Source organism: Mesoplodon densirostris, chromosome 12 (genome assembly GCF_025265405.1).
Source record: "Mesoplodon densirostris isolate mMesDen1 chromosome 12, mMesDen1 primary haplotype, whole genome shotgun sequence".
Classification (NCBI taxonomy): Eukaryota; Metazoa; Chordata; class Mammalia; order Artiodactyla; family Ziphiidae; genus Mesoplodon; species Mesoplodon densirostris.
Genome location: NC_082672.1, coordinates 468,995 through 539,234, shown reverse-complemented (window position 1 = coordinate 539,234; position 70,240 = coordinate 468,995). Strand labels below are relative to the sequence as shown.

General features: G+C 49.4%; 2 pseudogenes; both read left to right on the top strand.

Annotated features, from left to right (window-relative positions):
- Positions 1 to 30,903: 30,903 nt before the first annotated feature.
- On the top strand, positions 30,904 to 36,553 carry LOC132500407 (phosphoethanolamine/phosphocholine phosphatase-like; annotated as a pseudogene).
- Positions 36,554 to 52,466: 15,913 nt separating this feature from the next.
- Positions 52,467 to 59,136, top strand: LOC132499997 (probable ATP-dependent RNA helicase DDX28; annotated as a pseudogene).
- The last annotated feature ends 11,104 nt before the right edge of the window (positions 59,137 to 70,240 follow it).

The window sequence follows — 70,240 nt, the reverse complement described above, 5'->3', positions numbered from 1 at the left end:
TTGTTTCTGTACTGTCTCTTCTCAGCTGTCACGTTTCCCCCCAAATCTCATAGTGAGTTGCCAAATTTGAAGTGCATCAACCAGTTTTCTGCATCTGGAACCAGTCAAGCAGTGGCTGTAGTTTGAATAAGTTATGTGTGCATGTAAAATATATACATATATACATATATTCAAGTATGTGCATGACATGTATATCTTCATACTTTTTGATAAAATGTATTCATCTGTTAATTTTTAATTATATTTGATATAAATCAAGGGTTTGTTGCAAAACTTTATATTTAAGAACAGTGTTTAAAAGAACAAAAACAAAAAGAGAAGTGCCAACCATGCAACACAACTGGGACTTGCTTTAAAAAAAAAATTCTGTGATTTGACTAGTTTGCTGCCTGAGTAATATTTATCAGCCAAACTTTGGATTCTGCTATTGTTTCTACAATGACATTTTGTATGAAGCAAAGTCCTTGGATTAAAATAAAACTTAGCAAAAAATCAAAAACAAAACCCCACCATGCTGCTGGGTGATATATGCAAGGGGTGCGGAGCCAGGCGGATGAGCCATCTCCGTGGGTACGGGGCTCGGGGGTGGAGTGCACAGGGCTCAGAAGAAGGTGAGAACCTCTTCAACTTGCTCTGGGCCTGATAGGATGCAAGGGTGGATTACGCCCAGCTTCACGGTGAGGATCAGGGTAGGCTTGTGGCTGGAGGAGCCAGGATAAGGACTCACGGGGGATGTGGTTGTGTTTTAGGGTTAGGAATACAGTTTGGGAGTTGAGCAGGCTTTGGCTGAGGTTTGGGGTGGCTGTGTTGGGTGGGTTAGTGGTTAGAGGTTAGAGTTAGGTTTGGGGTTGAGGTTGGGGTGTAAGTTAGAGTTGGGGTTAGGAATTAGAGGTTAGGGTTAGGTTACAGGCAAAGGGTTTGTCTATATAACCACTAACAGTGTAGGGTTATGTGGGTATAAGAATTAAGGTTTTGTTCAGTCTACTGTACATTAGAGCTCATTTAGAAAAGGCATAATTGAACAGGCTTAGGTTTCAGACAAAAATGAAAATTGTGGTTCTGATTACACTGGGAAAAGGGATTGGAGTAGGGTTCCAGTTTTTCGTCTGTTCTGATCTGGGCCTATATTTGGATTAGGGTTAATGGTGGTGTAGGATCATGGTCAGGCTCAGAGGTTAGGGTCAGGGAGCAGAGTAAGGTTCAGAGTTTGAGGGTCAGGAGTGAGGATGGAAATTCAGGCTCAGCGCTCAGGGTTAGAATGTAGGGTCAGGGTCAGGGTCAGGGTTAGAGGCTCAGGGACAGAATTAGAGGCTACATTAAGAGGATGAGGGGCTTCCCTGGTGGCGCAGTGGATAGGACTCTGTGCTTCCAGTGCAGGGGGCCTGGGTCCGACCCCTGGTCAGGGCCCTGGATCCCACGTTCATGCCTCAACTAAGAGTTCGCATGCCACAACTAGGGAGCCCGCATGCCACAACTAAGGAGTTGGCAAGCTGCAACTAAGGAGCCCACGAGCCACGACTTAGGAGCCCTGGAGCCACAACTTAGGAGCCTGCCTGCTGCAACGAAGACCAGGTGCAACCAAATAATAATAAAAAAAAAAAGAGGATGAGGTTTTGAGGGATAAGAGTTAAAGGATGCAGGCTGGAGGGTCAGGGTTAGAGGGTCAGGTTAGATGGTCTGAGTCAGGGTCAGGGTAAGGGTTAGGAGTTTACAAGTCAAGGTCGAGTATCTAGGGGCTAGGGGTTAGGAGCATTAGGGTTTAGGATTCGAGATTAGGAGGTTAGGGTTAGGGAGTGAACAGTAGAGGTTTGGGCGTTAGGGTTAGTGGGTTAGTGTTAAGCACAACTGGCCCACGGCCCCCCTAACCCCACACCTCTGAGTCCTGTAGGGTGGACAGGACTTGCCCGGGGTCACTCACGAGTGTGGGGTTCACCTGGGCCGCTAGTTATCTACCCCCGTCCTGGAACCTGAGAGCAGAAGAACGAAACGTCTGCTCTGGTCACTGACTGTTTCAAATCCACCTCAACCTCAGTCAACGGCTGTTAGGGCCTCAGAAGCCCACAGGGTTCCCTCCTACCATCTGAACTGGAAAGAGTAGTGCTGGCCCCACTTGGCCTGGGCAGCCCGGGTCCAGCACAGGCCTGACTGAGCTCACTCCATGGTCATGCCATGAATTTATACAGAACTTGGTGCAGCGACCTACCAGCCCCCAGGTGCTGCCTCCTGTGGGCTGCTGGGGCCCTCCTGGGACTGCAGGCATCCTTTGTCCCATCTGAGTGGGCATCAATAGACATCAAGTCTCAGGACGGCCCTTGACCTCTGACCATCCAGGCAGTCATCTGTGGTCCTCCAGCTCAGGCTACTCTGGTCCCTGTCAAACCCCTGTGGCCAATTACTGAGCTGACCTTGCTGCTGGGAAATTGAACAGCTACCTGGGCAGCACAGACAGCCCTTTGGGATGGTTCAGTTACTAACATCCATGTGGTTGACAAAAGGGCCTCGCCGTCACAGGCCCATAGCCTGCCAAGCGAGGCAATAACCGTCTAAACATTTGAGTGTGTCCCTGACACAACAACCATACAGCAGATCATGGCCTTGGAATCCTTTGGGCTTCCAGCTGTAACAAATTTTTGATATATATATATTTTTGAGTCTTAAGTAATTAATTTATGAAATTCTTTTCTTAAAAGACTTGATATTAAAGAAAAAACATGGGTTAAACATATCTGGGGGAAATTGATATCTTTGCACAAATCCTATTTGTTGTTCTACACCTGTGTTATTATTCCTTGGGGTTCATATAGTTTATCTTTTTTTATATATCTTTATTGGAGTCCAATTGCTTTACAATGGTGTGTTAGTTTCTGCTTTATAACAAAGTGAATCAGTTATACATATACATATGTCCCCATATCTCTTCCCTCTTGCGTCTCCCTCCCTCCCACCCTCCCTATCCCACCCCTCTAGGTGGTCACAAAGCACCAAGCTGATCTCCCTGTGCTACGTGGCTGCTTCCCACTAGCTAGTTATTTTACGTTTGGTAGTGTATATATGTCCAAGCCACTCTCTCACTTTGTCACAGCTTACGCTTCCCCCTCCCCATATCCTCAAGTCCATTCTCTAGTAGGTCTGTGTCTTTATTCCTGTCTTAACCCTAGGTTCTTCATGACATTTTTTTTCTTAAATTCCATATATATGTGTCAGCATACGGTATTTGTCTTTCTCTTTCGGACTTACTTCACTCTGTATGACAGACTCTAGCTCCATCCACCTCCTTACAAATAGCTCAATTTCGTTTCTTTTTGTGGCTGAGTAATATTCCACTGTATACATGTGCCACGTCTTCTTTATCCATTCATCCGATGATGGACACTTAGGTTGTTTCCATCTCCGGGCTATTGTAAATAGAGCTGCAGTGAACATTTTGGTACATGACTCTTTTTGAATTATGGTTTTCTCAGGGTATATGCCCAGTAGTTGGATTGCTGGGTCATATGGTAGTTCTATTTGTAGTTTTTTAAGGAACCTCCATACTGTTCGCCATAGTGGCTGTGCCAGTTCACATTCCCACCAGCAGTGCAAGAGTGTTCCCTTTTCTCCACATCCTCTGCAGCATTTGCTGTTTCTAGATTTTTTGATGATGACCATTCTGACTGGTGTGAGGTGATATCTCACTGTAGTTTAGATTTGCATTTCTCTAATCATTAATGATGTTGAGCATTGTTTCATGTGTTTGTTGGCAATCTGTATATCTTCTTGGGAGAAATGTCTATTTAGGTCTTCTGCCCATTTTTGGATTGGGTTGTTGGTTTTTTTGTTATTGAGCTGCATGAGCTGCTTGTAAATTTTGGAGATTAATCCTTTGTCAGTTGCTTCATTTGCAAATATTTTCTCCCATTCTGAGGGTTGTCTTTTCATCTTGTTTATGGTTTCCTTTGCTGTGCGTGCAAAAGCTTTGAAGTTTCATTAGGTCCCATTTGTTTGTTTTTGTTTCTATTTCCATTTCTCTAGGCTGTGGGTCAGAAAGGATCTTGATGTGATTTATGTCATAGCGTGGTCTGCCTATGTTTTTCCCCTAAGAGTTTGATAGTTTCTGGCCTTACATTTAGGTCTTTAGTCCATTTTGAGCTTATTTTTGTGTATGGTGTTAGGGAGTGATCTAATCTCCTACTTTTACATGTACCTGTCCAGTTTTCCCAGCACCACTTATTGAAGAGGCTGTCCTTTCTCCACTGTACATTCCTCCCACTTTATCAAAGATAAGGTGACCATATGTGCATGGGTTTGTTATTATAGGTCTTTCCCTTCTCTCGTGTTTCTTGCCTAGAGAAGATCCTTTAGCATTTGTTGTAAAGCTGGTTTCGTGGTGCTGAACTCTCTCACCTTTTGCTTCTCTGTGAAGGTTTTAATTTCTCCATCCAATCTGAATGAGATCCTTGCTGGGTAGAGTAATCTTGGTTGTAGGTTGTTCTCCTTCATCACTTTAAATATGTCCTGCCAGTCCCTTCTGGCTTGCAGAGTTTCTGCTGAAAGATCAGCTGTTAACCTTATGGGGATTCCCTTGTGTGTTATTTGTTGTTTTTCCCTTGCTGCTTTTAATATGTTTTCTTTGCATTTAATTTTTGACAGTTTGATTAATATGTGTCTTGGCATGTTTCTCCTTGGATTTATCCTGTATGGTACTCTCTGTGCTTCCTGGACTTGATTAACTATTTCCTTTCCCATATTAGGGAAGTTTTCAACTATAATCTCTTCAAATATTTTCTCAGTCCCTTTCTTTTTCACTTATTCTTCTGGAACCCCTATAATTCGAAAGTTGGTGCATTTAATGTTGTCCCAGAGGTCTATGAGACTGTCCTCAGTTCTTTTCATTCTTTTTTCTTTATTCTGCTCTGCAGTAGTTATTTCCACTATTTTATCTTTCAGGTCAATTATCCATTCTTCTGCCTCAGTTATTCTGCTATTGATCCCTTCTAGAGTATTTTTAATTGCATTAAAAATACATTAATTGCATTTATTGTGTTGTTCATCGTTGCTTGTTTCATCTTCAGTTCTTCTAGGTCCTTGTTAAATGTTTCTTGCATTTTCTCTATTCTATTTCCAAGATTTTGGATCATCTTTACTATCATTAATCTGAATTCTTTTTCAGGGAGACTGCCTATTTCCTCTTCATTTGTTAGGTCTGGTGGGTTTTCATCTTGCTCCTTCATCTGCTGTGTGTTTTTCTGTCTTCTCATTTTGCTTCTCTTACTGTGTTTGGGGGTCTCCTTTTTGCAGGCTGCAGGTTCATAGTTCCCGTCGTTTTTGGTGTCTGTCCCCAGTGGCTAAAGTTGGTTCAGTGGGTTGTGTAGGCTTCCTGGTGGAGGGTGCCTGTGTTCTGGTGGATGAGGCTGGATCATGTCTTTCGGGTGGGCAGGTCCACGTCTGGTGGTGTGTTTTGGGGTGTCTGTGGACTTATTATGATTTTAGGCAGCCTCTCTGCTAATGGGTGGGGTTGTGTTCCTGTCTTGCTAGTTGTTTGGCATAGGGAGTCCAGCACTGTAGCTTGCTGGTCATTGAGATAAGCTGGGTGTTGGTGTTGAGATGGAGATCTCTGGGAGATTTTCGCCGTTGGATATTACGTGGAGCTCGGAGGTCCCTTTTGGACCCGTGTCCTGAAGTTGGCTCTCCCACCTCAGAGGCACAGCACTGACTCCTGGCTGTAGCACCAAGAGCCTTTCATCCACACGGCTCAGAATAAAAGGGAGAAAAAGTAGAAAGAAAGAAAGAAAGAAAGAAAAGAAAGAAAGAAAGAGGATAAAAGAAAATAAAGTAAGGTCAAATAAAATAAAGTTATGAAAATAAAGAATTATTAAGAAAAAAATTTTTTAAGTAAAACAAAAACCAAAAAAAAAAAAAAAAAACCGGACGGATAGAACCCTAGGACAAATGGTGAAAGCAAAGGTATACAGACAAAATCTCACACAGAAGCATACACGTACACACTCACAAAAAGAGGAAAAGGGGAAAAAATCATAAATCTTGCTCTCAAAGTCCACCTCCTCAATTTGGGATGGTTCGTTGTCTATTCAGGTATTCCACAGATGCAGGGTACATCAAGTTGATTGCGGAGCTTTAATCCGCTGCTTCTGAGGCTGCTGGGAGAGATTCCCCTTTCTCTTCTTTGTTCGCACAGCTGCCGGGGCTCAGCTTTGGATTCGGCCCCGCCTCTGCGTGGAGGTCGCCAGAGGACGTCTGTTCTTCGCTCAGACAGGACGGGGTTAAAGGAGCCGCTGATTCGGGGCTTTTGCTCCCTCAGGCCGCGGGGGAGGGAGGGGCACGGAGGCGGGGCGAGCGTGCGTCGGCGGAGGCCGGCGTGACGTTGCGTCAGCACGAGGCGCGCCCCTGCGTTCTCCTGGGGATGTGGTCTGTGGAGCCCGGTACCGTGGCGGTGGCGGGCAGCACAGGCTCCCGGGAGGGGAGGTGTGGAGAGTGACCTGCGCTCGCACACGGGCTTCTTGGTGGCGGCAGCAGCAGCCCCAGCGTCCCACGCCCGTCTCTGGGGTCCGCGCTTTCAGCCGCGCCTCGCGCCCGTCTCTGGAGCTCCTCCTTTCAGCAGCGCTCTGAATCCCCTCTCCTCACGCACCAGGAAACAAAGAGGGAAGGAAAAGTCTCTTGCCTCTTCGGCAGCTCCAGACTTTTCCCCGGACTCCCTCCCGGCCGGCCGTGGCGCACTAACTCCCTTCAGGCTGTGTTCACGCCGCCAGCGCGCTCTGACTGAAGCCCGAGCCTCAGCTCCCAGCCCCGCCCGCCCCGGCAGGTGAGGAGAAAAGCCTCTCGGGCTGGTGAGTGGCGGTCGGCACCGGTCCTCTGTGCGGGAATCTCTCTGCTTTGCCCTCCGTACCCCTGTGGCTGCGCTCTCCTCCGCGGCTCCGAAGCTTTCCCCCTCCGCCACCCGCAGTCTCCGCCCGCGAAGGGGCTCCTAGTGTGTGGAAACCGTTTCTCCTTCACGGCTCCCTCCCACTGGTGCAGGTCCCGGCCCTATCCTTTTGTCTCTGTTTATTCTGTTTTCTTTTGCCCTACCCAGGTACGTGGGGAGTTTCTTTTCTTTCTTTCTTTCTTTTTTTTTTTTTTTTTTCCTTCGGTACACGGGCCTCTCACTGTTGTGGCCTCTCCCGTTGCGGAGCACAGGCTCCGGATGCGCAGGCTCAGCGGCCATGGCTCACGGGCCCAGCCGCTCCGCGGCATGTGGGATCTTCCCGCCCCGGGGCAGGAACCCGTGTCCCCTGCATCGGCAGGCGGAGTCTCAACCACTGCGCCACCAGGGAAGCCCCGTGGGGAGTTTCTTGCCCTTTGGGAGGTCTGAGGTCTTCGGCCAGCGTTCAGTAGGTGTTCTGTAGGGGTGGTTCCCCGTGTAGCTGTATTTCGGATGTACCTGTGGAGAGGAAGGTGATCTGCGTGTCTTACTCTTCCGCCATCTTCCCCCCTCCCAAACATTTTAATAATAGTAATTTTTCTGACGCATGAGCATGGAATATTGTTTCCTATTGTGTCTTCAGTTTATTTACCAGTGCTTTATAGTTTTCTGAGTATAGGTCTTTCGTGTCCTTGGTTAAATTTATTGCTAAATAGTTCGTTCTTTTGGATGGAATTGTAAATGGGATTGTTTTCTTAATGTTTCTTGCTGGTGGTTCATTATTAGTGTATAGAAACGAAACTGATTTGTGTATATTGAGTGCGTATTTTGCAACTTTACTGAATTTATTTTTTAACATAGTTTTTGAAGTAATGTGAAAAATTGCAATACTAAAATCTCACCGTTTCTACTGCCCCCCCCAGGTGATCCACAGGACCCACGACATGGTAGCTACTAATATACTCTTCCCACGGTGCCTCTTAATACCATGCGGCCTCCTACAAGGGAAATAGGTATCACAACTTTGGTTGAACGTGGTCTGGGTAAATCTTGGCCTCTGTAAGAAAAATTTGATGTCTGTCTTCTCTGATTTTCTGGCATGATCCTGACATGGTTGTCTAGAAAAGTAATTTACTTTCCAGTAATTTTAAATGTACAGAAAAGTTGCAATAATGGCAAAAAGTACTCACATTTGCCACTTGACACAAAATGCTCAGTGTGTTTTGCCCAAGGCACCAGCACATAACCCCTAAATGAAGAAATCCTGATGTCCACATTATAATTTAATACTCAGCCCCACCTCAACCTTCACCTACTGTCCGAACGGTATGAAAATGTCTTTTCCATCCTGATCCAGTTTTCTTTTTCTGGAACCATGACTGAATTTCTCCCTCATTTGGACAACCTTGAAGGATTTGAAGCAGACAAGATGAGTATGGGATCTAGGGGGCCTTTTCTGTATGGCTTTTTTCACTAAGAATGTTTTTAACGTTCATTTTTGTAACAAATACCAGCGCTACACTTTTTTTTTCATTGTCATTAAAAATACAAAGCACGACTTTAGCATTTAATTCACTTTATGTATACAGTTTTGTGGTATTAACTACCTTCATTTAGTTGCACAAACAAGTTAACTAACATGTGTACCTCCTGTGTGCATGGCAGATACCCAGGAAATTGAGTAACACCCTGAAACGGCCCAAGATATCACTTTAAATACCGTCTTCATCTGAAAGGGAAAAAAAGGAAGGCTATAGTTGTTTCTGTCTACATTCATTTGATTGTATATGGTTTCCAATTGATGTTGTATAACTAGCTGTGGAGAAGTCATGGGATAGGTGGCTTCACTTCAGTTTGAATTTCCAAATTTAGTGGATTCTGCAGGCTTGTTACAAGGTTTACAAACTTCATATTGGATCAGGACATCCCATGGTGTAACTGGTATTCACGGTTTGTTCAACAATTAAAGTTCTGTGTGATATGAGTTCATCCCGGAGTAATCCAGGTTAGTTTCTGTTATATATTTGTCGCAGGATGAAAGGACAAGAGAACTAAGACCTAATTTATAAAAGTGCCTTCAAACTAATTGATACTGAAGTATAGTTAACCTACAATGTTGTGTTAACTTCTGCTGCACAGCAAAGTGATTCATATATATGTACATACATATATACATATTTTTCATATTCTTTTCCATTATGGTTCATTACAGGGTATTGAATACAGTTCCCTGTGCTGTACAGGAAGACCTTATGTATCCATCCTATATATAATAATTTGCATCTACTAATACCAAACTCCCAATCCATCCCTCTCCCCTGTCTTCCCCTTGACAACCACAAGTCTGTTTTCTATATTTGTGAGTCTGTGTTTGTTCTGTAGATAGGTTCATTTGGGTCTCATTTCATAATCCACATATAAGTGATATCATATGGTATTTGTTGTTCTCTGTCTGACTTACTTCACTTTGTATGATAATCTCTAGGTCCATCCATGTAGCTGCAAATGGCATTATTTCATTCTGTTCTATGGCTGAGTAATATTCCGTTGTATATATGTACCACATCTTCTATATCCATTCATCTGCTGAGGGACATTCAGGTTGCTTCCATGTCTTGGCTATTGTGAATAGTGCTGCTGTGAATGCTGGGGTGCATGTATCTTTTTGAATTATCGTTTTGTCTGGATATGTGCCCAGGAGTGGGATTGCTGGGTCCTATGGTAATTCTAGTTTTAGTTTTTGAGGAACCTCCATACTGTTTTCCATAGTCGCTGCATCAATTTACATTCCCACCAGTACTGTAGTAGGGCTCCCTTTTCTCCACACCCCTTCCAGCATTTCTTTCTAGACATTTTAATGATGGCCATTCTGACCACTATGAGGTGATAACTCACTGTAGTTTTGATTTGCATTCTCTAATAATTAGCGATGTGGAGCATCTTTTCATGTGCCTATTGGCTATCTGTATGTCTTTGGAGAAATGTCTGTTTAGACCTTCTGCTTATTTTTTGATTTTTTTTCTTTTTTGAGCTGTATGAGCCGTTTGTATATTTTAGAATTAAGACCTTGTTGGTCGCATCATTTGCAGGTATTTTCTCCCAAACAGTTAGCACAGGTGGTGGAACAACTGGATACCCACATGCAGAAGAGTAAAGTTGGACCCTTACCTCCCCCCACCCCATATACAAAATCAACACAAAATGGACCAAAGGCCTAGGTGCAAGAGCCAAAATTGTAAAACTCGTAGAAGAAAACATGAGAGTAAATCTTCATGACCTTGGATTTGGTCATGATATCTTATATCTACCAAAAGCACAAGCAACAAAAGACAAAATAGATGAATTAGACTTCCTCAAAATGAGAAAGAGTTGTGTATAAAAGGAGCAAGGAATAAGATAATCCACCATCCAAAATGGCACAGGATGTTTGCAAACCGTGTATCTGATAAAGGACTGTATGTAGCCCACCGGCCAAGCCCCCGGTGGTCCAGTGGAGTGTCTCTGCGGCCCCTCCCGTCCTCGGTGATCAGGGAATTTCAGGCCCCACGGCACCCGAGGGGTGGTCACTGGTCATCCTCAGCACCCTCAAGGAGTGAGTGAGTGCTGGATGGTTTTGAGCCCCGATGCACTCCCATTACTGCCCTCAAAGGCTGAAGCCTTCAGCATGCCTCCAGAAGGACACAGAGTATTTGCAAGTCTTTGAGAGCCAAGAGAACAGTCTTCACTTTTCTGAAAAGGGCATCTCACTATCTCACAGCATGACTATTTTCAATCTGGCTCTCGGGGTGCCCTCCCACCTTCTTTATTTGTCTGAGAGTGGCCATGGTGGTTTGGCTGTCCCCAGTCCCCACACCAGGTGACAAGGCCAGTGGGGCCAGATCCTGGTGGTCCTTAGCTTCGTTGGAGATTAACCCAGACCCTCGGCCTGCGATTGAACGGGGATGCCCCTGCTTCTCCCCATCACCGATTCTCATCTCCTCCTCTATCTCTTTTCCTCTTGCTTTTCAGCCTCAGATTTACCTGATGGTCACCACTCACAGCTCCCGCAGAGCCCAGAGATTTCTCCTTGAAGGAAAGGTTCTGGAAAACCAGAGGGATAAATAAAGGATGCAGCTGATTCCCGCCTTGTGCTGACGCCCAAGAGGGTGAGGAGAGTGAGTGTTTTCTCATTAGAATTTTAAATCCTGCAAGTAATAGATCATTGGGGGTGGGGGGCATCCAGTGTTTTCCTGCTCATTCTCATAATGTCATTCCTGAATTTTTATGTGGTAAGTAATTTATATTATTTATCAGTAATTTGATTATTGATATAATCAAATTATTATCAAATTATCCTGAGGGGGATATCCATTTAAAAAAGTTAGAGGTAACTCCAAGGGATTTACAACAAACAAGGACACAGAACCCGTTCTCCAGACACTGGCTGAGAGATTCCTACCCTGAGCCGCAGTCCCCTGGAGGGCGGAGTGGCCATGACTCTCCTCCCACAGGTGAGCCTACACAGGCACATCCCACGTGGGACCACTGCATCGCAGAACCTTAAGAGTGGCCAATGGCAGGCAGCTGGCCAGAGATGCGGACAAGAGAGAACTGCCCAGCAGCCTGGGACAACCCCGGGGTGAGGCCTTAGGAAGGGCCAGTGTCAGAGCCTCAGAGATAACCTGAAGAGAGTTCAGGCTGTTAAGGACATCGTCAGAGATGCACTTAGGGACATCTTCAGGGCCTTAGTTGTGGACAGGATCGGGGCATTATTTAGTGACAGCTGAGACTATAAGGGACAGCATCAGGGCCTGATACTGTCCCTAACAAAGTCCCTAATACTATGCCTGACACAGGCCCTGACAGTGTATGTAACAGAAGGCCCTAACGCCAGTCCTAACCAAGGCCGTGACACTGTCCCTAAGTAGGGAGACTACTGCTAACTCAGGCCGTGACACGATACCTAACCAAGGCTCTGATGCTAGTCCTAACTAAGGCCCTGACACTGTCCTAAATTATGCCCTGACACTACACTTAACACAGACCCTAACACTGTTCTAAGAAAGACCCTGATTCCACTCCTAACTCAGGCCCTGACACTGTTGCTAACTAAGGCCCTGACACTACTCCAAGCTCAGGCCCTGACACGAAACCTAATGAAGGCTCTGATGCTAATCCTAACTAACTCTCTGACAGTAATCCTAAGTAAGGCCTTGACAGTGCTGCTAAGCAAGCCCCTGACACTGACCCTAACTAATGCCTTGACACTACTACTAACTCAGGCTGTGATACTGTCCCTAATTAAGGCCCTGACAGTGTCCCTAAGAGCCCGGCTCTCCTCCTAAGTCTGGCCCTGCCATTATACCTAATGAAGGCTCTGATGCTCGTCCTAACCAAGACCCTGACACTACTTCTAACTCAGGTCCTGACATTATACATAACGTAGGCTCTGAAGCTAACCATAACTAAGGCCCTGACAGTGTCCCTAACTAAGGGCCTGACTCTCCTCCTAACTGTGGCTCTGCCATTTTACATAAAAAAAGGCTCTGACGCTCATCCTAACAAGGTCCTCACACTAACCCTCAACAAGGCCCTGACACTATTTCTAACTCAGGCCCTGACATTATACCTAATGAAAGCTCTGATGCTAACCCTAATTAATGCCCTGAAAGTGATGCTAACTAAGGCCTTGACACTATTTCTAACTAAGGGCCTAGTGCTAGCCCCAGCACTAGCCCCAGCCCCAGCCCCAGCCCCAGCCCTAGCCCTAGCCTCAGGTCCAGCCCCAGCCCCAGCCCCAGCCCCAGCCCCAGCCCCTAACCCTGATCCTACAGAGGCCCTTATGCTCCTCCTAGGCCTTGCCCTGACCCTGTCCTTAACTAAGGCTTTGACACTACTACTAACTCAGGCCGTGATACTGTCCGTAACTAAGGCCCTGACAGTGTCCCTAACTAAGGGTCTGACACTTCTCCTAACTCTGGCCCTGCCATTATACATAAAAAAGGCTCTGTCGCTCGTCCTAATCGAGGGCCTGGCACTGTCCCTCACTAAGGCCCTGACACGACTCCTAACTCAGGGCCACATTATACCTAACGAAGGCTCTGATGCTAACCCTAACTATGGCCCTGACAGTGACCCTAACTAAGGCCTTGACACTATTCCTAACTAAGGGCCTAGCCCTAGCCCTAGCCCTAGCCCCAGCCCCAGCCCCAGCCCAAGACACAGGCCCAGCCCTAGCCCTAGCCCCAGCCCCAGCCCCAGTCCTAGCCCCAGCCCCAGGCCCAACCCCAGCCCCTGATGCAGATCCTACAGAGGCCCTTATGCTCCTCATAGGCTTGGCCCTGACACTGTCCTTATCTCAGGCCTTGTCACTACTACTAACTCAGGTCCTGTCATTATACCTAACGAAAGCTTTGATGCTGAACCTAACTAAGGCCCTGAGAGTGACACTAACCAAGGCCTTGACGCTACTCCTAACTCAGGCTGTAATATTGTCCCTAAGGCCCTGACAGTGTCCCTAACTAAGGGCCTGACTCTCCTCCTAACTCTGTCTCTGCCATTTTACATAAAAGGCTCTGACGCTCCTCATAAGAAGGCCCTCACACTGTCCATCACTAAGGCCCTGACACTACTTCTAACTCAGGCCCTGACATTATACCTAACGAAGGCTGTGATGCTAACCCTAATTAAGGCCCGGACACACCCACTAAGGCCTTGACACTATTCCTAAGGGCCTAGTCCTAGTGCTAGTCCTAGCCCTAGCCCTGGCCCCAGCCCCAGCCCCAGCCCCAGCCCCAGGCCCACCCCTAGCCGCAGCCGCAGCCCCAGTCCCAGCCCCAGCTCCAGCACTAGCCCCTGATGCTGATCCTACAGAGGCTCTTATGCTCCTCATAGGCCTTGCCCTGACAGTGTCTTTAACTAAGGCCTTGACACTACTACTAACTCAGGCCGTGATACTGTCCCTAACTAAGGCCCTGAGAGTGTCCCTAACTAAGGACCTGACTGTCCTCCTAACACTTGCCCTGCCATTATACATAAAACAGGCTCTGATGCTGTTCTAACCAAGGCCCTGAGAGTGTCCCTCACTAAGGCCCTGACACTACTTCTAACTCAGGCCCTGACATTGTACCTAACGTAGGCTCTGAAGCTAACCCTAATTAAGGCCCTGACAGTGACCCTAACTAAGGACTTGACACTATTCCTAACTAAGGCCCTAGCCCCATCCCCAGCCTTACCCCTAGCCCCAACCCGAGCACCAGCCTCAGCCCAAGCCCCAGCCCCAGCCCCAGCCCCAGCCCCAGCCCCTGATGCTGATCCTACAGAGACCCTTATCCTCTTACTAGGCCTTGCTCTGATACTGTCCTTAACTAAGGCCTTGACGCTACTCCTAACTCAGGCTGTAATATTGTCCCTAAGGCCCTGACAGTGTCCCTAAGGGCCTGACTTTCCTCCTAAATCTGGCTCTACCATTATACATAAAAAAGGCTCTGACGCTCCTCCTAACAAGGCCCTCATGCTGTCCCTCACTAAGTCCCTGTCACTACTTGTAACCCAGGCCCTGACATTATACCTAACGAAGGCTCTGATGCTAACTCTAATTAAGGCCCTGACAGTGACCCTAATAAGGCCTTGAAAGTATTCCTAACTAAGGGATCAGTCCCTGCCCTAGTCCTAGACCTAGCCCCAGCCCCAGCCCCAGCCCCAGCCCCTGATGCTGATCCTACAGCGGCCCTTATGCTCCTCCTAGGCCTTGCCCTGACATTGTCCTTAACTCAGGCCTTGACACTACTACTAACTCAGGCCGTGATATTGTCCCTAACTAAGGCGCTGACAGTGTCCCTAACTAAGGGCCTGACTCTCCTCCCAATGCTGGCCCTGTCATTATACATAAAAAAGGCTCTGACGCTCATCCTAACCAAGGCCCTGACACTGTCCCTCAATAAGTCCCTGACACTACTTGTAACTCTGGCCGTGACATTATACCTAACGAAGGCTCTGATGCTAACCCTAACTAAGGCCCTGACAGTGACCCCAACTAAGGTCTTGACACTATTCCTACCTACAGGCCTAGTCGTAGCCCAGTATTAGCCCTAGCCCAGGCTCCAGCCCAAGCCCCAGCCCCAGCCCCAGCCCCAGCCCCAGACGCAGCCGCAGCCCCAGGCCCAGCCCCAGCCCCAGCCCCAGCCCCAGTCCCAGCCCCAGCCCCAGCCCCAACCCCAGCCGCAGCCCTAGCCACAAACCCTAATGCTAATCCTACAGAGGCTCTTATGCTCCTCCTAGGCCCTGCCCTGACACTTTCCTTAAGTCAGGCCTTGACACTACTACTAACTGAGGCCGTGATACTGTTCCTAACTAAGGCCCTGACAGTGACCCTAACTAAGGGCCTGACTCTCCTCCTAACTCTGGCCCTGCCATTATACATAAAAAAGGCTCTGATGCTCGTCCTAATCGAGGGCCTGACACTGTCCCTCACTAAGGCCCTGACACGACTCCTAACTCAGGGCCACATTATACCTAACGAAGGCTCTGATGCTAACCCTAACTATGGCCCTGACAGTGACCCTAACTAAGGCCTTGACACTATTCCTAACTAAGGGCCTAGCCCTAGCCCTAGTCCTAGCCCCAGCCCCAGCCCTAGCTGCAGCCCAAGCCCCAGCCAAAGCCCCAGCCCCAACCCAATCCCAAGCCCCAGCCCTAGCCCCATCACTTTCCCTAGCCCCAGCCCTAGCCCCAGCCCCATCCGTAGCCCCAGAGCCAGTCCCTGCCCCTGCCCCGGATGCTGATCCTACAGAGGTCCTTATGTTCCTCCTAGGTATTGCCGTGACACTGTCCTTAACTAAGGCTTTGACACTACTACTAACTCAGGCTGTGATACTGTCCGTAACTAACGCCCTGACAGTATCCCTAACTAAGGGCCTGACTGTCCTCCTAACTCTGGACCTGCCATTATACCTAACAAAGGCTATGACGCTCGTCCTAACCAAGGCCCAGACACTGTCCATCACTAAGGCCCTGACACTACTTCTAACTCAGGCTGTGACATTATACCTAACGAAGGCTCTGATGCTAACCCTAACTAAGGCTCTGACAGTGACCCAACCTAAGGCCTTGACACTATTCCTAACTATTGCCCTAGCCCTAGCCCTAGCCCCAGCCCTAGCGCCAGCCCCACCCCATCGCTAGCCGCAACCCCAGCCCCAGTCCCATCCTAGACCCAGGCCTAACCCAAGCCCTAGCCCCGGCCCCGGCCCCAGCCCAGGCCCTAGCTCCAGCCCCAGCCCCAGCCCCTGATGCTGATCTTACAGAGGCCCTTATGCTCCTCCTAGGCCTTGCCCTGACACTGTCCCTACTGAAGGCCTTGACACTGGTCCTAAAGAAGGCCCAGGTGCTCTCGATAACTAAGACCTTCAAAGTGTCCCTCGCTCCGTTCCTGACTTTATCCCTAGTCCATAGTTAATGTCCTGCCCCTTACCCTGCCTGAAGCCATAATGTTGTACCTAACCAAGGCCCTGACTAGTCATCACTAAGGCCCTGACTCTGTTTGTACGTACGGCCCGGAAGCTGTCCCTAATGCAGGCCCTGCTGCTGGCAATAACTAAAGGCCTGACACTATCCTGAGCTAATATACTGACCCATCTCGAACCAAGGTCCTGACACTATCCCTAAGTCAGCCCTTATTCTGGCCCTAAATAAAGCTCTGATGCTGTCCCTATCACAGGTCCTGAAGGTACCCCTAAGTGAGGCCTTGACGCTCTGTCTAACTCAGGCCCTGATCATGTCTTTAACTAAGACCGTAATGCTCATCCTACGGAGGCCCTGTTGCTGCTCCTGAGTCATGACCTGACAGTGTCCACAGCTAAGGGCCTGATACTAGGTGTCACTCGGGCCCTGTCACTCTCCCTACGTCAGGCTCTGACGCTGTCCCTACCTGAAGCCCTGACACTGGTTCTAAACAAGGCCCCGATACTCTCAGTAACTAAGGTGTTGACACTATACCTGGGTCATTTCCTGACAGTATACCTAGATCATAATTTAACCCTTTCTTTAGCTAAAGTCGAGCCTCTTATGGCAACTAAAGCCCTGATGCTGTACTTACCTCATGCTCTGAATTTAGCCCCAAGTCCGTGACACTGTCCCTAACTAAGGCCTAGATGCTGGTCCAACATCAGGGCATGATACTGTCCTTAATAAAGTCCCTAACACTATGCCTGAGTCAGGCCCTGACAGTGTACAAAACAGAAGGCCCTGACGCCAGTCGTAACCAAGGCCCTGACACTGTCGTTAACAAAGGCTCTGATGCTAGTCCTACGTAAGGCCCTGACACTGTCCTAAATTACTCCCAGACACTACACCTAACGCAGACCCTGACCCTGTTCCTAAGAGAGGCACTGATTCCACTCCTAACTCAGGCCCTGACACTGTCCCTAACTAAGGCCCTGACACTACTCCTAGCTCGGGCCATGACACGATACCTAATGAAGGCTCTGATGCTAATCTTAACTAAGTCTCTGACAGTAGTCCTAAGTAAGGCCTTGACAGTGCTGCTAACTAATCCCCTTACACTTGACTCTAACTAAGGCCTTGACAATACTCCTAAATCAGGTCCTGACACGATACCGAACAAAGGCTGTGATGCCAGTTGTAAGTAAGGCCTTGACACTGTCCTTAACTAAGTCCTTGACACTATTACTAACTCAGCCGGTGATACTGTCCCTAACTAAGGCCCTGACAGTGTCCCTAAAAATGGGCCTGACTCTCCTCCTAAATCTGGCCCTGCCATTATACATAACAAAGGCTCTGACCCTCGTCCTAACCAAGGCCCTGACACTGTCCCTCACTAAGGCTCTGACTCTACTTCTAAGTCAGTCCCTGACATTATACCTAATGAAGTCTCTGATGCTAACCCTAACTAAGGCCCTGACAGTGACCCTAACTAAGGCCTTGATACTATTCCTAACTAAGGCCCTAGCCCTAAACCTAGCCCTAGCCCTCCCCTACCCGATCCCCATCCCTATCCCCAGCCCCATTCCCAGCCCCTGATGCTGATCCTAGAGAGGCCCTTATGCTCCTCCTAGGCCTTGCCCTGACACTGTCCTTAACTAAGGCCTTGACAGTACTCCTAAATCAGGCCCTGACACGATACCAAATAAAGGCTCTGATGCTAGGTGTAAGTAAGGCCCTGACACTGTCCTTAACTAAGGCCCTGACACTACTACTAACTCAGGCCGTGATACTGTCCCTAACTAAGGCCCTGACAGTGTCCCTAACTAAGGGCCTGACTATCCTCCTAACTCTGGCCCTGCCATTATACATAACAAAGTCTCTGACGCTCGACCTAACCAAGGCCCTGACATTGTCCCTCACTAAGGCCCTGACACTACTTCTAACTCAGGCCCTGACATTATACCTAACGAAGGCTGTGATGCTAACCCTAACTAAGGCCCTGACAGTGACCGTAACTAAGGCCTTGACACTTTTCCTGACTAAGGCCTTAGCCCTGACCATAGCCCTAACCCCCTCCCCAACCCTAGCGCCAGCCCCAGCCCGAGATCCAACCCCTGATGCCGATCCTACAGAGGCCCTTATGCTCCTCCTAGGTCTTGCCGTGACAGTGTCCTTAACTAAGGCCTTGACACTAGTACTAACTCAGGCCATGATACTGACCGTAACTAAGGCCCTGACCGTGTCCCTAACTAGAGGCCTGACTCTGCTCCTAACTCTGGCGCTGCTATTATACATAACAAAGGCTCTGACGCTCGTCCTAACCAAGGCCCTGACACTGTCCCTCGCTAAGGCCCTGACCCTACTTCTAACTCAGGCCCTGACATTTTACCTAAGGAAGGCTCTGATGCTCATCCTAACTAAGGCCGTGACAGTGACCCTAACTAAGGCCTTGACACTATTCCTAACTGAGGCCCTAGCCCTAGCCCCAGCCCCATCCCCTGATCCTATAGAGGCCCTTATGCTCCTCCTAGGCCTTGCTCTGACACTGTTCCTACTAACGGCCGTGATACTGGTCCTAAAGAAGGCCCGGGTGCTCTCGCTAACTAAGGCCTTCAAAGTGTCCCTCGCTCCGTTCCTGACTTTATCCCTAGTGTGTAGTTAATGTCCTGCCTCTTACCCTACCTGAAGCCCTAATGCTGTCCCTAACTAAGGCCCTGACTAGTCATCCTTAAGGCCCTGACACTGTTTGTAAGTAAGGCCTGGAAGGTGTCCCTAATGCAGGCCCTGCTGCCGGCAATAAGTAAAGGCCTGACAGTATTCTGAGCCAATATACTGACCCATCTCTAACCAAGGTCCTGACACTATCTCTAAGTCAGCCCTGATGCTGTCCCTAAATAAAGCCCTGAGGCTGTCCCTAACATAGGCCCCGAAGCTATCCCTAACTGAGGCCTTGACGCTCCGCCTATCTCAGGCCCTGACCACGTCTTTAACTAAGACCGTAATGCTCATCCTACGGAGGCCCTGATGCTGCTCTTGAGTCATGATTGGACAGTGTCCCCGTCTAAGGGCCTAATGGTAGTCCTCACTCAGGCCCTGTCGCTCTCTCTACGTCAGACTGTGACGCTGTCCCTACCTGAAGCCCTGACACTGGATCTAAACAAGGCCGCGATACTCTCAGTAACTAAGGTGTTGACACTATACCTGGGTCATTTCCTGACACTATACCTACACCATAATTTAACCCTGTCTTTAGCTAAATGCGAGCCTCTTACGGCAACTAAAGCCCTGATGCTGTGCCTAACTGAGGCCCTGAATTTAGCCCCAAGGCCGTGACACTGTTCCTAACTAAGGCCTAGTTTCTGTTCCAATGTCAGTGCCTGATACTGTCCCTAACAAAGTCTCTAACACTATGCCTGACAGTGTACCTAACAGAAGTCCCTGACGCCAGTCCTAACCAAGACCCTGACCCTGTCCCTAACAAAGGCTCTGATGGTAGTCCTAACCAAAGCCCTGACACTGTCCCTAAGTAGGGCCTGAGACTCTGGCTAAGTCAGGCCATGTCCCGATACCTAACCAAGGCTCTGATGCTCGTCCTAACTAAGGCCCTGACACTGTCCTAACTTATGCCCTGATAGTACACCTAACACAGACCCTGACACTGTTCCTAAGAGAGGCACTAATTCCACTCCTAACTCAGGCCCTGACACTGTCGATAACTAAGACCCTGACACTACTCCTAGATCAGGCCCTTAAACGATACCTAATGAAGGCTCTGATGCTAATCCTATCTAAGTCTCTGACACTAATCCTAAGTAAGGCCTTTACAGTACTCGTAACTAAGCCCCTGACCCTGACCCTAACTAAACCCTTGACACTACTCCTAAATCAGGCCCTGACGCGATACCGAACAAAAGCTCTGATGCTAGTTGTAAGTGAGGCCCTGACACTGTCCTTAACTCAGGCCTTGACACTACTACTAACTCAGGCCGTGATACTGTCCCTAAGTACGGCCCTGACAGTGTCCCTAACTAAGGGTCTGACTCTCCTCCTAACTCTGGCCCTGCCATTATACGTAAAAAAGGCTCTGATGCTCGTCCTAATCGAGGGCCTGACACTGTCCTTCACTAAGGCCCTGACACGACTTCTACCTCAGGCCCTGACGTTGCACCTAAGTAAGGCTCTGATGCTAACCCCAACTAAGGCCCTGACAGTGACCCTAACTAAGGCCTTGACACTATTCCTAACTAAGGCCCTAACCCTAGCCCTAGCCCCAGCCCCAGCCCTAGCTCTAGCTCTATTCCCAGCCCCAACCCTAGCCCCAGCCCCAGCCCCAGCCCCAGCCAAGACCCTGATGCTGATCCTAAAGAGGCCCTATGCTCCTCCCAGGCCTTGCCCTGACACTGTCCCTACCGAAGGCCGTAACGGTGGTCCTAAAGAAGGACCAGGTGCTCTCGATAACTAAGACCTTCAAAGTGTCCCTCGCTCCGTTCCTGACTTTATCCCTAGTCCGTAGTTATTGTCCTGCCTCTTACCCTACTTGAAACCCTAATGCTGTCCGTAACTAAGGCCCTGACTAGTCATCACTAAGGCCTTGACACTGTTTGTAAGTAAGGCCCGGAAGCTGTCCCTAATTCAGGCCCTGCTGCTGGCAATAACTAAAGGCCTGACACTATCCTGAGCTAATATACTGACCCATCTCGAACCAAGGTCCTGACACTATCCCTAAGTCAGCCCTTATTCTGGCCCTAAATAAAGCTCTGATGCTGTCCCTATCACAGGTCCTGAAGGTACCCCTAAGTGAGGCCTTGACGCTCTGTCTAACTCAGGCCCTGATCATGTCTTTAACTAAGACCGTAATGCTCATCCTACGGAGGCCCTGTTGCTGCTCCTGAGTCATGACCTGACAGTGTCCACAGCTAAGGGCCTGATACTAGGTGTCACTCGGGCCCTGTCACTCTCCCTACGTCAGGCTCTGACGCTGTCCCTACCTGAAGCCCTGACACTGGTTCTAAACAAGGCCCCGATACTCTCAGTAACTAAGGTGTTGACACTATACCTGGGTCATTTCCTGACAGTATACCTAGATCATAATTTAACCCTTTCTTTAGCTAAAGTCGAGCCTCTTATGGCAACTAAAGCCCTGATGCTGTACTTACCTCATGCTCTGAATTTAGCCCCAAGTCCGTGACACTGTCCCTAACTAAGGCCTAGATGCTGGTCCAACATCAGGGCGTGGTACTGTCCCTAACAAAGTCCCTAACACTATGCCTGACTCAGTCCCTGATGCCAGTCCTAACGAAGACCCTGGCACTGTCCCTAACAAAGGCTCTGATGGTAGTCTTAACCAAGGCCCTGGCACTGTCCCTAAGTAGGGCCTGAGACTACGGCTAACTCAGGTCGTGACACGATAGCTAACCAAGGCTCTGATGCTAGTCCTAACTGAGGCCCTGACATGGTCCCTAACTAGGGCTCTGACATTACTCCTACCTCAGGCCCTGATATTATAGCTAACGAAGGCTCTGATGCTAACCCTATCTAAGGCCCTGACAGTGACCCTAACTAAGGCCTTGACACTATTCCTAACTAAGGCCCTAGACCTAGCCATAGCCCTAGCGCCAGCCGTAGCCCCAGACCGAGCCCCAACCCCAGGCTCAGCCCCTGATCCTATTGAGGCCCTTATTCTCCTCCTAGGCCTTGACTTGACACTGTCCTTAACTAAGGCCTTGACACTACTACTAACTCAGGCCGTGATACTGTCCCTAACTAAGTCCCTGAGAGTGTCCTTAACTAAGAGCCTGACTCTCCTCCTAACTCTGGCTCTGCCGTTATAGAGAACAAAGGCTGTGACGCTCAACCTAACCAAGGCCCTGACACTGTCCCTCACTAAGGCCCTGACAGGACTTCTACATCAGGCCCTGACATTATAGCTAACGAAGGCTCTGATGCTAACCCAGCTAAGGCCCTGACAGTGACCCTAACTAAGGCCTTGACACTATTCGTAACTGAGGCCCTAGCCCTAATCTTAGCCCTAGCCCCGGCCCCTGCCCCTGCCTCTTCCCCTGATGCTGATCCTAGAGAGGCCCTTATGCTCCTCCTAGGCCTTGCCCTGACACTGTCCTTAGGCCTTGACACTACTACTAACTCAGGCCGTGATACTGTCCCTAACTAAGGCCCTGAGAGTGTACCTAACTAAGGGTCTTTCTCTCCTCCTACCTCTGGCCCTGCAATTATACATAATAAAGGCTCTGACGCTCATCCTATCCAAGGCCCTGACACTGTCCCTTACTAAGGCCTTGATACAACTTCTAACTCAGGCCCTGAGATTTTACCTAACGAAGGATCTGATGCTAATCCTAACTAAGGCCCTGGCAGTGACCCTAACTAAGGCCTTGACACTATTCCTAAGTAAGGCTCTAGCCCTAGCCCCAGCCCCAGCCCCAGCCCCAGCCCCAGCCCCAGCCCCAGCCCCAGCCCCAGCCCAAGCCCCACCTCCGGCCCCAGCTCCTACAGAGGCCCTTATGCTCCTCCTAGGCCTACCCTGACACTGTCCTTAGCTAAGGCCTTTACACCACTACTAACTCAGGCCATGATACTGTCCCTAACTAAGTCCTTGACAGTGTCCCTAACTAAGGGCCTGACTCTCCTCCTAACTCTGGCCCTGACATTATATGTAACAAATGCTCTGATGCTAGTCCTATCCAAGGCCCTGAGACTGTCCCTAACTAAGGCCCTGACACTGCTTGTAACTCAGGCCCTGACATTACACCCAACGAAGGCTCTGATGCTAACCCTAACTAAGGCCGTGACAGTGACCCTGACTAAGGCCTTGACACTATTCCTAACTAGGCCCTGAAGCTACACTTAACTGAGGCCCTGACACTGTCCCTAAATAAGGCCCTGATGCTACACCTACAAGAGGCCCTGACACTGTTCCTAACAGAGGCACTGATGCTAGTCCTAACTCAGGCCCTGACAGTGTCTGTAACAAAGGCCCTGCTGCTGTCAATATCTAAAGTTCTGACAGTGTCCTTAGCATATATCCTGTCCCATCTCTTACTAAGGTCCTGAAACTGTCCCTAAGTGAGCCTTGACGCTGTCCCTAAGTGAGACCCTGAGCCTGTCCTTAAGTGAGGCCCTGAGAATGTCTTTAACCAAGACCCTGATGCTGATCCTACAGAGGCCCTCATACTCCTCCTAGGCCTTGCCCTGACACTGTCCCTACCGAAGGCTGTGACGCTGGTCCTAAAGAAGGCCCAGGTGCTCTCAGTAACTAAGGCCTTCAAACTGTCCCTCGCTACGTTCCTGACTTTATCCCTAGCCCGTAACCTGACTCGGTCCGTAGTTAATGTCCTGCCTCTTAACCTACCTGAAGCCCTAATGGTGTCCCTAACTAAGTTCCTGACTAGTCATCAGTAAGGCCCTGACTCTGTTTGTACGTACGGCCCGGACGCTGTCCCTAATGCAGGCCCTGCTGCCGGCAATAACTAAAGGCCTGACACTATCCTGAGCTAATATACTGACCCATCTCTAACCAAGGTCCTGACACTATCCCTAAGTCAGCCCTGATGCTGGCCCTAAATCCCTGAGGTTGTCTCTAAGACAGGCCCTGAAGCTATCCCTAACTGAGGCCTTGACGCTCCGCCTAATTCACGCCCTGACCATGTCTTTTTTTTTTTTTTTTTTTTTTTTTTGCGGTACACGGGCCTCTCACTGTTGTGGCCTCCCGTTGTGGAGCACAGGCTCCGGACGCGCAGGCTCAGCAGCCATGGCTCACGGGCCCAGCCGCTCCGCGGCATGTGGGATCTTCCCAGACCGGGGCACGAACCCATGTCCTCTGCATCGGCATGCAGACTCTCAACCACTGCACCACCAGGGAAGCCCCCATGTCTTTAACTAAGACCGTAATGCTGATCCTACAGAGGCCCTGATGCTTCTCCTGAGTCATGACCTGACAGTGTCCCCAGCTAAGGGACTGATGCTAGGCCTCACTCAGGCTCTGTCGCTCTCCCTACGTCAGGCTCTGACGCTTTCCCTACCTGAAGCCCTGACACTGGTTCTAAACAAGGCCCTGATACTCTCAGTAACTAAGGTGTTGACACTATACCTGGGTCATTTCCTGACACTATACCTAGATCATAATTTAACCCTGTCTTTAGGTAAAGTTAGGCCTCTTATGGCAACTAAAGCACTGATGCTGTCCCTAACTCAGGCCCTGAATTCAGCCCCAAGGCTGTGACACTGTCCCTAACTAAGGCCTTGATGCTCTAAGTCAGCTCCTGATACTGTCCTTAACTAAGGCCGTAATACTATTCCTAACTCAAGCCCTGACAGTGTACCTAACAGAAGGCTCTGACACTAGTCCTAACCAAGGTCCTGACAGTGTCCGTAACAAAGGCTCTGTTGCTCCTAACCAATGCCCGGACACTGTCCCTAAGTAGAGCCTGAGACTATGGCTAACTCAGGCCGTGACACGATACTGAACAGAGGTTCTGATGCTGGTCCTAACTCAGGCCCTCACACTATTCCTAAGAAAGGCTCTGGTGCTACTCCTAACTAAGGCCCTGAGACTACTCCTAACTCACGCCCTGACACTCTCCCTAAATAACGCCCTGACATTACTCCTAGCTCAACCCGTGAACGTGTCCCCAACTAAGGCCCTTGTTGTACTCCTAATATAGGCCCTGCCACAATACCTAACAAAGGCTCTGATGCTAGTCCTAACTAAGATCCTGACACTGTCCGAACTAAGGCCCTGACACTACTCCTAACTCAGGCCCACACATGATACCTAATGAAGGCTCTGATGCTAATCCTAACCAAGGCCCTGACACTGACCCTAGCTCAGTCCCTGACACTGTCCCTAACTCAGGCCCTGATACTGTCCCTAACAAAGGCCCTGCTGCCGTCAATATCTAAAGTTTTGACACTATCCTGAGCATGTATCCTGTCACATCTCTTACTAAGGTCGTGAAACTGTCCCTACGTGAGCCTTGACGCTGTCCCTAAGTGAGGCCCTGAGCTTGTCCCTAAGTGAGGCCCTGAGAATGTCTTTAACCAAGACCCTGATGCTAATCCTACAGAGGCCCTTATGCTCCTCCTAGGCCTTGCCCTGGCACTGTCCCTACCGAAGGCCATGACGCTGGTCGTAAAGAAGGCCCAGGTTCTCTCAGTAACTAAGGCCTTCAAACTGTCCCTCGGTCCTTTCCTGACCTTATCCCTAGCCCGTAACCTGACTCAGTCCATAGTTAATATCCTGCCTCTCATCCTACCTAAAGCCCTAATGTTGTCCCTAACTAAGGCCCTGAATAGTCCTGTTAAGGCCCTGACACTGTCTGTAAGTAAGGCCCGGAAGCTGTCCCTAATGTAGGCCCTGCTGATTGTAATAACAAAAGGCCTGACAGTATACTGAGCTAATATACTGACCCACGTCTAACCAAGGTCCTGACACTATTCCTAAGTCAACCCTGACGCTGTCCCCAAATAAAGCCGTGAGGTTGTCGCTAACATAGGCCCTGAAGCTACCCGTAACTGAGGCCCTGACGCTCTCCCTAAGTCAGGCTCTAATCATGTCTTAAGACCGTAATGCTGATTCTACAGAGGCCCTGATGCTGCTCCTGAGTCATGCCCTGACAGTGTCCCTAGCTAAGGGCCTGACGCTAGGCCTCAGTCATGCTCTGACCGTCTCTCTGTCAGGCTCTGACGCTATCCCTACCTGAAGCCCTGACACTCGTTCTGAACAAGGCCCTGATCCTCTCAGTAACTAAAGTTTGACACTATCCGTAGGTTATTTCCTGATACTATACCTAGACCTTAACCTAACCGTTTCTTTAGCTAAAGTTGAGCTTCTTATGCCAACTAAAGCCCTGATGCTGTGCCTAACTGAGGCCCTGACTTTAGTCCCAAGGCCGTGACACTGTCTCTAACTAAGGCCTAGATGCTCATCCTAAGTCAGGGCCTCATACTGTCCCTACCTAGGGCCCTGACACTATTCCTAACTGAGGCCCTGACACAATCCGTAACAAAGTCCTTGACACTACTGCTAACTCAGGCCCTGACAGTGTCCCTAAATAACGCCCTGATACTACTCCTAACTCAGGCCATGACATTGTTCCTAACTAAGGCTCTGATACTACTCTTAACTCAGGCCCTGATATGATACCTAACAAAGACTCTGATGCTATTCCTAACCAAGGCCCTGACACACACTGTCCCTATCTAAGGCCTTGACATTGCTCCTAACTCAGGCCCTCACACGATTACTAACAAAGGCTCTGTTGCTAGTCCTAACTAAGGACCTGACACTGTCCCCAACTAAGGCCCTGACACTACCCCTAACTCAGGCCTTGACATGATACCTAACAAAGACTGTGATGCTAGTCCGAACTAAGGCCCAACACTGTCCCTAACTAAAGCCTTGACACTACTCTTAAGTCAGGGGCCTTAGTTAGGTCCTGTTTCAGCACCTTAGTTAGGAATAGCATGAGAACCTTTGTTAGGTATCGTGTCAGGGCCTAAGTTAGGAGTACTGTCAGGGCCTTAGGTACAGTGTCAGGGGCTGAGTTAGGAGTACGGTGAAGGCCTTGGTGAGGACAGTGTCAGGGCCTTAGTTAGGACTATTCAGGTCCTTAGTTAGGGACAGAGTTAGGGCTTCAGGTAGGCTAATTATTACTTACTTAATTAAGCATTGTTAGGTATCGGGTCAGGGCCTAAGTTAGGAGTACTGTCAGGGTCTTAGTTAGGGACAGTGTGAGGGCCTTGGTTAGGACTAGCATCTGAGCCTTTGTTAGGGACAGTGTCAGGGTCTTAGTTAGGACTAACGTCAGGACCTTCTGTTAGGTACACTGTCAGGGCCTGAGTTAGGATTAGTGTTAGGGCCTTTGTTAGGGACAGTATCAGGCCCTGACGTTGGACCAGCATCTAGGCCTTAGTTAGGGACAGTGTCATGGCCTTGGGGCTAAATTCAGGGCCTGATTTAGGCACAGCATCAGGGCTTTAGTCGGCATAAGAGGCTCGACTTTAGCTAAAGATAGAGTTAGGTTAATATCTAGGTGTAGTGTCAGGAAATGACCTGGGGATAGTGTCAATACCATAGTTACTGAGAGTACCAGGGGCCTTGTTTACAACCAGTGTTAGGGCTTCAGGTAGGGACAGCATCAGAGCCTGACGTAAGGAGAGAGACGGCCTGAGTGAGGCTTAGCATCAGGCCCTTAGCTAGGGACCCTCTCAGGGCATGACTTAGGAGCAGCATTAGGGCCTTTGTAGGATGAGCATTAGGGTCTTTGTTAAAGACATGACCAGGGCCTGAGTTAGGAGTAGGTTCAGGGCCTTAGGTAGGGAGAGTGTCAGGGCCTTAGTTAAGACTAGCATCAGAGCCTTTGTTAGGCATCATGTCAGGGCCTGTGTTATGTGTAGTGTCAGGGTCTTTGTTAGGGACAGTGTCTGACCTGAGTTAGAAGTAGTGTGAAGGCTTTAGTTAGGGCAAGTTGTCAGGGCCTGAGTTAGGAGTAGTCAGTGACTTAGTTAGGGACAGCATTAGGGCTTCAGGTAGGATAAGAGGCAGGACATTATCTATGGATCGAGTCAGGTTATGGGCTAGGGAAAATGTTAGGAAATGAGCGATGGATAGTTTGAAGGCCTTAGTTATTCAGAGCATCAGGGCCTTTGTAGGATCAGTATTAGGGTCTTAGTTAAAGACATATTCAGGTCCTGAGTTAGGAGTAGGTTCAGGGCCTTAGTTACGGAGAGTGTCAGGGCCTTAGTTAGGGGTAGCATCTGAGCCTTTGTTAGGTATCGTGTCAGGGCCTGAGTTAGGACTAGTCAGTGACTTAGTTAGGGACAGCATTAGGGCTTCAGGTAGGATCAGAGGCAGGACATTAGCTGTGGATCGAGTCAGGTTAAGGGCTAGGGATAATGTCAGTAAATGAGCAAGGGATGGTTTGAGGGCTTTAGTTACTCAGAGCATCAGGGCCTTATTTAGAAGCAGCGTCAGGGCCTTATCGAAGGACAGTGTCCGGGAAAGGCTTAGTCGCACCACAAGTGCCTCTGTGGGATCAGCATCAGGGTGTGGGTTAAAGATAGTATCGGGGTGTCTGTTACGGACAGCCTCGGGGCCTCACTTAGGGACAGCGTCAAGGTTCACTTAGGGAGAGTTTCAGGACTTCAGTAAGAGATGGGTCAGGATGTAAGCTCAGGATTGTGTCAGGATATAGATATTGACAGCAGCAGGTCTTTATATAGGGACAGTGTCGGCCTGAGATAGGAGTAGCATCGGTGCTTTTGTTAGGTTAGGGTTAGGGTTAGGGTTAGGGTTAGGGTTATGGATAGAGGTTTTGGGTTAGAGGTTTAGGGTTAGGTTTAGGTGTTAGGGTTAGGGTTAGCGTTATGGGTAGGGTTAGTTAGGGTTAGGGCTGGCGTAGGGTTAGGTTTAGGGTTAGGGATTAAGGTTTAGTGTTTAGGGTTAGGATTAGCAAAGGGGTATTGTTTATGGTAAAGGTGAGGGTTAGTGTTAGGGTTAGGGTTAGGGTAGCGTTAAGGTTAGGTTTAGGGTTAGGGTAAGGTTTAGGGTTAGGGTTACGCGTTAGGGTTAGTGTTGGGTTAGGTTTAGGGTTAGGGGTTAGGGTCAGGGTCAGGTTCAGGGTTAGGGTTAGGGTATGGGTTAGGGTATGGTATGCCTTAGTTTTAGGATTCGGGTATGGGTTAGGGTACGGCTATGTGTTAGGGTTAGGGTATGGGTTAGGGTACAGGTTAGGTTATGGGTTAGGGTACGGGCTAGGGCTAGGGTACAGTTTAGGGTGTGGAGCAAGGGTGTCCTGAAGGGAGTGGCTTGGGGTCAGGAGGCGTTGGAGACTATGTTTGGTGGGAGAGTCTTGCACACCTGTGACATTTCGTTCTCGGGGTCAGCATGGCAGCGCAGATCCACCATCTGCCCATTTCTCTGTTCCTTCATTGCTCACTCATTCCCTTGCTCATTCATTCATTCACCCTCTCGATCCGTGACTTGAGCAGTTACTAAGGGTGTACTGTCTGCAGCAAAACACAGGATCCAGGGGGCCCGAGAGATCTGCCTGTTGGTAAGACTAAGGCCTGCTCAGCGCATCACTCACGGTGAGCCCGGCAGTGAACTGTGCACCAGGGCAGGGGATCCAGGGGGACGAGAAGACCATGGAACTGGGGTGCCGCCGATTCCCGCCTCATCTCCCTCAGGCTCCCTGCCCTGCCCGCGTCCCTGTGGCACAGCTCTGTGTTTCGTCACCCTTTGTGTGGTAGAGGCCGGAGGAGATGGTCAGTGTCCTCATGGGAGGATCCTGCTGCCCACAGAGTACCTGGGACTCTGAATCCAAGTTCAGCAAGGGGAATACTCTGGAACTTTCTGACCCTCCAGGCACCAAAAGCCTGGGAGCTTGGCTGGGCTCCCAAACCCACTTCTTATGCAGTCTCCCTGGATCCCCCATCCCACCACAGTGAGGATCCAGAAGGTGCTATGTGAGGCCCTTTCCAGTCTGGGCAGCACCAGGGCCCTGGGGCTCTTCCAGGCCCAGAGCATCTCTGAGTGTGTTCCAGTGTAGTGAAAAATTGAGTTTTCACACAGTGTAGAACAAGCCTGGCTGTTATTTATGGTTCATGTTGTGTGTGATTTTTCATGATCTTGGAGAGTCCTATCATTTTTTTAAATGCATCAGCACATTTTCCCACAGCACGTGCTTGAGTCCACAGGCTCAGGGGGTATTCCTGGGTTCTCTGGTCAGGAAGGCCCAGTCAGACTGGAGGGGAGACTGACCACATCCAAGGCCTGGTCCTTGTCAGGCAGAGGGCAGGAGATAGTCCAGTTGAGGTAGGATTGAGGCTCATTCCAGGAGGGTCATCCTGACTGTGGTCTAAAGAGATGCTGCTGCTTCTGGGAATATTTTTTTAGAGGAGAAAAACAGAGATGTTGTACAGAGCATGACTTGGACTAACAGGCAAAGGCAAGTCCGTGCAGGCCTGCGAGAGGGGGATCATGTCTCCCAGATCTTCATGGACTGTAGACCCAGCACCTCCGCAATCAGCCCCAGGTGGAGCAGCATTAAGACATAGAAGAAGTGGACTTGGGTCAGACTGCAGCTTTGTGATTGTGCACAGAGATGGCTGACTGTTTCCCAACTCCAGGGTTCTAGAACTGGGGCCTCTGGAAGGCATAGGCATTCAGGAATATGGTGAAGTGCTTACGGAAGAGTAGATAGCAAAATGTAAGCCTCAGCCCAGAGCAAGATACCATGCAAGATAACACAAGACCTCCTGTCAGGAAGTAGCACAGACATGACCTGCAACTGACACTCAGACTTGCTTCTCCCACAAGCGGCTGGGGCAGCGGAAGGCTCGGCTGAGGCAGCTGAGCAGGCTGGGTCTGTACCCCACGACTGGGCAGGGCAGAGCGTGCTTGAGCCTTCAGCTAGCCTCTGTGACAGATGCAGGGCTGTGACCATCTTTATTTCCCAGGGACCATCTGGTGTCTCCTCGTTCTTGGGGAGGGTGAAACAAAAACAAACTTTGTGAAATTTCCTGAGCCTTTGTGTGTATGTGTGTGTATTACGTGAGTGTGCACAAGCATGTGCATGTGTGTGCTGTCTGTGCACAGGTCTGTGTACATCCGAGTGCATGTGAGTGTGTTTATGTGCAGGCAGGCACATGTGTGTATGCACGTGTTTTTGCATGCACAGCACATGTGATTGTGTGCCTGTGTGTGACTGCAGTCCACCTTTTCATGTGTGTGTGTACATGTGTGTGAATGCCGGTATGTACGTGCACATGTGTGTGTACACATGCGTGCTGTGGGGGGATGAGGAAGGCATGGGGTTGTTGCTTTCTGGTGTCGCCTTCCCCCACCCTCCCTTTTGCCATTGCCTCAGCACTTTGTGGTGAAGTGTAGAGACTCAAGGAGGACCACTACCTGCTACCATCAGTGATCTGCCTGCTCATCCTCATGGTCATCCATCTGTCCAGTAAACATCCCTGAGCCTGTGCCATGTTCTGGGGCCTGGGGTCCACAGTGAAGCAGGCGCATGCTCTCAGCTCTGCTCAGCCCAGCCGGGTGCGGGGCAGAGAAGCTGCAGGCCAGGTGTGTCTGCGGAGGGAGAGGTTACCTCTGGCTGGTGAGTCAACGGAGGTGGCAGCTGAGCTGAACTGAAGGAGTGGGATGGACGGAGCTCACTCTAGAGGAGGGTGGGGGCAGGGGAAGGGGCTGGGTGCCTGGCTCGCAGGGAGGACGCATCGCAGAGGGGCTGCAAGGGTGGCCAGACAGCTAGCTCTGACTTCGTTTTATAGACAGAGAGAAGAGTTTTGGAACCAGAGTGACAGGATCAGGCCCACACATTTCCTCTGGTGGCGGCTGAGGGGTTTGATGGCAGAAGAGAGGAGATGGGCCGAGGAACAGGGGTGACGGTGGGGGCTGTGCCTCCGCCAGGCTTCCAGCCTCTTTGTGGTGGTCCCTTGGGTCCACAAGGTTAGCACGCACCTTGCGTGAGGCCGGAATGGGGCTTCCTCTTCATTCCCTCTTTCCCAGAAGTAAACGCAACACAGTTTGGAGTTGGTGAGACTGAGGGGGCCATCTTTCAGGAAAGGCAAGTGTCAGCGTTGGCTGGGGTGCCCACCCGGGGACAAGGGGGACCCTTAGCCAGACCCGCAGACCCCGGGGAAGGACACGGTGTGCTCAGAGAGGCAGGGATAGTCAGGAAAGCCAGGTGTGCAGAGAAGGCTTGGCCAAGGGGGCCCTGGGGGCTCAGACACTCAGGAAGTGAGGGGAGGGGCGGCCAGACAGCCGTGAACTAGGCCCAGGGGTCGACGGACGAACGGTCGTGCTGTGTGCAGGGTGGACACACAGGGCCAGAGGCTCTTCTGTAGGGAACGTCTCCTGGCTGCAGTAGGCTCTGGAAATTGTCTGCGGGTTGCCACACCTTCTGGGGGCTCTCCGGTCCAGGCCCTAGCCAGGAGCTGCCTGTCCAGCCTACCCTGGCTCCACCTCCAGACTGTGCAAGCCTGGGCGGGGGGGATGGGCTCCTCGTGCCTCGGTTGCCATGACCTGTAACGTTTCCTTTCCAGTTGCCAGATTCATTGTAGGTATATATGTACAGTTTCTTGCGTTGTCTTGCGCCACCCGTTGGCTTAGGGAAGAACTGCCCTAGTAGGTTGGCCTGCAAGGTGTGCTACTTCAGAGCTTCCATCTGACATACTCTTCCCTGCCTGAAATGCAAACACAGCACACACTCCCTGCCTGGTTTGGGAATGATGACACCTCACCTCTCACCTCTCCTGCCGTCTCCTGCCCGCACTCCAACCTCAAGGACACTTCGGTTCCCCATCTGACTCCCGACCCCTCCAGCTGGCTGGGGACAGGCAGCCTCATGAGACAGTGTGCACAAAGCTTTCTGGCCGGGCTGTGAGGATGGGGACGAGGTCCCACCTGTGCCAATGAAGCAGGCGTCTCACCTGGATTTGTCTCCGGGCTGTTGAAGGTGGACTGAAGGTCAGACAGTCCAGAGGCCAAGGGCCCCATAGGAGGGGGGTGTGGGCGCAGGTAGACCAGGAGCAGCTGCCCCTCTGGTCAGGAGAGTCCAACAACCCAGGGCTTTCTGGTTCCTGGGGGGAGGAGAGGGCAGAGGCAGTGGGGGCCCAAAGACAGGTCCTGCTTCACCTCTGGATGGAGCCACTCAGCTGAGCCCAGGTTTTGGGGATTAGAGTTAAAGGATGCAGGCTAGAGGGTCAGGGTTAGAGGATCGGGTTAGAGGATCAGTTTAGACGGTCTGAGTCAGGGTCTGGGTAAGGGTTGGGAGTTTACAGGTCAAGGTCGAGTATCTAGGGGCTAGGGGTTAGGAGCCTTAGGGTTTAGGATTAGAGATGAGGAGGTTAGGGTTAGGGAGTGAACAGTAGAGGTTTGGGCGTTAGGGTTAGTGGGTTAGTGTTAAGCACAGCTGACCCACGGCCCCCCTAACCCCACAGCTCTGAGTCCTGTAGGGTGGACAGGACTTGCCCGGGGTCACTCACGAGTGGGGGTTCAGCTGGACCGCTGGTTATCTACCCCCATCCTGGAACCTGATGGCGGAAGAATGAAATGTCTGCTCTGGTCACTGACTGTTTCAAATCCAACTCAACCTCAGTCAACGGCTGTTAGGGCCTCAGAAGCCCACAGGGTTCCCTCCTACCATCTGAACTGGAGAGAGTAGTGCTGGCCCCACTTGGCCTGGGCAGCCCGGGTCCAGCACAGGCCTGAGCTCACTCCATGGTCATGTTATGAATTAATACATAACTTGGTGCAGCGACCTACCAGCCCCCAGGTGCTGCCTCCTGTGGGCTGCTGGGGCCCTCCTGGGACTGCAGGCATCCTTTGTCCCATCTGAGTGGGCATCAATAGACATCAAGTCTCAGGACGGCCCTTGACCTCTGACCATCCAGGCAGTCATCTGTGGTCCTCCAGCTCAGGCCAGTCTGGTCCCTGTCAAGCTCCTGTGGCCAATTACTGAGCTGACCTTGCTGCTGGGCAATTGAACAGCTACCTGGGCAGCACAGACAGCCCTTTGGGATGTTTCAGTTACTAACATCCTTGTGGTTGAGAAAAGGGCCTCCCCCTCACAGGCCCATAGCCTGCCAAGCGAGGTAATAACCGTCTAAATATTTGAGTGTGTCCCTGACACAACAACCATACAGCAGACCATGGCCTTGCAATCCTTTGGGCTTCCAGCTGTAACAAACTTTTTTTTTTTTTTTGAAGATGCTGGGGGTAGGAGTTTTTATTAATTAATTTATTTTTGCTGTGTTGCGTCTTCATTTCTGTGTGAGGGCTTTCTCTAGTTGTGGCAAGCGGGGGCCACTCTTCATCGCGGTGCGCGGGCCTCTCACTATCGCGGCCTCTCTTGTTGCGGAGCACAGGCTCCAGACGCGCAGGCTCAGTAGTCGTGGCTCACGGCCCTAGTTGCTCCGCGGCATGTGGGATCCTCCCAGACCAGGGCTCGAACCCGTGTCCCCTGCATTAGCAGGCAGATTCTCAACCACTGCGCCACCAGGGAAGCCCCTGTAACAAACTTTTGATATTCATACTCATTAAGAGTCAAAGATACGGGAGCAACTGGGCCACCCAGTGGACAGTTTCACACTGAGGCTGCATGGTCTTGGAGAGCCACGTGCACCCATGTGGTCTCTGAAAGCTGCCAATGATGGATTCCATGATACGGCATAATCTTTGAGCCTCCCACTGCTTCATTGAGGAAGAATTTCCTAACCACCATAGCATTTAGTCTCTGCTCTTTGTAAAGGAGGGAGGAGACTGGATAAATGAGCAGTATTGTTCTTGGGGGATGGGTGAGTCATGTGGCCAGGGGGCAGGTGTGACTCCTGGGCTCCCACCACCAGAGACATCAAGGAGGGCTGTGCCTTTTGCAAGAGGAAGAGGTTCTTGCTGTTGTGGACGGACAGCAAGAGCACTGGATGGGTGGCTGCAGCCCCTGACCCTAAATCAGCCCCTTCCTTCCTTGGCCTTCAGATCCCACAGCTGTGCAGTGGGCCATCACTGATGTGGAATCTGCCGCTTTCCCCAATCCAGCATCTGTTCTCATGCCAAAGTCCAGAACCTCAGCTTTCCTTTGGGATCTTCTTACTTGTTTCCAGTCCAAAGAGTTCCAGAGGGCTGATGCTACGTTCCACCCACCTTGAAGATGGGCATATGATCCACATTTAGCCGATCCCATGTTCCATCCTATGGGTGCTCTGATGGGTTCAAGGGCGATGCTATGATCCAAACCAGGCCAATGACATTTATTTTATTTTAATTTTTGGCCATGCTGTGCACGCGGGATTTTAGTTCCCCGACCAAGGATCGAACCTGTGCCCCTTACATTGGGAGCTCAAGAGTCTTAACCACTGGACCACCAGGAAAGTCCCTTCCCCTCACTTTCAAAACTGCTATGGATTTAAAGCACCCAAGATGGTTGTGATATAAGTGGCCTTTTCAGTATGACTTCTTTGACTTAGAATGTTTTCAATGTTTATCCATGTTGTAACATGTATTATCAGTGCTTCATTCATTTTTTTATTGTGGTTAAAAATACATAACATGGGGATGGGGAGCAAGTGGAGGGAATGGCCCAGATGCACAGCATTCACGGACCCTCTGGACTGGAGGGACTCGTGAGAGCCGGAGCCCAGAAATCCGGGAATGGATAAGACGCAGCGTCCCCTCCAATTCCCGTGAGCACCCCTTGCTCCATCCTGCGCCCAAATACCTCAGCTAGGCCCTCTCCCCACTCTCCAGACTCAGCCGGGACAGACCTCCGCAGCTGCCGCTCCCCACCCTGCAGGAGAAGCTCAGAGGTCCTGTCCCCCTTTCCTCTGAGGGACTCTTTTTGGTGACCACAAAAGGATTTGGTCGCTCCGGACAAAGCTGGTAGAGGACAGCGGGATGGCTGCGCCCGGCGCGCCGCGCCGCGCTTCCTCCTGACCTTCGACTTGGATGAGACTATCGTGGACGAAAACAGCGACGACTCCGTCGTGCGCGCGCCACGGCGGGCCAGCGGCTGCCTGAGAGCCTGCGTGCCACCTAGCGCGAGGGCTTCTACAACGAATACATGCAGCGCGTCTTCCAGTACCTGGGCGAGCAGGGCGTGCGGCCGCGGGACCTGTGCGCCATCTACGAGGCCATCCACCTGTCGCCCGGCACGGGCGAGCTGCTGCAGTTTGTGGCCAAGCAGGGAGCCTGCTTTGAGGTTATTGTCATCTCAGACGCCAACACCTTTGGCGTGGAGAGTGCGCTGTGCGCCGCCGGCCACCACGGCCTGTTCCGCCACATCTTCAGCAACCCGTCGGGGCCCGACCCTTGGGGGCTGCTGGCGCTGCGGCCCTTCCACGCGCACAGCTGCGCTCACTGCCCCGCCAACATGTGCCAGCACAAGGTGCTCAGCGACTACTTGCGCGAGCAGGCCCACGACGGCGTGCCCTTCGAGCCTTTTCTACATGAGCGATGGCGCCGACTTCTGCCCCACGGGGCTGCTGGCAGGCGGCGACGTGGCCTTCCTGCGCCACCGCTACCCCATGCACCGCCTTATGCAGGAGGCGCAGAAGGCCGAGCCCAGCTCCTTCCGCGCCAGGGTGGTGCCCTGGGAAACCTCCACCGAAGTGCGCCTACACCTGCATCAAGTGCTGAGGACGTGGCCTGCAGGAGCCACCCGGGCGGGGAGGGAGTGGGGCGGTGGGGGTCGGGAAAGAGAAAGCTAGTTTTATTATTCCCTTTCCCTTTCGTTTCGGTATATCCCTCTGGGATTTCCCGGAATCCGAGGTTGGTCCATTTGGGGACTGGAGGAGGGAGTTGGGAGCTGTCCCCATCTGTGCAGTTAACCGAGGTCAGCTGCCTCCCCCAGTTCCACTGCAAGCGAATTCTGGAGTCTGGCCGCAGCAGCGTGGCACGCATATCTGAGCAGGCGGCAGTGTTTCCACAAACCTTGTCCTCTCAGTTGGGAGGACGGGGTTCCCTGTCAGGGTCGAGAAGGAACATGTCCCGCCGCGTTGCGGTTAACTGTTGCCTTGGGCTGCGTGGCCTCCCTCCTCCAGTCTTCTGTCCAGAGGACCTAGGCCCCGAAATGTACCCCCCACACCTCCCCGCACCAGACTCCCCACAGAGAGAGGTGCTCCCTGCCGACGGTCCCAGGCCTAGATCTTGCTTTACCTACTGTGACCCTACACTACACTCCTTGCCTCCCTCCCCCCACCCTGTCAGCATCCCCACAGGATAAAAAGCCCGAGGGAATAGTCACCTCCTGTTGGTGGAAAGAGGTAGCACACTGTTCCGGGGCTCGGGTCTGGCCAGCCAGGGACCTCACAGAGCCCGAAGATGTCTCCTTGCACCCCAGCCTCGTCTATGCAGCAAGAAACCAGGGACTTAACCAAAGTCGCCCCACTGACTGGGCCCTTTTGAGCCCCCCTCCTCCCGTATGGAACAGAAAGCCATGATGCTGTAAAGCAGAGCCAGTGGAAACCCAAGGCCCACCTCCTTCTTCTGGAGTTTCAGAGCCGTGAAGGAGGTGAAGGGGCGGAGGTGAGCGAGGTGTCTCACGCTGCCGTCTGGGGGATGAGGGCGAGGTGAGCTCTGCTCTCAGAGAGCCCACCTAAGTGAGGGAGCTGGTCCCCACTCTGGGAGGAGTGCCCAGCCTGGGGAACCAAGACTGAATACATAACAAAGCAGGCAACAGGCAAAAGAGCAGGGTGCGGCCCACCTTCGCAGAAGGGCACAGGGGTCTCGTGTCGAGGGCTCAGTGAGCACCGAGGAGATGGGAGATGCTGCTGCTTAGGGCAGGCAGAGCAGGCTCAATGAGCGGGAGCCTTACAGGTGGGTTGCCTTTCAGTCCCTCGGCCTGCTAGCCCTGCAGGGCAATCATCAGGAGGTCATCAGAATTTTATTCAAACTTGGCACTTGCAGCTGGAGACCCTGTCTTGCATGGCGTAAGGGTCCCCTGTGGGTAAGGTCACCAAACTCCTTGGCTTCCAGTTCTTTCCTGTCTCCAGCAGGCCTCTGGGTACCTGCTCTGTCTTTACCAGGACCCCTTCCCACTGAAATGGGGGAAGGAACAGATACAGCTCACAGCTCAGGAGGCGTGCCGGTCTGGTCCAGTCTTGACTGGAGCAGGCTTTAGTGTGGGACTCAAGAGGCTCACTCAAGGCGGTGCTTGGGTCAGCATCTCAGAGATCCCAGGCTGTCAGCAGCTGGGCTGCACATAGTTCCCGGGGAAGAATCCAGACCCCTCTGAGCCGATGCCCTCACAGCAGCCATCGGAGTAGTGGCGGGTGGTGCAGATAATGGTGCCCTCAGAGAAGGAGAGTTCATTGTCCTTCTGGCGGGTGTATGGGTACAGTGTCATTACTGCAGGGCGGGAGGAGAGGGGTGCCATGAGACGTGCCTCCTGCCCCGCCACAGGGATGCTTGTGCCCACATACTGGACTCTAGGGGGCAATGTGGGGAGTGGGGCAGGAGATGCCTTCTTCAAAGCCCCAGGACTCCTCCCCAGCTGAGCTAATATTCAGTATCAGGCCAGCTGCTTCCCTCCTCTGTGGGGGTGCGGTGGGGTGGAATAAAAGGCTCCACAAGTGTGACACAGGCCATCCCCTCCACTCCAAGAAACTTCAGTGTTTGAGAGCAGGGCCCCAGGATCTACCCATGTTTTGTAATCTGCTTTCAGCCCCTGTTCATCCTGGTCTTCCCACAATGTCTCTGGCAGGTGCTGGAGGTATTGCTCAGTTGGTGCTCTAGTAGGTGCTCAGTAAATACAGCAACATTGAACAATGTAGACTTGGCCGAGTGAGCCTTGGGCAAGTCACTTAGTTTAACCTCTCAGGCTCAGCTTCGTCTGTTAAATGGGAGTGTGAAGATCATAGGAGGTTCAGTAAAAGAGAAAATGGATGAGAAGCTTTGACTCGGGTCTGGTATAAAGCTGGGGCTAAATTATGTTAAACCCCCCCACATAACATAACATTTACCATTTAAATCATTTTGAGCATACAGTTCTATGGCATTAACTACATTCACATTGTACAAATATTCTCAGCATCCACCTCCGGAACTTATTCATTTTCCCTATGGAAAATTGTGTATCAGTTTCTCTGAATTTTTGCCAACATTTGTTATTTTTAGCTTTCTTGATTGTAGGCATTCTAGTGTGTGGAGGGGTCGGCGTTGTGGTGTTAACTTGCATTTCATCACGACTAATGACGATTAACATCTCTTCATGTGCTTGCTGACCATTTGTATGTCTTATCTGGAGAAGGGTCTTTTGAAGTCCTTTTTCCATTTAAAATATTGGGTTGTTTGCCGAGTCCCGCCAAGCGCTCCTCCTGGCGGCGTTGGTGTCGGTGAGTCCAGCCTGGAGCGGTCTCCGCGCCGCAGGGGCCCGCGCCCCGGGGCATCGCTAGCTGCCTCTCAGGAGAGGAGACGCCCGCCCCCCGGCGCCCGTGCCTGGAGCGCCGAGCTCGTGCTGTGCCGTGCGGACGCGGCGCCGGCGGGGCGGGTCTTGCTCGGCATTGGCTGCGGGTCACCTGAGCGCGGCGGCGGTCTGCGCGCCTCTCCTGAAAGACAGTGTCCTGGAAGTGGGCGTCTCGGCCAGAGCGCACCTGGCGCGCGGCGTCCTCGGGGCTCCTCGCCGTCGGCGCCACGCGAGCTGGCGGGGGTCTAGGGAGCCAGCGCCCGGCGGCTGGGAATGACCCATCCCGTGGGTCCCAGGCACCCCAGCGGCATCCGAGCGCGGAGTGGAGGGAGTCTAGGGAGCCAGCGCCCGGCGGCTGGGAACGACCCATCCCGTGGGTCCCTGGCACCCCAGCGGCATCCGAGCGCGGAGCGGAGGGCTGCGGACGGCAGGTAAGGGGACAGGGGTTGGTGGGGGTGGGTGGAGGAAGGAACGAGGAATTACACCAGAGCTGTTTGGTACAGGGGCAGAAACAGAAAACTCAGACGTAGCACTGCAGAGGCCATGGGAGTTAAGTTGTAAATGCTGCTGGCTTTCAGTAGCCTGCGGCCATTCTCTTCTGTAGCTGATGGGATACAAAGCTCTACTGGGTTGTTCTTTGCATGGGATAGTCTTGTTTTGCAGAAATTCAGCTCAGAGCCATCCTTGATGTGTAAGTGTAAGGTCGGATCTTAAAAAACGGCATCGCGAAACAGAGGAACGCTTCAAGTGAGCTTTATTAGGGGGCGCTCCCGGGCGAGGTTCACTGGTCCGAGAGAAAGGGGCCAGAGAAGTCGCCCCCGGGCGAGGGCTGGGCAAGATTTTATAGGGGAAGAAGGGAAAGGGGTGTGGTGAATCTGGGAGGGCGCAGGGTATTCCTTATCTGGTGGTCTCTTCGGGTGTCGTGGCACTATCTGGTGCGGGTTACGCTAGTCCCGTCCCTCGAAAGGCGGGAAGGCTGGGCCGGGTAGAAAGCCCCCAGGTCAGTTCCTGGAACTGGGTGGTCCGGAATGTCTCCAGGTCAGTTTCTGGAACTGGGTGGTCCGGAGAGTTTCGGTCTGATGCAACCTGTGAATCTGATTGCGTTCCCCTGCCTCGGGCCAGTTGGCCTTACATCCCGACATCTTTGGTGTAATGGGGCGGCGTTCCGATCTCTGGCTACTTCATGCTGAATGGGGGCGTCGAAAGGGGAGTCGGGCGACCAGAGGTCCGAGGCTTAGGGGAGACCAGTGGGGGTTTCTATAGGAAGCAAGGTGTAAGGACCGAGGAACATTTGGTTTGTGGCCACCCGAGAGACTTCCTCCATGCGCCGGCGAAGGAACCTAAGAAAACGGGGCTAACATGAGCAAGATACAGATGAGAATTAAGGGGCCTCAGATTGGTGTTAGCCAGGTATAGAGGGTGGATCACCACCAATCGGGAGTTGGGGAGGCGGACTGTTGGTGTTTGCGTTGGAGTTCTTCTCTTAAGCGATGGAGGGCGTTTACAGCATTCCTCCTGTAGGAAGAGGCAGGTACCTCCTTTGTCGACCGTCAGGAGATCCAGGGCTCATCGATTCTGGAGAGCGACTCGGGCTATGGAGGTGATTTGGCACTGGAGAGAGGAGATGGAGGCGGCGGAGCCTTCAATGGCTAGCTGGAGTTTATGTTCTAAGTCGTGGGATGTTGAAACACTATGTGTTAGAGCTCCCCCCCGCCCCCCGAGGCCTGCAGCGACCAGGGAGGAGGCGAGAGAGATGCCTGCGACCAGAGGAAGAAAGATAAATCTTTTTTGTCGGGTAAAGGGCGGCGTGATTAGCGAGGAAAATTCGTCTTGGCTATACAGTGTGAGTTGTGGGACAAGAGTAACGGGGATACATGGGAAGGGGGAGGAAGAATTGATCTCTTTTGTGAGGAAATCATTGCACCACAAAAACATGCCTGGTGGTGCTTCAATTGATGTGTTTACCGTGAGGGATGTGTTGCAAAGAAACCCAGTATCAGGTAGATTTGGGCAGCTGCCGTAACAGATAGTGAGATTTTTTTGAATCAAGGAATATGGGGACTTTTAACGGGGAAAAAGGTGGGCTTGGGGATGTGTAGGAAGTAGAATTGAAGGGCTGGTCGAGTGGGACAGCAGCCAAGGGTGGACGGCCAAGCGAGGCACATAGAAAGCAGTCGGAGATGTTACCTATTCCTGTGTGGTTGAGTATCTGTAGTGTTTGGTCAGTTCGGCTGCTGCTGCTAGGGCCCGAAGGCATGGTTGCCATCCCCGAATGGTTGGGTCTAGCTGTTTGGAGAGGTAAGCCACGGGGCGGTAGGAAGGCCCTACAGGCTGGGCAAGGAGTCCAGTGGCTATTCCGGCCCGTTCACCCACAAAAAGGTGAAAAGGTCGGTTTGGGTTGGGCAGAGAAAGGGGAGGAGAAGATATCAGAGCGTTACTGAGGGTGAGAAAGGCCTGTTGAACGGCGGAAGGAGAGGTGAGGGGTCCTTGAGGGGTTTCCTTAGTAGCTAGATATAAGGGCTTAGCGAGGAGAGCAAAGTTAGGGATCCAGTGTCGGAAAAATCCTATGAGGCCCAAAAAGGAGAGAATTTGTTCCGCTGTTTCCGGAGGTTGGAGTTCACGGATAATCCGGGTGCGATCGGCTGTTAGACCTTTTGTGGTAGGGGTAAGGTGGATCTCCAGGTAGGTTATAGGAGATACAGATAACTGAGCCTTGGCTGGGGAGACCCGATAACCGCGAGAGCCAAGGTAATTGAGGAGATCTGCAGTATGTTGTCTTGAGAGGCTGAGAGATGGGCTACAAAGGAGGAGGTCATGTACATATTGAAGGAGTGTGCTGGGGGTAAGGGAGCAGGAAGTGAGGTCCCGTGCCAGCGCCTGACCGAAGAGGTGAGGACTCTCGCGGAAGCCCTGGGGAAGAACTGTCCAGGTGAGCTGACTGGAAGTATGAGTATCCGGATCCGTCCAGGTGAAGGTGAAGAGGAAATAGGAGTCGGGATGTAGGGGGATAGTGAAAAAGACATCTTTGAGATCCAGAACCGTAAACTGGGTTGTGGATGGGGGGATATGGGAGAGCAAGGTGTATGGGTTTGATACTACTGGGTGGAGAGGAATTATGGCTTCATTGATTAGTAGGAGGTCCTGGACTAGGCGATAATCCCCAGAGGCCTTGCAGACAGGCAGGATGGGGGTGTTTCAGGGAGCGTCAGTGGGGATAAGGAGTCCCTGGTTTAGGAGTCTGGTGATAATAGGTTGTAGGCCCCTAAGGTGAGTCTCAGAGATGGGAAATTGGGACCTTGATGGAAATTTGGAGGGGTCCTTTAGGCGGATGAGGACGGGGGAATGGTGTGTTGCTATTATGGGCTTAGAAGCATCCCAGACGTGGGGACTGATTGGGTTCAGTGTGATTGGAAGACGGGGATAGGAGGGGGAGGTTTCTAGAGGCAGGCCAAGAAGAGGAAGCAGGAGTTGGGAGGAGGGGACGTTAGGGTCAAGTCTAACCAGCTGGAGGGAGGCCCCTAAGTGGAAAAGGACATCTTGGCCTAGCAAGGGAACTGGGCAGGATGGTATGACTAAGAAGGAATGAGTAAAAGGGAGTCCTTCGATATGACATGGGAGTGGACTGGTCTGGAGTGGGAAGGATGGTTTGCCATCAATACCCATGACCGAGATCTGGGAAGGAGAAACTGGCTCGGAATAAGTAGGCAGGACCGAATAGGCAGCTCCCGTGTCCACCAGAAATGAAATGGACTTATCCGCTACCTGTAGCGTTACCCTGGGCTCGGTGAGGGTGATGGGGGTCTTTGAGTCCGGGTGCTGTCAGTCGTCAGCCAATCCCAGCAGTTCGAGTGGTAATGCCATTGGGTCGGCCTGCCCCCACGTGGAGACGCTGAGGGAGGGCCAGTCGTAAGGCAGTCACGCTTCCAGTGGCCCGTTAACCCGCAGCTGGGACAGGGCTTAGAAGGAGGTCGGGGATTGGGACATTGGCGAGCCCAGTGGCCTTCTTTTCTGCATTTGAAGCAGGCCCCCGGCGGGGTTGCCTTTTGCGGACCCCATGGATGCTGTGATACATGGGAGATGGCCGGCCTTAGGGCGGCTACAAGTGCTTGGGTTTGGAGGGCCACCTTCTGGTGCATCCGAGCCTGTCAGCTGGATCCTGCCAAATCCTCACGGCCATTGTAGACTTTAAAGGCCATCTTTACCAGATCTCGAATAGGGGTTTGAGGGCCATCTTCTGCCCGTTTTAATTTCTTTCGGATGTCCGGGGCTGATTGGGTGATAAAATGCGTGGCTAGGACCGCTGCCCCTGCCGGGGTGTCGGGATCCAGCTGGGTGTAGAAAGTTAAGGCCGCTGTAAGGCGATTGAGAAAGATAGCTGGATTTTCGTAAGGTTCTTGGATTATCTCTTTTAGTTTTTCAAAATGGACTACCTTATGAGCAGCAGCCTGCATGCCAGCCAGGAGGCACTGGATCATGAGGTCGTGTTTATGACGGCCATCTTGGCCATCCTGATACGTCCAGCCTGGATTGGTACCAGGTACAGCAGTCACTCCGACAGGCATGGAGTTGTCGGTAAGGTGAACCTGATCTGCATGGTTTCGGGCAGCAGTTTGAATTCTTTCCCTCTCATCAGGGGTCAGAGTAGAAGATAGGATCACAGAGATATCATACCAGGTTAGATCGTAAGCTTGAGAGAGGTAGCGAAATTATTTGATGTAGCGGGAAGAGTCGGCCGAAAAGGAGCCTAATCGCGTTTCTATTTGAGAGAGATGTTGGAGGGAAAAGGGACCATGAACTCTAACTAATCCTTCTGCTCCTTCTACCTCCCTCAGAGGGCAGAGGAGATTTGGATCTTGGGAGTCGTGAGAGCGTGTATGTGCACTAATTGGCAAAGCAAGGGGCGAGGGAGGAGAAACCGTTGAGGGAGGTGGGGGAGCGGTTGGATGGGCCGGATCAGCTGCGGGATGAGGAGGGACCGCTTCAGGGTTGGGTGGAGGCTGGAGAGGAGCTCTGGAGGGGGGAGAGGCGAGAGATTCGGGTGGGTCGCCTAGTGGAGAGGAGTCATCATCAAAGGAAATTAGGGGCTTGGATGTAGGAGATGTCTGTTTGGCAAGAAAGACCTGGGAAGTGGAACAATCGACGTAGAGGGAGGGGCGGGAGCGTAAATACCAGAAGGCCTGAACATAGGGGACCTCGGATCATTTGCCCATCCTGCGGCAGTAATTACCTAGATCACGGAGGATGTTAAAATTGAAAGTCCCTTCAGGAGGCCATTTGGATTGATTGCCTAGAGGATATTGTGGCCTGGCCACAGTGGAATAGAAAATAAGCCGTCAGCAACAGAGAACTTGGGAGAAACCGAGGGCTGTAAAATTGGCTAGGAGACACCCCAGGGGTGTCTTAGAATCTGGCTTCGATTCTGAGGTTCCCATGACCCCCAGTCTGTCCCTGAGTGAATGGAGAAGGAGAGAGGCGTGCCTGGTCTCAGTCTCCAATTCACGGCAGGTCGGAGGGCAGTCAGGTGATTGGGACGTCTCCACAGTTCCATAGACCTCACTTGCTATATGGTCGGTCTTTTGATATATGTATTTAATAGGTATTTGTACATGTATGGTAACCCTAATCTTAATTTTTCCATTCACCCCACCTATCCTTTTAGATAAGCATACTTCTAAGTCTGTGAGTGTCTTTCTCTGTGGAAACATGTTCATTTGTGTTAGTTATTAGTTAACACCTATAAGTGATATCATAGGATATAGGTTTTTGCTTTCTGACTTACCTCGTGTTCTGTGATTATCTCCAAGCTCATCTATGGTGCCTCAAATAGCAGTGTTTCATTGTTTTCCATGGCTAATATTCTGTTGTATAAATAGCCCACTTCTTCTTTATCTGTTCATCTGTTGATGGACATTTTGGTTGCTTCACTGTCTTGGCTATTGTGAATAAGGCTGCAGTGCAGATTTTGCAGCCCTGGTCTTCTCGATTCAGGTCTCAGGTGAGAGGCCCAGTGGTGTGACTGCTGGATTGAATGGTACCTCAATTTTTATTTTAATTGCAGCTCCCTTCTGTTCTCATTATCGGCTGTTACCACTTTACGTCTCACCAGAAGCTAGAGGGTACAGTGTTCTCTAAAACCCCTTCAATATTTATTGTTTGTAGTCTTTTTGCTGATGGCCAGTTGACTGGTGTGAGTTGAAACCTTTTTGTAGAGTAGATTTGCATGAGTCTAATAATTATTGAGGTTGAGCTTTTATCCATTTTCCTTTTTTTAAAAGAGAGTGAGCCAAATTGACCTCTTCATATTATTTTCTTGAAAAATTTGCAGTTTTGAATTTTTTTGGCCATTCCCTACCTCCGCACAGTTGTTTAGGGCAGGTGTCCTTTACAGCCCTGAGTCCTTCTGAATGTTAAGTGACTATTAGCGGTGGGTTTAAAGCCGCTCTTGTGGGAAACGGCCACAAGGCGGCAGCATTTCTACATTTCCAACTCTGGGTTTTTGGGCAACAGAGCTTTCCTGGAAATTGTGTTACTAAGCAGCAAATTAGAGTGGAATGTGCCAGTGCAAAGCCCCAAGAGCATATATATCCTAAATTGTTTGCTTTTTAAATTTAATTTTTATTAATTATCAGAGCAAATTTGATAAAAATGTAGATTCTCCTAGGTGTACAGTTTCTGATTCATCCTATCAATGTATCTGTCTATTCCTCTTTGGATCCTTTCCCGTGTATATTATAGAGTGTTGAGTAGACCTCTCTTCGTATTCTATAGGTATTGTGTGATTATATATTTCATATGTATTAGTACATGTCTGTTAACTCCCATATCCTAATTCATACATTCCTTACACCCTTCCATTTGGTTAAACATAATTTGGTTTTCTGAACCTATGTGTGTCCTTCTCTTGGAAATTATTTCATGGGTATCAATTTTTAGGTAACACCTATAAGTGATGTCATAGGATGTCTGTCTTTCAGTTTCTTTCTTACTTCAAGTTGGGTGATTATCTGTAGATCCTTCTATGGTGGTGCCAACGGCACTGTTCCATGCTTTTTCATGGCTAATATTCCATTGTGTACATGGACGACTTCTTCTTGGTGCATTTTTCTGTTGATGGACATTTTGGTTTCTTCCAGGTCTTGGCTATGGTACATGTTGCTGCAGTGCAGGATTGCCAGCCTGTGTCTTTTTGATTCTGGTCTACTCATGTGATAGGCCCATTAGTGGGCCTACCAGATCACATGGTAGCTCCATTTTTACCCTTAAACGGACCTCCATTCTGTTCTCACTACTGGCTGTTACCAGGTTACATCCCACCAGCAGCTAAAGGGTACACAGTTCTCTAAAACCCCTTCAGCATTTATTCTTCGTAGACTTTTTTTTTTTGCTGATGATCATCCTGAAGGCTGCGAGGTGAAAGTTTTTGTACACTGGATTTGCATGGCTTTATTAATTCCTGATGTTCAGCCTTTTTCCATTCCTGTTTTTTTAACAAAAAAAGAAAGAAAAAGAAACAGAACACAAATGTGGGTAAAATATGCCTCTTGAAACTGTTGTTTTGAAATGTGGACGTCTTTTGAATTTTTTGTTCGATATACGACCCCAGGATTTGTTTTCAGGGCAGGTGTGATTTACAGGCCTGCACTTATTTTGAATATCAACTGACCATTAGCGCCGGGATTAAAGCTGCTGTTGTGTGAAACGGCCACAAGGTGGCAGCAGTTCTCCTTTACAAAATCTGGTTACTAGGGCAACAGAGCCTCAGTGGAAGTCGTGTTCTAGGTTGTAATTTAGAATGGAATATCCCAGGAAAGCTCCTTAAGTTTGTCTCACAACTTCTTGTTCGTTTTTTTAATATAATTTTTATTTATTTATTTATTTATTTATTATTTTATTTTTTTTTTTTGCTGTACGCGGGCCTCTCACTGCTGTGGCCTCTCCCGTTGCGGAGCACAGGCTCCGGACACACAGGCTCCGCGGCCATGGCTCGCGGGCCCAGCCGCTCCGCGGCATGTGGGATCCTCCGGGATCGGGGCACGAACCCGTGTCCCCTGCATCGGCAGGCGGACTCTCAACCACTGCGCCACCAGGGAGGCCCTAATTTTTATTTTTTATCACAGCAAGTTTGATTTCAATATTTAGCTTGTTCTAGGTGTGCAAGATGTCGTTCTTGTACACATAAACATATGTGTATTCTTCCTGGGATCGTTTCCCATGTACGTTACGACAGAATGTTGAGTAGTCTTCTCTTGGTATTCTGTAGGTCTTTGGTGATTATATATTTCACCTGTGTTTGTATACGTCTGTTAACCCCAATATCCTAATGTATCCAATCCACACAAATTTCCATTGGTGAAACGTAAGTTTGTTTAATGAATCTGTGATTGCCCTACTCTGTGGAGATATCTTCACTGGTATCAATTTATAGGTAACACCTATAAGTGATATCATACGATATGTGTATTTCCCTTTCTGATTTACTACATGTTGTGTGATTACCTCTAGACTCATCTACGGTGCTGCAAATGGCATTGTGTCCTTTTTTTCCTTGGCTAATATTCCATCTGTACATGTACCAGTTAGTCTTTTTCCACTCATCTGTTGATGGACTTTTTGGTTGCTTCCATGCCTTGGCTATTGTAATGCTGCGGCAATGCACATATGCCTGCCTGTGTCTTTCCAATTCTGTCTTCTTAGGTTATAGGCCCAGGGGTGGGCCTGCTGAATCATATGGTAGCAAAATGTTTACCTTGTAAAGTCACCTCCATTCTGTTCTCATTAGTGGATCTTTCAAGGGTACGTCCAACTGAAAGTTGAGGTTATGCATTTCGCCACAAACACTTCAGCATTTATTGTTTATAGGTTTCTTGCTGGTTATTCTGAGGTGTACCAGCTGAAACCTCTTTGTAGCTGAATTTGTGTGTGTCTCATAATCCGTTGAAATTAAGCTTTAAGGCATGTCCTTCTTATTTTTCAAACTGATTACACCTTAGCTCTTCAAAGTGTTTTCTTAAAGTATGTGTCACATTTTGAAATTTATTGGCCATTACCTCCCTCAAGGCATTTTGTGGGCAGGTCTCATTTACAGCCATGCAGTACTTGTTTACATGAAGTGACCATTAGCACAGGTTTTAAGCTGCTTTTGCAGTTAACGGCCAGAGTGTGGCAGCCTTTCTACGTTCCCCATGCTGGTACTAGGGAAACAGACTTTCCTGCCACTGGTGTTCCTCGGTTATAAATTAGAGAGGAATGTGCCCGGATAAACCCCCAATTGCTTCTGTCTCCTTACTTATATTTCATTTTAAATTTAAATTATACTTTATATTGGAGTAATATTCCATTGTGTACATGGACCACTGCTTCTTGGTGCACTCCTCTGTTGATGGACATTTTCGTTGCTTCCAAGTGTTGGCTATGGTAAGTATTGCTGGAGTGCAGAATTGCCAGTCTGTGAGGTTTTGATTCTCATTTTCTCAGGCGACAGGTCCAGCAGTGGGTATGACTGATTGCCTGGTAGCACAATGTTTCCCTTTTCAAAGCACCTCCATTGTGTTTTCATTAGTGGCTCTTACCACGTCCCCTTTAGAACGGAGGGTACGCACTTCTCCACAATCGCTTCAGCATTTATTGCTTGAAGCATTTTGTTAATGGCCATTCTGACTGCTGTGAGCTGATAGGTTTTTGTAATTTGGGTTTGCATGTCTTTATAAATTCCTAAAATTCATCATTTTTCCAAGCTTTTTTTGTTTGTGTTTTTAAAAAAAGGAGAAAAAAGTATGCATACAGTAAACCTTTTCAAATTGTCCTCTTGGAAGGTTGCCCTCTTTTCAATTTCTTATTCAATTTTCGACCCCAGGATTATTTTGGTGGACAGGTGTCATTACAGAACTGCAAGACTGGTGAATAGTTAGTGACCATTAGCAGTGGGTTTAAAGCTGCTGTTGTGTGAAACGGCCACTAGGAGGCAGCGTTTCTCCATTCCCCAATCTGGGTACTAGGGCAGCAGAGCCTTTCTGGAAGTCGTGTTCCTAGGTTGTAAATTAGAATGGAATGTGCCAGGAGAAACCCCCATAAGTTTATGTCTCATTACTTCTTGTTGGTTGTCTTAATTTTTGTAATCGGTGTAATGATTAGAATATTGTTTGTCCTAGGTGTACACAATCTGGTTCATTTGTGCATTTTATATGTCTATTCATATACAGATCCTCTTCCCATGAAAATATTACACAGTGTTCCGTAGACCTCCCTTGCTATATGGTCGGTCTTTGTGACACATATATATAATATGTATTGGTATACATAACACTGATCTTCATTTATCCATTCCTCCCACCTTTCCTTTTAGATAAGTATAGTTTTTTCCTACATCTGTGAGTGTCTTTCTCTGTGGAAATATTTTCCTGTGGGTCAGTTATTAGATAACGCCTATAAGTAATATCATAGGATATAGGTCTTTTGATTTCCAACTTACCTCATGTTCCACGATTATCTCTAGGCTCATCTGTGGTGCCTCAAAGAGCAGTAATTCATTGTTCTCCATGGTGAATATTCCATTGTGTACATGGACCTCTTCTTCTTTATCCATTCACCTGTGGATGGACATTTTGGTTGCTTCACCATCTTGGCTATTCTGAATAAGGCCGCAGTGCAACTGATACAGCCTGTGTCTTCCCGATTCTGGACTTCTCAGGTGAGATGCCTAGTGGTGGGCCTGCTGCATCGAATGGAAAACGTAGGGAGTAACCAGGCAACGTCAGTTACCAGGGCAGCCCTGGGAAAAACATTACCATGTGACACTAACATTCTCAGGAGCCTACATTTGTTTCCACAATAGGTAAATCTTTCTCATTTCTAAAGTACTATACTGTGAAATATGCATCTCAGTCACAACTAGAGGTTACTCAATGTCTGCTGTGATCGAAGGAAAAGAGAAGGGCCTTACGCAGTATCTAAAGCAATGACACGAAGAAACTAGGGGCCACGGGCAGAGACACACAGGCTTAGATAGGCTCCAATCTCTATGACATTCTGAGGAGATTCACTTTGTAAGGGCTCGAGCACGAGAAAACAGCCACTAACCAGCTACCCTGTCTCAAATATGTGGAGAAAGTCAATGTAAATGCTTACCTATGTATTATTCCTTTCTGATCATTCTTTCAGTGTAGCCCTTCTGGCTTTGTGCAAAGCGATTCTTTGTTTTGTACCTGAAAAATGAGTGGCACATGTAAATGGATGAAACTTGTCAGAGCAGACATCCAAGGAGCTCTTCAGCTAACGAACGAGGAGCTCCGAGTTCTGGGAAAGAATCGTAAAAGTGGTGTAGAATCACAACATCTTAGAGCACCCTTTATATGAAATCCCTTCTTTCATCTCACCAGTCACTGGTCATCAGCCTATACATGAACTTTGCAGTGACAGAAAACCCAGCACTGTCTAGACAGGTCTAGGCACTTCTAGTTGCTACAGCAGTCTACATCAAGTTCAGAATCTGACTCCCTGTCACGCATCAGTCCCAGTCTGCCTTCTGCAATGGTACACCCCATGGCACACCTCATCTCTTTTCCATCTGGCACATTTCCCAAACACATGAGGACAATTTTGTTCTTCCTAAAGCTCTCTTCTCCCACGTCACCCTCCTAAATCACTCCTTCCTTCCTGTGTTTATGACTTTGAGGAGCCCCCAAGGTTTTCTCATCCCAAGGCCATGACAACCAATGGCATCAGTGTGCCTGCTACAGATTCTGGGAAAGGGGCAGGGCCACACAAGGGTCTGGCAAATGTGACTGGCTACCTGAAGTGAGAGTACATGTGAGAACCTCAGCCTCTCTTCAGTCCTCAGCCTCTATCCAAGGTTTCTCCATAGCACACTATTGACATTTTGGGCCACATAATTCTTTTGGGGTGGTGGGGAGGGCTGTCCTATGCCTTGTACGGTATGTAGTAGCATCCTGGCCACTACCCACTAGATGTCTGCAGCACCACCCCCCCACACCCCGGATGTGATAAAGAAAAATGTCTCCAGCCATTGTCAAACGTTCTGGAGGACGGGTGAGGGCAAAACACCCTCACTCAAGAGCCACTGCTCTATCCAATGACTCTGTTCACCCATGAGGACTCAAAACCCTCTCCTCTGCTGGCTTAGCATTCAACTCTCCAGAACGTCTATCATGTATCAAAATGCTATTTGAAATTTGATAGTATTTATCTCTATAACGGTATCTGATGAAAGTAAAACCCTTTCGCCAGATGTTAAGAACCTCCCAGGTGATTAATCCACGTTTACCTTATCTCCTACCCAAGACACTGGAAATTACAGAAATGATCGGACACCCATTTTCGGGAATCGTTCAGGAAGACCTGTTGTCTAAGGCTTTCTGGCAACCCGAACAGTGAATTCAAGTAAACTATTCTGCCTGACCGTGGCTTTGTGGGACAGGCCACAAACCTGTAGCAGGACCCTCCTCGCTGCTATTTACGGAATTGAGGTATCTAACTGGAAAGCCGGTGGAGATGAACTAGCCAAGAAAGCAGTGGGTTCAGGATTAGAAGATGTAAAGGGTGACAAGGGAGGGGAGAATGAACCTCAGCTGAAAAGGGGAAAAGTACCAAGAGATGAGTTCTCTTGACTTTAGAGAAGATACGCTGAAAGCCATCTGCTTGCCCTCGGGGCCCTCAGCTCTCTGGGGAGCTCTAAGGGAAGGGTGAGCCTGGACCTACGACTCCGGACTCCTGGTCTCGGCCCCCAGGCCTGACCATTCACTCAGACTCTCAATAAATACTTGTATTCAAAGACCTTACATGGGGACCACATCTGGGAAAATATCGCCACACCCTCATCATAAGTCACAGGGGGAGACCCGAACTGGCCAAGCCATGATAGGAGCTGTGAGGGCGACAAAAGAGCACGGCAGGGATAAGACATCGGATCGCCAGAAGCCCTCCGCCCTCCTGGTTCGTAATGCCAGGGCCCCATCGCCGCGTATCGCCGGACCCCAGTCCTGCGTCCGTCGCGCACCCTTCCCCAAGGTTGGCCGGGGTCTGGAGTCACCATCCCCTGTTCGAACCTACAGACCTCGCCGCTGCTGAGCTCTACAGATCCCACTCCTTCCACACAGTTCGCCGATTTCACAACCACAACTGAGCCGCGCCGGCCACCGTCCGCAAGGCCTTGGCGCGCCCGTGACGTCACTGTCGTGCGCCTCTCCCGCAGCAAGCGGAGTATGGCTCTGGCACGGTGGCTTCGGCTGTTGTCGCTCGCGCCTCGGTTGCTTCTGGCGCCTTGTCGGGACCTGACGGTCCGCGGTCCCCACGAGCCACTGCCCGTGGTGTGCATCCCGCGGGCTCTACAGCGGCGTCAGGAAGAGCGCCATAGCGGCCAGCGTAGCCCCCGCGTGGCCGATGCTGGCGCGTCCTGGGCTGACGCTGATGTCAGCGCGGCGACCCGACTTGAACCAGCCGGCTCACCTCACGCTGGGCTCTTGGAACCCGCGCCACTCTCTTCGCCCGGCTGGAGGAATCGGCGAACCCACGCGGACCATTTCTCCATCGAGTGCGCGCAACATGAGGCTCCAGCGCTGCGGAACCTTTCGCCCAAGGGCAGCTGCACTGAAGTGTGTCTGGAGCTCCCCGTTCTGAGCGCGCTACAGGAGGCTGCTCCCGAAGTTGTTCGGCCCACAAACGTGCAGTCGAGTACCATTCCCCCAGTTCTTCGCGGCCGCCACATTCTCTGCGCCGCAGAAACCGGCAGTGGCAAAACTCTCAGCTACATGCTACCTCTCCTTCAACGGCTGTTGGGCCAGCCAAGCCTGGACCCCTGTCGTATCCCTGCTCCTCGAGGCCTGGTTCTTGTGCCTTCTCGAGAATTAGCCGAACTGGTGCGTGCTGTGGCCCAGGCCTTGGGCAGCTCCTTGGACCTCCAGGTGCGGGAGTTAGGGGGAGGCCATGGCATGAGGAAGATCAGGCTGCAACTGTCCAAACAACCTCCAGCAGATATTCTGGTGGCCACTCCGGGGGCTCTGTGGAAGGCCCTGAAAACTCAACTGATCAGCCTGGAGCAGCTCTCCTTCTTGGTGTTGGATGATGCAGACATGCTGTTGGATGAAATCTTCCTGGAACTGGTGGATTACATCTTGGAGGGGAGCCATATAGCAGAAGGCTCAGCTGACATAAAAGACCCCTTCAATCCCAAAGCTCAGTTACTGCTGGTGGGTGCCACATTTCCCGAAGGTGTAGGCCAGCTGCTGAGTAAAGTTGCCAGCTTAGACTCTCTAACCCCCGTTACCAGTGACAAGCTCCACTGCATCATGCCTCATGTCAGACAGACATTCATGAGGCCGAAGGGAACAGAGAAGGTGACTGGGTTGGTACAGATCCTTAGGTAGCATGACAGAGCATAAAGACTGGCGCCGCAGGAACTGTTCTGGTGTTCTGTAATTGCTACAGCACTGTGAACTGGCTGGGGTATATATTCTGGATGACCACAAAATCCAACACTTAAGACTGCAGGGACAAATGCCAGCCTCAATGAGAGCAGGCATCTTCCAGTCCTTCCAGAAGGGCTCCCGAGACATTCTTCTCTGCACAGACATCGCCTCTCAGGGCCTGGACAGCACCCAGGTGGAGCTAGTCATCAATTATGATTTCCCTCTCACCCTGCAAGACTACATCCACAGAGCAGGGAGGGTGGGCCGGGTGGGGATCGAGGTGCCAGGCACTGTCATCAGCTTTGTGACCCCATCCCTGGGACGTGAGCCTGGCTCAGAAGATTGAACTGGCAGCTCGCCAGAGGAGAAGCCTTCCAGGACTGGGGTCCTCAGTGAGAGAGCCTTTGCACCAGCAAACCTTATTGCAGCAGGCTTATATATGATGCCATAACAGGGACCTTTCCCTCTGTGCTGGATGGGTGAGCACACTTGTCAGTAGGGTGCTCTGGGCTGCCTAGTCACCTTCTGAAGACCCGGGCTGCTGTCTGGCTTCAAAAGGTAAGTTGCTGGCCAACACTTGAGGGTGAACTACTGAGCTTGGTTCTCTGTAGTCTTTCATGTGAAGAATAATGTCGATCTTGGCTCTGTATTATGTCATGGTTTCTAACAATAAACCATGTTTCTATGGGTGCCCCTTAATAACAGTGTCCACTGGGGCAGAATTCAGTAGACCCTGAGAAGATTCACACTCCAAGCTACCACACTTAGGACGAAGGCTCTTTCAATTGATGTTTTAGTTTAAATTTTGTTTCCTGCCCCCAAACATCCATTAAGCCTCCAGGAGAAGGAAAAGGGGATGTGACTAGCAATAAAGAGAAATTTTCTTCACAACAATGGCCATGGCAAGCTTAGGCACTTTTGGTGAAATCTCTCTGGGAAGTACTGGCAGAGGAATAAAAGGCAAACTGACACAGAAATATTGCTTGGTGTGCATTTCCAGGCTCTGCCTTCTTTCTCTTCTCTTGGTGGCAGGTGGAGGAAGAGAAGAAAAGGTTAAACTTTTTTATAAACCAGCAGAATAAGCTTATAACATCCTCTCACTATCTCTGCATAGGTTCTAGTCTCTGCAGCATTATATAAGCTTTGCCCAAAGTAATGAACTGTTGAAAGTCAAATGTAATACTTCACCAAACAACTTAAAAATGCTTGTGCACTGGAAAGGGTTAAGTTGCAGAGAACACAAATGGACCCAGAGCAACCTTTGCCGAAAGAGAATATTGTGCTAAATGTACAGTCATAGCTCTATTTCATATGAAGAAACAGTCAGAAGGATAAAAGAACTTGGTCAAAATCACACAAGTCAGTAGGAAAGAATCTGGTTTGTCTGTCCTCAGGGTTGTGTTCTTTAACCACCAGGCTAGCTTTTCTCAAATCTGATTCATGCATAGAATAACTATACACCTCTGCTTGCCTTGAATATTCCCTGTTTATACATATGCCTGCTGCAGTTTTTAATATTGCCCACTTTGACTCCCAAAAGCAACCGAGAATACACAATAATTTGGTCTCTCTATCCATGGACCACTGTGGTGGGACTGCCCAGGAAGCTTATGAAAAGTGCAGCTTCCTGAGCCCTACTCCAGATCTAGATAAGTTTTCTGAGGGTTGGCTCAAGAATCCAGGTACAAGGCCTTTTAAGTGGTTTGGTGGAACCCCCCAGGTGATTCTCTCGCTCTCTTAAGTTAATAAACCGTTTATTCTGCCTCCCCCAGATGCCCAGCCAGGTCCTGTTAAGGTAGGAGTCCCCGCACCACATCAGAGGGATGCTCCCAGCCAAGTAATCTCTGGAGCCTTGGAGGTTCTGAATGGTCTCATGCTGGCCCACCTGCCGTGACAAACCTCCGCCAGAGCATTCCCCTTCACATTTACCTTCTACCACTCCCAAAGGCAGTCTGCTCCAATGAGGCCTGACTTCGTCTGTCCTAACGGGCACCCACTGATTCAAGCAGTTTAGGGATAGAAGGTGCTGTGGTTCTCAACCAGGGTGGCCCAACCTCTAAAAGGGTAGTCCAAGCAGTCTCTACCTCCTGGGCACATCCCCTCTGCAACAGCCCCAGTAGACGAAGGTCCCATCTTTGCTTTTTCAAGGTCGGCAACAGGGAGTCCCCTCCTAAAGAAGGTTCTCTCTCATTGCCACACTATCAAAAGCTGCCCCAAATGTGGTTCCTTCCTGTGGGCCTGATCAGGCTAAGGGCAGAGTTGTCTCCTTCCTTCTCTGAGTCGGACCAAGTCGTCTTACTAACCCCTCTTCACAGTGTTGACCATGATTTTCACGGGGGCTGCTGCTGAGCCTTTATCTCATCCTTTCATGGTGGAGAGAGAGAGGATTATAATGATTTTTACTTCTAGGGGAGAGGGGAGTGTAATGATTATGTTGTCATTTTGTATTATGTCCTTTTGTCATGAATTTGTTTTGAATTTCATATTAAAATGGGCCCACCATTCCCACTTTGTGAGGTCATTCAGCACCGTCATTTTGCACCTTTAACATCTCTCTCAGTATCACTTGGAAATGTTTTAAACGGCATGAGCTTGTCCTCACATTCCTATCAGCTGTAAATCCGGAGCCCCGACATGAACGTAACCATTGAGCAGAACCCCTCTCCACTAGCTGTGTAACACTGGGTAGGCTCCTTAACATCTTGGTTTTTCTAAGCCCTCAGGTGTAAAAATGTGAGGGTTCTATGAATTTATATTTGGGGCAGGACAAGGTCGAGAAGAGTGTGTCTTTGCTTGTATTCTTCCAAACTGGAATGTCTTCCCTCTCTTCCCCATGGGTCCAAATCTCACTTGTCCTTCAGGCCCACTGCCAAGGAGCCTTCCCTGATTCCCCAGTCCACACAATTCTCTGCCTCTTAGGGTCAGTGCCATACAACCTAGCTGTCTCTTAACGTTAATCTTGCCTCTCAAGCCAATTTCAGAATGTGGGTCTCTCTTGCCCTCCTGGGGCCCCTGGGGCTGTACCAGCCCACCTGCATGCCCCACGTGGGGTGTCTGCTAGACTAGGGCATGGGTGGGGAAGCCCAGGGGTGAGGGACCAGGCAGAGTACCTCTGCCTCCACCCTGCTCTCCTCCACAAAACTGCCCCTCCTCCTGAAGCCTGACCCGCAAGTCACAGGTTCCTTATTATGACCTCACTGGGTAGTGATGACCTCACAGGCCTTCTCACAGTTTCCATGGCAGCGTAACTATGGAAACGTGCTGCCCTCAGAGAAACTGCCCTACCAGTTCTCCACCAGATACCAATCTCTTTGGTTGTCTGAGAGAGAATGTCTGACCGGATCGTCTATATTTACTCAAACCTGTGCTCTGTTCCCTGGCTGGGCAGTGCAGCAGTTACACCGAGACCGGGCATCTGTAGAAGAGGCATGGTGTACACACAACCTCACCTGGCTGCCACATGTTCCTGTGGGGCTTGCCCACTACGTAAACCTCAGCACTTTCCCAGCTGTAAGTAATACCAGTGACCTGGGACACCTTCAGGGTCTCACAGTGCTCACTGCTGAGGACAAATGAAAGGTCATCCCTGAACTAGTGTTCAGGAAGCTTCTGATCTTTATAAATGTTGCCTTCTGCTTTGGGCTACAGGATGCTTCCATTCAGACCCTTTCCTGATTGGCCTCTTAGCAAAAGGCAAGTGCATTTTTGTTGGCAGATGGTAAACGGAGCAGTTTGAGGAAGAGGGCCACTCTTGAACCGCACCTTCAAACCCAGGCACCTCTGTGCTGTCATGTACACATCTATATCGGTCCCCTCAGACACATCCCATACTGAGCTGCTGAGTATTAGGGGAGAGGGTGGTGCCTTATTCATGGGAAGACCGGAAGAACCAAGGGGGGTGATGAAGTGCTAGTGAGACTGGAGGGCTGAGCAGATGGTGTCCCAGGAGGCTGGGTGGATGTGAGCCTACACTTGGTACCCAGAACCCGGTTCTGAGTCTCCTGATCACTCTGCCTCAGTATTTGGCCTTGTTCTAATCTAGATAAAAGTATCAGAGGGCTAGAGTTCAGTGTGGTTGTAACAGGCATTATAAATGGGGCTCAAGAGGGGTTGCCAAAGCGGGAGGGGTCCTTAACCAATTTATATTAGATTATCTTTTTCCAAAACTTGAAAGACGTTTCCATTAAAGCCTCAGAAGTGACACACTGCAAGAAATGTTTTCTCTGTTGTGGAAGGGAGAGATGGAGAGGATCATGATTGCAATTTCTTTCGGGTTCTACTGTTTTCCCTGGCAACGGTGAAGAGACTACCTCACCTGATGCAGCCGGAGGCTCTAGAAATTGCTTTTGCAGCCAGTGTCCCTTCTCTAGGGACTCATAGAGGTGATGGGCCAAGTCTGTGTTTGGGATGTCAAGTAGATTAAAGGTCTTCAGCCAGAAAATGGGAGAGACATGAGAGGGAAATTCTGGCAGGAGACTGTGTACAGCAGAAGTGACTGATCAGTTCTGATTTTCTTTGCAGCAGCTGTGGCTCCCATTTCTCCTCCTAAACCTGGTCACTACCATGTCCTCAACCGAGGGTGTGGAGAAACGCAGTTGGGCCGGCATGGGGAGACATACTGCCTGGTTGGTGGCTACCGGGCCTACGGGGATGCTCCTTTGGCCATGCCAGCAAAGGCGGAAGCCGAGAAGCCAGTCCCCAGATGTGCTCCCGAGAGAAAGCACACTCCGGAAGAGTCGGACGAAGATCTCGGTTACTCCAGACCCAAAATCCAGCGATTGTAGCATGGTGCCAGGAGGCGGACTCCACAGAATCTTGCTGGCTGAACCATTCTGAAGACAGGGCTATGGTTTAACTGCCTAAGACAGCGAATGCCTCTTCCTGCAGTGACCCCTCCCCCCCCCCCCCCCACTGCCCACTACCACAGATTAGAACCTGCGTCGTTCTGTCTGAGCCTTCCTCAGCCAGGAGCCTCCCTGCACACTAAATGGCCATAAGCCAGGAGCCTCAGAAAGTGAGGTTTGAAATGAGAGTCTGCCCTGAACATCCCAGGGCGGAAGCTGGCCTGGAAGAAAACCTGGCATTCCTCTGCTCAATCCTCACGGGCCCCTTTGTGAGCTGGAGAAAGTGAAGTCTGCCCTCTGCGAGCCGAGGAGGATGCAGGAGCAGAGACAGGGTGCAGAGAAGCCTTAGCAGTCTACCACATGGGCTCCTGCCCTGAGCCATTGTCAGCGGCCACCACCACAAACCAGTGGGGAGCTGGGCTTTTTGAAACTGAAAGCAGCAATCTGTGGCTTCCCAAAGAGCCTCCTGCCTGGGGTCTCAGGAGGCAGGACAGAGAGGCCGAGGAAGCCCTGCTCCCTGAAGCAAGAACAGGATGGAGAGTCAAGCAGCACGCACCCCGCCCCGAGGTTCACATGCTCCTTTATTGCCAGCCCTTTCCGTCCCCAGTGGCGTCCCTTACTGCTCAATAAAATGTTCTTCTGTAACAGATTTGTAGGGTCGCCAGTGCTCAGACTTAGGTCACTAGCCCTGTGCTAGGCACTCCTGCCACCTGGGGAAGGTTCCAAAGGTGGAACAGCTCCAGGGGGTGCCAGGGATCAGAGCAAAAACTTGAGAGGCTGGGGATGCAGGAGTTTGGGCACAGTCCCTAAATCATCTCAGTGGTTGAGCTGCTGTGAGAAGGCACATCCCCAGTGTGCGCGTGTGTGTGTGTGTGTGTGTGTTGAGGGGAGGGGGTCCCTAGAGGAGGCAGCTAGCGGGAGGGCCTGAGGCTGGAAATGGGGAATGGCGTGCGGCCTCTGAGCAAGCACAGGCACTTAGCCCTTGAGGTTTCTGGGAAAGCTAGAGCCACAAGGGCCACGAGATAAGGCAAGTGTAGCAGCAGAGCCCAGGTGCCAGGTCTTTCTTCAGAACCTACACTTCTCCACGAGGCCGGGCCTTCCACGCTGAGGTAGGAGGGATCCTGGCCAGAAGGTCAGCCAGCAGCTCTGGGACGAAGGTTGCTGCGGCGGGGGCTCTTCTGCCATGGAAGCGACTTCATTTCCTTCCACACAAATAGCCTACTGACTGAGTTCCTGCTCTGTTGAGTAAAAGGGTGTTGACTCTCCCCAGAAGGTTGTTCAGTTCACATCCCAAAAGTCCCTCTATTCAGGCCCTGGGGAGGTGTAGCAGCTCCTGAGGGCACTCTCCTGAGGCTGGCTGACAGAAGTGGGGGAGGTTCCTGATAGTTCCCAGGCGCTGGTTCAAGTCCCCAGAGAATGGTCATGCAGGTTGGGGAGTCAAGTAGGAGGAGAGAGAAGGTTGGGGGCAGAGGGCCCCCTCCTGTATCCAGAGCTCACAAGGTTACCCCCTCCCCATTTCCAGAAACTACCTCTTCCCCCACACCAGTCCCCATGGCCCAGTACCGGGAAACCGGGAGCCCAGAGCACTTGTGGCCACAGAGACCCTCGCACGCAGCCCTCGGGGTGGGCGGGGCCGGCTGCGGGCAGATGGGGACGAGGTGTGCTCCCGGGAGGCCTCGGGCTGCAGGTGGCCCTCTGACCAAGCACCCCAGCTTGGACAGGAAGGTTAGAGGCGGGGGAGAGCAACCTAGGGCGCCCCCTCGGAGCAGTGGGTGTGGGAAGAGGGGCGGGGGCGGAGGGAACCCGCGATGGGAGGCGAGTGGGCTCTCAGCAGAGGCCAGCTTAGCCCGCGGGAGCTGCCTCTGAGCAGGGGACGGGAGGGCAGTGCCGCCCTGTGGCTGCCGGGCTTCCCGGATCGCGGCTCTCCGCACACGGGCCGCAGGGTCCTGTGACTCTGTATCCCCTCCCTCACCCCGCCCCCCTCGCGAGGCCGCGCCGCTGGGTGGCCTGTGTCGACGGGCAGAACCCCATCGCCCGCCCCTCTCAGACCCGCCTCTGCCCGCCTGCCTTGCCCTGCGCAGCTTGCGGCCCGGGGGCCTCGAAGGTCCCCGTGCACGCAGCCAGCGGCCTCTGCTGTGCCTGCTGTTCCTGCTGGGTCTGCTGCTGTGATCAGTAACCCTCGTGCAGACCACGCTGGGCACCTCCAGCACCCCAAGTCCGCGGGAGCGCACGCGGGCCCTGATGCGGGACTTCCCGCTTGTGGAAGGGTGGCTGCAGTGTGTGCGGGCTGCTGGGGGCCGGTGGGGGCCTAGCCTGGCCCTGGGCAGGGGAGGAGGTCCGGAGCATGTAGCGCTAGTGGGGAGGCTCCCTCACACCACCCCTGGATGTCCTCTCCATCATCTATGGATGCCCTTCCCCTTCTCTGTCATCCCCTCCCAGGCCTCAGCTGCTCCTAGTACAGTCTGTGTGACAGTGTGAGGTGGGGGACCCCCAGGCTGGCCCAGGCCAGGCAATGTGTCCTGCCCGATCCCAAGACCTAAGGAGCCCACCCATTTGCCTTGACCTCCCTCCAGCCACAAAAACATGCCCCTGGTCCTGAGGCAGTTTTACCACAATGGGCTATAGCATGTTAATCTGCGCAATTTCAGCCATGGCTAGACCAGCTTGGACAGGCTGAAAGATGGTCTCGTGGGTGGCCAGATACCAAAGGGACACACAAGGTGCCACCATGGCTGCTGGGGAATGTGGGGCAGTTTGGGGGCCACAGAGACCACAGGTTAGTCACATTGGAACGAAGTTACCATAGTGACCTAGAAAGTGCCATGCCATGGATGCTGGGGGCTACAGGGGTCACAGTGAGCCCACCTGACGGGCTTCCAAGTACCACAGAAAAAGCAATGCATTACATGTGACTTCTGGGCACAGTAAGTGCTGTGCCAGCTGAGGAGGCTATGAGAAGCCCAAGGAGTTCCAAAGCCCAAACTAAGCCCTGGCCTTCCCTCACTTCTGGTCAGACTACGTCCCATGCCAGACCCACGAACGGGATGCTGTGCGCCTCACCCTGGAACAAATTGACCTCATCCGCCTCATGTGTGCCTCCTATTCTGAGCTGGAGCTTGTGACCTCAGTTAAAGGTAGACGGGGGACTTCCCTGGTAGTCTAGAGGTTAAGACTCCACGCTTCCACTGCAGGGGGGTCGGGTTTGATCCCAGGTGGGGGAACTGAGAGCCCTCATGCTGCGTGGCACGGCCAAAAAAAAAGGTAAACAGACTGGTGGTAGTGGGTGTTAGGGACTTCAGTAAGCTACCCCTGCCTCTGAAAATGATCATCTGACCTACGTGCCCCCAGCTCTCAACAATACCCGGAAGTTGGCTTGCCTTACTGGTGTGGAGGGCGGGCACTCACTGGACAGTAGCCTCTCCATCTTGTGTACCTTCTATGCGCTGGGTGTGCACTACGTGACACTCACCCACACCTGCTACATGCCCTGGCGAGCACCTGAATATATTCAGGAAAAAACGCATTCGCCCTTTTTGGCCAACCAAACAAGCGGGCAATGCAAATCAACACTGCAAAGAAGTCTCACTAGGCATTGGTCAAAAGGGCCATGCTGAAAAAGTGTAAAAACCAGAAATGCAGGGCAAGTCAAGGAGAAAAGGGAGCATTTTTACGCCGATGGGCGTGATATAAATTGCCAACGGCCACTCTCGAAAATTGTATGGTGTTTCCTAAAACATCTAAAAACCAGAGCTACAGAGCACAGGGCACTTCCACTCATGGGCTTATATCTTGAGAAAACCAAAAATCGACAGGACACAGGCACCCCAAATTTTAGGGCTGCTGTGTTCACAAAATCCTCGACTCGGGTACACCTTAAGTATCTCATGAAAGAGAAAAATGGATAAACAAGTTGTAGTACTTATGTACAATGGAATATCACTCAGCCATGAAATCAATGTCCTAAGGCTAGTAGCAGCATAATGAGTGGATTTAGGTAGGATGATTCTAAGAGAAATACGTCACACAGATAAAGAAACTTACCATAAGATATCAGTTATAGACGGAATGTAAAAATCGCTACATGAACTAAATTACAAAACAGAACAGAGTCACACATTTAGAAAACACACTTATGGCTGCTTAAGGGGAAAGGTGAGGTGGGGTGATGCATAAAACAATAGTTTGAAATTAGCACAGATACCGTTCCATCAACCAAATATGTAATAGAAAAGACCTACTCATTGCTCAGTGAACTGGACTCAACACACCTTATTCACCACAGAAGAATATATCCGCATAGTAAGAATCTTAAAAAGTATTTATTGATATTTCTCGGTAGGTGAATATAGTGGGTGTAAAGGGGCACAAACACAGCATTGAAAATCACCTAAATCCCATTATAAATACAAATTACAAAAAAAAGCAAAGATAGTGAAAGAGAGAGAAATTCTTACAAAATTCGTTCAGTGGCTGTGATGCAACCTGGATTGACCACATCTAGACCCACAGCTGGAAGAGAGAGAATTTCTTACAAAATTCGTTCAGTGGCTGTGATGCAACCTGGATTGACCACATCTAGACCCACAGCTGGAAGAGACATAAGGCTGGACACTCTTGGGGGCGACCGGATTGGTGAGGTTGCGTGAGCAAATGCAGACCCTTTAAAGTAATACTGCGTACTACCCATTCCATGGGTCAGAAATCTCCAGGTTCAAGGGAATCTTCCTACAGCTAAAACATGCATGGGAAACCCAGAGGATGGTACACCATATGATCGGGAAACGTTTCTAAAACGCACCTCATTTTTCATCACATGGTGCTCGGGTTCGCCATTCCAGCTGCTTTACCAACAATCTCCCCACTTGGAGAATCAGCACCTTTAACCTCCTGATTCGTACAATTTGCAGTTTGTCCAGAGGTTGAACGGGTAGAGGGGGAACCAATGAGAGATCAGCTCTAGGTGTTTGGACAGACACATGTCACTCTAATTTCCAATCAGGAAGAAAAGTTAACCAAAGGCTCTGCCTGCCCCCCGGAACCAGAATAGGGCCTGAAGCAATCCTGCGGTTTGGAGGCCAGCTCCCAAAAAGGCGAGTTGAAAAATGAATCTCAGAGGCACTAAAATTCACAAACCTGCAGGATAATAAATGATAACTTTCGTACCTTATTGAGGTAAGGCAACGAAGAGGATTTGAAAACAAGGCAGAATTGCAGGAAACCGTTTTCAAGAGGTAGATCGGAGTCGCCTTTAAAGCACATGAAAAGCGGCAGAACTTCGACAATGATGCAGTTGGCCAAAAAGGGCATACGTTTTTTTTTCCTGAATATATTCAGGAAAAAACGTGTAGGCCCTTTTTGGCCAACCAAGCAAGTGGGCAATGCAAATCAGCACTACAAAGAAGTCTCACTTCGCATCGTTCAAAAGGGGTTTTACCATGTTTGAAATTCCAATATTTTAGCCTGACACGTTTTTGGATTTTAGAAAAAAAAATATTTTAAATGAGACAAAAAATCTTTTTTATGACCCAAAAAGACAGCAATAGTTTTATATTTTTATCTATTTCACTTGCACACAAAAGTCTCATGGGGTTATGTAAAGCAGTCCTGTTGGATGCTGTGCATGGTGCAAATATGGATTAAAGCTTTGGAATCTTAAGCTTCACTCACCTGAAACTTTTAAATTAGGATGCAAGCAATCCTTTCCAACATTTGAACAGAGAAAGACACTGTCTTTATTTTATTTGTCAGGTAATTAATCTGTCTTTTGCCCCAAGGAGAGAAACACCTGGCACTTCTATCAATGTGTTGTACAAAAATCTTTGAACACAGAGTGCAAGCACAGGCTGATACAAGATGTGAAAGAAAAAAAAAAAGAGAGAGAGACCCCTGTGGCATTTTCTCCTAACTTATTGCAATCTCCCATTTAAAATGGGGGAATAATCAATCTTCTGAGGAAAAAGGCCCAAGGAAGCTTTTTGCTTTTGTGGAATAATGCAATGCCTAAAGATTTCATGAGGCAAGAAGAATTAATGAGAATGACCATGAGAAATCAAGAAAAGTCAGATCCATGGATGAAGTGATGTTTACCTCTGTGAATCAATGAGAAGTAGGAGCAAATGAAAAGAAAGCTGAATACAACATTTTCTGAATGAATGTAACCTTGCAGCTGTCATAGACAAATTAATGCTATGATACAACATATTTAGTTCAGAAAGTTAACTTAAATTTAAAGCTTAACAATTAGATTTATTGAAGAAACAAAAACATATTTGTGGTTTAGAATATATGTGTTCTGCAACAGATAAGAAGATTACATAAATAAATAGAGGAAAATAACAAATTAGATGTTATTAACATTAAAAACTGATACTCATCTAAAGAAAGAGGAGAGACAGAAAGACAGAAGAATTTATATCAAGTATATATTTAAAACTCCTAAATAAGAAGTCTTCAGATGTTAAAAAAAAAAGTCTTCAATGAGAAGATAATGTAATAGCAAAGATGGGAAAAATATACCAAAAGATATTTCAAGAAAGAGAGTACAGAACGTTAAGTAAACATATCAAAAGATGCTTGGCTTCTTAGTAGTCAATTAAATGCAAAAAAGTCATACCTGGAATTATCACTCACCAACCAGAAAGTTCAAATGAAAATGACAGGTATTATCAAGTTTGACAAGAATGTGTGTAATCCTTGAATCTCATTCACTGCTGCTGAGGATGAAAAATCATACAAATGTTTTGAAAATATTTAGAAATATCTCAAAAGATAAACAGATGAAAGCTATGAGTCAAAAATTTTACTACTACATGTACATTGAACAATAATTTATACACATACCACTAAAGCTCAAGTTCTAGTATGTATATACCACTGCAATTCTCAATAGACCCAAACTGAAAATCACTCATATTGTAATACATTTTGGAAAAAATTAATTAATAATTAAATATTTACACTATGGAATCCTATGCAACAGTGTCAGTGCATGACAACAACAACAGGCAACCATATAGGCGTATTCATAAACAACATAAAATAAAAAAGCCCAATCGGGCCTCCCTGGTGGCGCAGTGGTTGGGAGTCCGCCTGCCGATGCAGGGGATACGGGTTCGTGCCCCGGTCTGGGAGGATCCCACATGCCGCGGAGCGGCTGGGCCCGTGAGCCATGGCCGCTGGGCCTGCGCGTCCGGAGCCTGTGCTCCGCAACGGGAGAGGCCACAACAGTGAGAGGCCCACGTACCGCAAAAAGAAAAAAAAAAAAAAAAAAAAAAAAGCCCAATCCAAAAGTGATTTTACTGTGCCATTAGATTTATATAAAATACAAAATACAGGTAAAGTGATCTTTTTGTTAGATACCAGAACAATATTAAACCTTAAGGGGAGTCACTAGAATTGGACAAGGGGGGCTCTGAGTATCTGGCAATTTTCTGTGTCTGTATCTAGAAGCTATGTATAGAGTGTATGCAGATTCTGAATTTTCTGAAATTTGTCATTTCCTTACAAACCATGCATATTTTTAGTTGTTTTTTATACATAACAAAAAGTAAAAATGATAGACTAGGGAAGGTAATTATATTAGCACTTTAATATCCATGCTTTTCAAGGTGGAAGTGAAAGGTATTAAATACTTGACACTGTGATTACTTCTTAAAAGTAAGGTGAAAATTTCAGATTAATAAATAAGACATACTTCTTCATATATCATCCTCAAAGAGGAGTGGTAGAAAGGAGTATTATTTTTTTTATTTAATATAGAACAGTTAAGATAGAAAATAATGAAAACAGACTAGGTTTAAAAAAGAGCACACTGGACTTCCCTGGTAGCTCAGTGGGTAAGAATTTGCCTGCCAATGCAGGGGACAGGGGTTCAATCCCTGGTCTGGGAAGATCCCACAGGCTGTAGAGCAACTAACCCCATGTGTCACGATTACTTGGCCTGCGTTCTAGAGCCTGCAAGCAACAACTACTGAGCCTGCGTGACACAACTACTGAAGTCCATGCACCTAGAGCCCATACTCCACAAGAAGAGAAACCACAGCAAGGAGAAACCCATGCACCAAAATGATGAGTAGCCCCTGCTCAACACAACTAGAGAAACCCTGTGCAGCCTCGAAGACCCAACACAACCGTAAATAAATAAAATTAAGTATTGTGACTTGTGAGATGACTCACTCATGTGGCTGTAAGTAAGAGGCCTCAGCTCCTTGCCACATGAATCTCTCCTTAGGGCTGCTTGAGTGTCCTCATGACATGGCAGCTGGCTTACCCCAGGATGAGTGATCTAGCAGAAACCAAAGCAGAAGCTCCAATATCTTTTATACCTTTGGAAGCTGCACTTTGTCATTTCTGCAATGTCTTATTAGTTAAAACATCAGCCCTTTTCAACTGTGAGGAGGCACACAGGTGCATGATGACTGGGAGATAATTAGGGTATGATTAGGGCCTTCTTGGAGGCTGGCTACCAAGGTGGCTGACTCACCGAACACTGAATATTGTTTTCTTCACTGATGGAGAGAAAATGTTGAGTGAATCTCATTGGTGTTTTTTGAGATGTACTAAAGCTAGCTCTTGCTCTCACCCCCAGCTGTGTGGCTGAGAGGGTCTTGGTGCTCCAGCCGGGTGTCAGGCCTGTGCCTCTGAGTTGGGAGAGCAGAGTTCAGAATATTGGTCTACCAGAGCCCTTGGGCACCTTGTAATATCAAAACGGCAAAAGCCTCCCAGAGATATCCATCTCAATGCTAAGACCCAGCTCCACTCAAAGACCAGTAAGATCCCATGCTGGACATCCAATGCCAAACAACTAGCAAGACAGGAATGCAGGCCCACCAATTATCAGAGAGGCTGCCTAAAATCATAATAGGTCACAGACACCCCAAAACACAACACCGGATGCGGACCTGCCCAACAGAAAGACAAGATCCAGACAAACCCACCAGAACACAGGCACCAGTCCTCTCCACCAGAAAGCATACACAACCCACTGAACCAACCTTAGCCACTGGGGGCAGACACCAAAAACAACGGGAACTACGAATCTTCAGCCTGCGTAAAGGAGACCCCAAACACCGTCCACAAAGCCAAATGAGAAGACAGAGAAACACAGAGCAGATGAAGGAACAAGGTAAAAACCCACCAGACCAAACAAATGTAGAGGAAATAGGCAGTCTACCTGAAAAAGAATTCAGAGTAATGATACTAAATATGATCCCAAATCTTGGAACTGGAATGGAGAATATACAAGACATGTTTAACCAGGACCTAGAAGAACTAAAGAGCAAACAAACAATGATGAACAACACAGTAAATGGAATTGAAAATTTTCTAGAAGGAAACAATAGCAAAATAACTGAGGCAGAAGAATGGATAAATGACCTGGAAGATAAAATAGTGGAAATAACTACCACAGAGCAGAATAAAGAAAAAAGAATGAAAAGAATTGAGGACAATCTGAGACACTTCTGGGACAATGTTAAGCACACCAACATTCGAATATAGGGGTCACAGAAGTAGAAGAGAAAAAGAAAGAGACAGAGAAAATATTTGAAGAGATTATAGTTGAAAACTTCGCTAATATGTGAAAGGAAATTGTTAATCAAGTCCAGGAAGTGCAGAGAGTCCCATACAACATACACCCAAGGAGAAACATGCCAAAACATATATTAATCAAACTATCAAAAATTAAATGCAAAGAAATAATATTAAAAGCAGCAAGGGAAAAACAACAAAAAACATACAAGGGAATCCCCATAAGGTTAACAGCTGATCTTTCAGCAGAAACTCCACAAGCCAGAAGGGACAGGCAGGACATATTTAAAGTGAAGAAAGGGGAAAAGCTACAACCAAGATTACTCTACCCAGCAAGGATCTCATTCAGATTCGACAGAGAAATTAAAACCTTTACAGACAAGCAAAATCTAAGAGAATGCAGCACCACCAAACCAGCTTTACAACAAATGCTAAAGGAACTTCTCTTGGCAGGAAACACAAGAGAAGGAAAAGACGTACAATAACAAACCCAAAACAATTAAGAAAATGGTAATAAGAACATACATATCAATAATTACCTTAAATGTAAATGGAGTAAATGCTCCAACCAAAAGACATAGACTGGCTGAATGGATCTGAAAACATGACCGGTGTATATATGTGGTCTACAAGAGACCCACTTCAGACCTTGGGACACATACAGACTGAAAGTGAGGGGATGCAATAAAATATTCCATGCAAATGGAAATCAGAAGAAAGCTAGAGTAGCAATTTTCATATCAGAAAAAAGAGACTTTAAAATAAAGACTATTACAGGAGACAAAGAAGGACACTACATAATCATCAAGGGATCAACCTAAGAAGAAGACATAACAATTGTACATATTTATGTACCCAATATAGGAGCACCTCCATACATAAGGAAAAGGCTAATAGCCATAAAAGGGGAAATCGAAGGTAACACAATCGTAGTAGGGGACTTTAACACCTCTCTTTCACCAATGAATAGATCATCCAAAATGAAAATAAATAAGGACACACAAGCTTTAAATGATACATTAAACAAGATGGACTTAATTGATATTTATAGGACATTCCATCCAAACACAACAGAATACACTCTTTCTCAAGTGTTTGAGGAACATTCTTCAGGATAGATCATATCTTGGGTCACAAATCAAGCATTTGTAAATTTAAGAAAATTGAAATTATATCATGTATCTTTTCCGACAACGCTATCAGAATATATATCAATTACAGGAAAAAATCTGTAAAAGAATACAACCACATGGACGCTAAACAATACACTACTTTATAACCAAGAGATCACTGAAGAAATCAAAGAGGAAATTAAAAAATACCTAGAAACAAATGGCAATGAAAACATGATGACCCCAAACCTATGGGATGCAGCAAAAGCAGTTCTAAGAGGGAAGTTTATAGCAATACAATCCTGCCTCAAGAAACAAGAAACATCTCAAATAAACAAGCTAAACTTACACCTAAAGCAATTAGAGAAAGAAAGAAAAAAAAAACCCAAAGTCAGCAGAGGAAAGAAATCATAACGGTCAGATCAGAAATAAATGAAAAAGAAATGAAGGAAACAACAGCAAAGATCAAAAAAACTAAAAGCTGATTCTTTGAGAAGATAAACAAAAGTGATAAAACCATTAGCCAGAGTCATCAAGAAAAAAAGGGAGAAGACTCAAATCAATAAAATTACAAATGAAAAAGGAGAAGTAACAACTGACACTGCAGAAATACAAAGGATTATGAGAGGTTACTGCAAGCAACTATATGCCAGTAAAATGGACAACCTGGAAGAAATGGACAAATTCTTAGAAATGCACAAACTTCCAAGACTGAACCAGGAAGAAATAGAAACTATAAACAAACCAATCCCAAGCACTGAAATTGAGACTGTCATTAAAATCTTCCAACAAACAAAAGCCCAGGACCAGATGGCTTCAAAGGCAAAGTCTATCAAATATTTAGAGAAGAGTTAACACCTAACCTTCTCAAACTCTTCCAAAATATAGCAGAGGGAGGAACACTCCCAAACTTATTCTATGAGACCACCATCTCCCTGATACCAAAACCAGACAAAGATGTCACAAATAATGAAAACTACAGGCCAATATTACTGATGAACATACATGCAAAAATTCTCAACAAAATACTAGCAAAAAGAATCCAACAGCACATTAAAAGGATCATACACCATAATCAAGCTGGGTT